Genomic DNA, 70085 nt, shown 5'->3' on the forward strand with positions numbered 1-70085 from the left:
CTTGCGTGGCTGCTCGTCCAGAGGAAGCCCCAGAAGAGAGCCCCAGGCCCCAGCCCGCAGCCAGGGGCCCCAGGAGGAGGTGACATGTGGGTCCCTCGAGAGCAGAGCAGACAAGACAGCTCTGGCTTGCCTGGATGGTATCTCCTTCACATACAGCCAGGATGAGGCTTTCCTTAGCAGCAGCAGGATCCTGAGGGAATTATTCAGTTTCTTGTCTTTCATTGTCTTTATCTGTAAAATGGGGATGATAATGAACAAGCACCCCCAGGATTGTAGTGAGTCCGTCAGTTAGCATGTACCAGCAGGACAGACAAGCATTGTCACCCAAGCACTGTCACCCAGTTGCTTCTCATACACTCCAAGGGTCTTCTAGAAGCATAGCTTCTGTGCCTAGTGTCAGCACACGGGCAGGCATTAGGTAGGTCCATCTGTGCTTTACTCCCTAGTCATGAAGGGACATCATGAGGTTGTTCTTGGACTCTAAATTCCAACCAGCCACATTCTTTCTAGTAGTGAGACCTGGAGAAGCCCTGGGAAATGAGAGCTAGATTTCCCTTTTTGCTTTGGCCACCAGGAAGCTCAGACACAAACACATACAGTTTAACAAAACAACCAGAGCTCAAGGCTGGCAACTGCTTTCATTTCTGCATTGCAATCAGACTGATTGATAATGGTGAGCTGAGAATTCTGGGGCTGCAATGAGTGATAACCACCAGCCAGCCCCAGGGCCAGGTTGTATTTGGACTAAGCAAAGGAGAACAGGAATCCACTAGTGATGTCTGCTGTGTGCACACAGAGTGCACAGCATGCCTTTGCCATAGCCAGACCAGGCAACTCAGCTATGTTTATTTTACCCAAGTCTACACTGGATCATAATTTATATTTACCTTGTTATGTTTTACATTTTATTATATGGACTGCCTTTGTGGGATAAGGCCGGTTACCCATAAAATCAGCTAGAATGGCTTCACTCAGGGCCCCCATTTCTCTAAGCATAAGAGCTCTAGGGAAGGGTCTCTGATTACTGCAGAGAAGAGCCTGCACCCCCAAACCCTGCTCCCCCTGCTCTGCCCTGCACCTCCCACAGGCCTGAAATTCTTGCCTTGGATTCCAACCATCAAAAAAGCTTCTTGCAAAAAATTAATTAGACTCACATCAAGAGTATCACACTAGGCCCCTCCCTGGTGGCTCAGTGGGTTAAAGCACAGAGTTGCAAGTCAGCGGCAGCCACTTCAGTACGCATTCCATCCCCCGCCCCAGAGGTGACTACATGGCACAGCAGACCTCTCCCGACCTACCTGCTGCTCCCCTCAGCAGTGTACTTCAGTGACCTTCCTGTTCTGCTCCCCACTCTGTCTCTGATGTATCCTCTCACCCCCTGCACCTCTGGACTGAACCCCAGCTCTGTATGCACAAATAAATAAGTCTTAAAAAAAAAAAAAAGTCACCCTTAATGTGCTTACTCCTTCTTAGCTGAGGACAAGGCTGTCCAGAACACCACCCCACCCCATCTCTCTTTGGGGAATGTCTGGCTACACCTTATCAGAGTCTAAGAATCTGAAGCACCCCGATTCAGGACTCACTCCAGCAGGCTGCTAAAATACAGATGCCTTGTCCCTAGTCCAGCTTTCCGGCATCTGAACTAAACCCTGGAGCCTGCATTTCACCAGGGTTCCCCCTGGAGTGGCACACCCACAGGCCCGCGGCTGGTGAGGCTCCGGAGTAATAGGAACGACTGTGGGCGCCACTGGGTTCTTGAACTGGAGCGCAGCGCCACCTAGTGGGCAGTTCTGAAACAGTGGTGTCCAAGGTCCCTGGGGGACTGCGGATGGACCCACGGACAGTGAGGGGGTAAGGCCCCACCCCACCCTTCCTCCTGGAGAAGTTGGGAGACAGGAAAGGGTGGAGCAGTGTGCTCCTCTCAACCTCCCCTAACCGGCCACCAGAGGGGACTTCCTGACCACAAGCCCTAAGCCAGCCCCCAGCCCGGAACACCTCCTCTGGGCTTCTTGAGGGGGGCAGTTGTGTGCTCCCTTAGAGGAGGCTCACGTGTCCTTCAAAGTCTCCTGTTGCACCTGTAAAGGCTCCTGAGCTCTGTACATCCACCCCATCCCATTTCTTCAATACAAAACCACCTCCTTCCTTTCCAGAAAACAGATCCTTCAGGAAAAATCCGAGTGTCTCCAGCAGCTTCACTACCTCTTCACCAGCCAGTCTGTGTGGACTTTCTGGGGCTGCTGGCACCCTGGTTTGGGAGACAGAGACCTAGCAATGCGCTCTGCATCTGTTTAGACACACAGACCAGGCATCGTGTCTCCTGCACACCAGGCTGAGTCAGGGCCCAGGGCGGCCGGGACGGGCCCATGGACCCCGGCTCTGCCCAGGGCCTCCCTGGCCAGGCATCAGTGTCGCCAAGCTCCACAGGCTGGATTGTTACAAATTCTCTTTAATAGTCAATCACGGAATCAGGTGTGGTTTCTAGAACTGTTCCACCCACTCTCCATGGGTATAGCACAGGCCGGTCTGGCTGCACCCCCGAGAAAGCTCTCTGCCCTCCCAGCTCCATGGACAGCCTGGACACTGAGGAGTCCAGGTCAGTTCGTGCCATGCCCAGGATGCCCAGGGTGAATGTGGGCATCGGCCTGCAGACAGCCTCCCTTGGCATGCATGACACCCACTGCACAGCCGGGCTGGTCTGAGCTGTCAGGGTGAGGCTGGGAAGGAGAGCTGCTGCTCACAAGGTCACCACCCCTCCCCACTCCCTTCCAAGAAACTGTGAAGACCAAGGATCTCAGCGTCAGAGGGGCCAAACCACTGACCCATGTAGTGGGCAGTCCCTGGCAGTTCCGCGCAGCAGGCCTGCTCCACCCTCGTTTTTACTATACTTTCCCCGCACAATAGATGCAGCCCAGGCGGCAGGCAGAGCCCCGACCCACCGCCCAGGGGTGCTGCATTTTCTCTGAGTGGCTATCCAGTCCAGTGGGCAGTGGGCCGACGAGCAGCAGGAAGGCAGAGAAAAGGGTCCAAGGCACCAGAACGCACCCCACGTCCAGTCCGGCCAGGATGGGTGAGGAGCCCTGGCAGGGAGGTGGGAGGCAGATCCCGACAAGGGAGCCAGGGAGAGCCGCAGGGACCCAGAATCGGGGGGTACGGGCAGGGAAGTGGGGACAGCTGCTGCCTCAGTTCCTGGGGACCTTCCTGTAGTCTTCCGAGTGGATGCGCCGGCACAAGCAGATGGACAGGAGCATCCCCAGGAGCTGTGGAGGGAGAGGACGGGGGTCAGAGGGAGGCAGGGGTGCCGGAGGGCAGCTCGCTGTGCGGTCAGCCCGCAAGGTCTGACCCAACCGGTGGACCCTCAACTCCAGCCTGGGAGCTGAGGGACCTGGGTGGACGGTGGCTGGACCGGGCCTGCTACGGGACCTCCAGAAGCTGATGGGCTGACCCACCACCACCCTGGGCCACCCTCAGAGAAGTGACAATAGGGGTGGGGGTGGAGGGGAGAGCTCCAGACCTCGATGACAGCGATGCCCAAACACACGCCCAGGATGATGCCAAGGTTGTCCTGCAACCACTGCTGCACCTTCTCCATGCAGCCCTGCAAGGGGAGAGTACGGCCCGTCACCCCATCTGAGGCACCAGTCTCTGGAGAGAGGGGTGTCTGCACTTGACAGGTGAGTGGATGGATGCAGAGAGGAAGGTGCAGATGAAAGCAACCAAAGGCAGGGACAGTTCAGTGAAGGAAGGACGGAGCCCTGTGCAGCCCAGAGAGCCGGGGGGACTGGATCTGCGCCCTCAGGCTCCCCCTAGCCTGGCCCCGCTGTCCACATACCTCTTTGTACACAGGCCACTGCATGGGGTCATTGCTGCTCTGGGGCCCACTGCTGGGCACCTCACAGAAGCCGGTCACCACCGGGAAGCTGACGTTCTTTTCCTCACAGGAGCAGGGGAAGGTGATGTTGGCGCGGCTCATGAGCTCGGTGTTGTCTGTCCAGTTCAGGAAGCTGCTCCAGCCGCAGCACTTCACCTGGGCCAAGGAGGGGGACAGCACGCTAGGACACCGCCCACTCAGGCCAGCCGCCTCCTGCAGAGGCTCGGACCTGCCGCTTGCAGGCACTCCAGGCACTCCAGGTCCCACCCAAGCCCAGATTAGGGGTTCGGTTTCTCTTTGGGGAGTCACAGGAGATGGAAAGGGCGCTTCAGGAAACATAAACTATTCCTACAGGAATAGTGTAGGAAATGAAAGTCGGGACCAGCACCAATACAGAGCAGAACGAGAGGGAAGTTCAAGTTGGAAGGCGGAACACAGGTGCGGGGGACGGGCGGCGGGCGAGGCCCTGCAGCCTGGAGCGGGGCTCTGGAGGCAGGTGGCCCCCGCCCGGTCTGCAGCCTGCTCTGCTCGGTCAGAGCACGGGCCTGCGCCTCACCTGCAAAAGGGGGATCAAAGGGCCAACGCGGGCGATGTGGCCTGCACAGGTGTGGAGAGCAGAGCACCTGCCCAGCCCACTTTTACTACCAGCATGAGCTGGGGTTGAGATATGGCCCTGAGTTTGCTGGTTGCCAGGGTGAAAAAGGAAACACGGCCCAGCCTGCCTCAGTAGAGTGGAAAACGCTCTTGTTCCAGAGGTGCAGACTTTTAGACTCTGTGAGCTCGTGAAGGGGACCTTGAGGGGTTTGGGATCACATCTGGGCTGGATTTCTGATAGTTCAGGATCTCAGGAGTTGGGGTGCCAGAAAATCCCCCCAGAGGTGGGAGGTTACATGGGGGGGAAAAGACTCCTTTCCAAACCTGGTCCTGCCCATGGCATACGTAAGCCTGGCACTTCTCTGAGCCCCTGTTAGCTCACCTGGAGAATGGGGGATAACAATCACTGTCCCAGGGTCTATAAGGGTGAGCAGCTGCCACTGTCCCAGGCTGTCCACTCCCAGGGCTTCCTGCCCAGCTCAGGGTGGGGAGTCCCAGGCTGTGCACCCAGTGGCCAGCAGGGGGCGTGTCGAGCACGCACAAGTCATCGACAACCCGTGCCAGCAGGTCCTAAGTAGCCAGCTCACACAGAAGAGGAGGTGACAGCCCAGGGGATGCAGGACCATCAAAAGGGGTGGCCAGGAGTGGTCACTGGGCTGATTTCTGTGTGTGGCAATGGATTCACATCAAGGCCAACTGGGAAACGGACCTGTCAGTCAATCGGCTAGTCCGTTGTTCTGTCACTCAGCAAGTCAGTCAGTCACTGGTCGCCCATCAGTCATCTCACTGAAGTCAGTGTGACTGGCAGTCAGCAGTTCTGTCGACTAAGCTGTCAATCATTTAGTCAGTCAACTGGTCTCTCTCAGTTTGAGGTAGAACACACACACTCAACTGTCCACATTTGCCCGTGGTCATACTCCCCGGACACCTCCAATTCTGTCCACGTCCCCAAGTCATCTTGATGATCTTTACATAGAATCGCGTGTCACAGATGACGAGGATGGGCTAGGAGACGCCTGGCGATGGGCAGTGCCTCGCTGGGTGAACCTCGCAGAGTGCACTCGACACCCCCAGTCCCCGGGGCCCACTGTCGCGAGTGCCACCCCCGTCGGCCAACCAAACATGAAGGAGCACCCCACCCTACACCTGGCGTCACCAACACCCAAGATGTGCACAGATACGACCTCCCCCAGAAGGCTCCCCAGGCACCTCCCTGGGGTGACCTCCTCAGACTCCAGTCAGCAAGCGGCCGTCGCACCCCATTGGGTGAGCTCCCCACACCCTCAGCCTGGCTTGAGAGGAGAGCGGACAGCTGTCCCCTCTCCCCAGCCACCCACGGGAGCACAGAGAGCCACGGAACAGCCGCCAAGACCCCGGGCCCCAGAGCCAGGGTCTGTGGTGGTGGCGGGGGTGCCAGGCGGGGAGACGACTGAGGAGCCCCCACCCCGACAGGTGCACACTCATGAGCGAACTTGCCGCCCTGATCTCTCAGGCTCATCCAGGAACTGGTGGCTGCCCCCACGCAGACCCCACCACGCTGACACCCACAGGCCCAGAGGCTCACACGGCCCCTCCCCCCCTTTTACCTGCGCCTGCACGTAGTCCCACGTCTCCTGCAGGTTGTCCTCATGACCATCCTGGTACCTCTGAATGAGTTGGCCTACGATGTCACCCATCTCCTGCTTCAGCTGCAGAGGGGACAGCAAGCACGGAGGTCAGAATCCTTCAACCTGCGTGTCCCTCTGCTCCCTCCTGCTTCTATCCCCCCACCCCACCAGCACCCAGGGGACACGCTCAAGCGTGAAAGCATTTCATGGTGTATTCCAACTACTTTCCAACCAGCCCCATGCTGGTCCCCACGCTGCGCCAAGGTCTCCTCAGCCCTCAATGGCTACATGGGCCTGCAAAGGGGGGTCCCGTGGCGCGGCCTCTCACCGGCCCATGAGGCCCTGCAGCCCTCCGGACCCCGCTCTGCTCTTGTTTCCTCTGCTTCAGCTACGCAGGGCTCTTGCTGTCTAAGCCTCACGCCTGCCACAGGGCCTTGGCCCTTGCTGTTCTCACCACCTGGAATCTTCTTCCCCCAAACATTGACATAACTCATTCTTCCATTTCCTTCAGGGCCGTGTAAGTGTCACCGCCTCAGGAAGAACTTCTTGCACCTCCCTAAACACCCCCTTCCCTTCTGTACCCCCCATCGCTCCCCCAACCCTTCCCAGGCCCTCATATTGCGAAAGAACTGCTGTATTTCTCCTCACAGTGTTATCACATGCTCATTTGTTTTCGGATCTGCTGCTCTGGCTCCTCCCTCTGCCCTTCTGAACCTGGGAAGCCACCCCGCCAGCTCCTGCTCTCTGTCTGATGAAACCCTAACAGGATATGTTTCCTTCTGATTTGCACAGACCTCAACGTTTATCGAGTTCTCTGTCCGTGACAACACAATTAGAGCAATGGTTGTCACTTTCAAGGCATTATCAGATTTTAATCCTCAGAGCAGACCTATGGCCTAGGGATCGTTCTTGTATTTTAAAGATGGAGACAACAAAGCCCAGAGGGGTTAATTAACTTGTCCCAGGTCACACAGCCAACATATAGCCAAATGGAGAAAAGACCCAGGCGTATCTGATTCCAGATTTAGACCTAAGCTTTTTAAACCATGGAACCATACCTTGAAGCAGATCAGAGCAGGGTTTTTTTTAAATTATTATTATATTAGCTTATTTTTACATATTTTTGTGCATTTTTCCATCTCAGAGATCAGAGCAGTTTTAAGGCAGAACCAGAGAAGCCAAATGATTTCCTGATGCCACAGAGCTAGGACTCTGTCTACAAACCTTGGGTCTTTATGCCCCAACCATCTCAGCTCCTCCTCTGTTCCCCAGTGAGTAAATGGTCCCAGGGGTATGGAAAGGAGGGGAGGGATGGAAAGAAGGGGGAATGTGGAAAGCAGGAGGGTCCCCAGAGGCATCTGCCTCAGAGGCATTTGCAGGGCCAACCCCTGTACCACATCCTTCCTGTTCCCCAACCCCAACCCCAAGGGGCTGTCACAGCAGCCCAGACTTCCTTGTTCAGGGCCCTTGAAATAAGAAGGTGGTAGAAGTTGGTAGTTGCCATGGGAAACACCGTCATCCTCCAGCCCAGGGCGTGACTGAGGCTTACAGTCAGGCCAGGGGACCGTGGCACAGGGGTGGTGCTTCAGCTTGCAGTGGGCGCCTGGGGACCTTGGGCCCAGGAGGCTGAGTTGGGAGCCTGGGAGGCCACCTGGCAACCAGGAAGGTCCTTAGGCAAGACAGAACAGGGAGGGAGAGTAGAAGTTCACCTCACCTCATCCCGCTGGGCCCTCTGTGATTTCTGCCTGCCCTCATCCACTCTCCCTTCCTCCTGAATGAGCAGTTTTTCCTTAAAGGTGACCACCCCCCGGAGTGGGGAGTGGGATCAAAAACAGTGGGGGGAGGGAAGTGCACTGGACTACGGTGATGGCACATGAGTGATTTGGCAATGGGAAGCCCATGGGGATTACAACTGAGATGGAAAAATGTACAAAATGATGGGAAAATAAACATATTATTAAAAAAAAAAAAAAAAGGTAACCACCGCCCAGGCTCTCCCAGTGGGTGGGAAGCCCTTCTCCGCGCCACGGGAAGGCAGTGACCCAAGCTGCCACTCAGGGCCATCCACACCCTGGGCACAGGTGGGTCGGGGTGGGCCTGTGAGCCAAGGTCGCATGAGTCTTCTTTCAGCTCATTGGGTGGGATGAGACCGTAGCTGCTGGGGCCGCATGGGGCTCTGCTGGACACTGCCTGCCTGAGAAGGTAGCCCGGGGGGAGGGCACGGCCAGGACTGAGGGCTCAGAATCCTGGGGGCAGCCTCTGGCAAGCTGGGCCGGCGCCCGCGGCCAGTTGCAGCTGCACTGCTGTCCCGAGCGAGAAGGAGTCCTGCCCAGGCCCAGCTGCGTAACTTACAGTCCAGTGCAAAAGGAAAGCGCAGGGCCACTTATTTGAAAATGATGAAGCGTTTCTAAACAGTAACGGCAGCACATCAAAGCAAGCCGGGCTCCTTCCAGCGTGGGGGCCTCCGGGGCATGGGCCCAGCCCTGGTCCTGTCCTGCACTATCCTCCCCGTTTTCCAGAGAAGAACAGAGACCTGAAGAGCCAGAACAACTCGCAGGGTCGCACGGGAGCTGATGTGTGCCGCTCCTGAAGTCCAGATCACAGCAAACGACCCACCCACCGCCTCCACTGTGCCCTCGGGGTCTCCCCCCAGTGCTGTGTTTCTCCCCCTCCTTGTGCTGTGACTTCACAGAGAGGTAGGAGAGTCCAGCCCATCGCCCAGAGGCAAGAATCCTTCCCAGATTTTTCCAGGCTGGATTTAAATGCTCCCTGTGACGGGGAGCTCAGTATCACACAACTGGGCACACTACAGGGTTGGGGGGTCTCGATAGATGTGATTCAATGCAGCTGAGCCCAAGTGGCTTTGACGCAGGGCTGTCATTTTTCCATTCTCCCCCTCCCTTCCAAGTCCCAGCTGTTGCCATCCTGAAAACATCCAAACACCTCTCCCAAGACAAACACCCTCACTGTCTTAGAGACCAGACTACGCACCCCTTTGCCCTCCCCTCCAGCAACAGTTTCTGGGCACCCTCGACCACTCCGTGGAGGCGTGTCCTGGCCTCCCTCCTTGCTTGTTACGTGAATGCAGCAAACAGGCTCCCAGAATGCAGTGCCTTGGGCCCGGCCTCTCCCTAGGATCCCATGTGAAGTGTTGCCAAGCACCTTGCTGCCACAGAGAGCAGGTCCGAGGCGTCATCCTGCACCCTGACGGTTAATGACACCCCTGCCATGGCGACTGGGTGTGGACTGGGTGACTTCTTCCACATTTGCCCTGTCCACTTAGCAACCACCCAAGTCTGCCCCTAAGTCCTGGCTGCAATCGCAAAACTAGTGACCCAGCACTCAACGGGGGGTGAACAACATGTCCCCCAGCCACCCAGGTAAGCTCCATGGGGGCAGGCCTGGGCCCGGTGCCACCTCCAGCCATGGGGCCACCCATGCAGCCAGCAAGAACAAGAGGGTCTCCAGCAGTGTACTTCAATGATCTGCCTGTTCTCTCCCCACTCTGTCTTTTGATTTATTTGTTTATGCATACAGAACTGGGGTGCAGGTCAGAGGTGCAGGGGCAGTGAAAGGATTCAGCAGAGACAGAGTGGGGAGCAGAACAGGCTGACTGACTGAAATACACTGCTGAGGGGAGCAGCGGGCGGGTCAGGAGAGGTCTGCCACACCATGTGGTCACCTCTAGGGTAGGCAGGAATCGAACTCATGCGGAAGTGGCTTTAGTTTCTTAGTGCTGTGCTTTAAGCTGCTGCGCCACCAGGGAGGGCCCAAATAAGTAAATCTTTTAAAAAAAAAAAAAGAACAAGAGGGTCTCCTCCCATTAGGCTCCAGGATCCCTTCTCAGGACAGATTGATGCTTCCTACCCAGAGGGAAGATCAAGGCCACCTTCCCCTGGTGGCTCCAGCTGCCTCCCCCAGGCTAGGAGAAACCCAATTCAGGGGTCAAAGTTTCCATCTGGCAGAACAGCATTGTTCTGGAGAAACCTGTTTTACCACCTGCGCCATTAGGCTGGCTCTGCTGGCCATTTCAGGCTTCTTGGGAGGGACAGGGAAGGAGGACAAAGGCAATTACAGTTCTCTTAGCCAGTCTCTCTGGGGGGCATTCAGCTATCAGGCCTAACCAATGCCACCCTCCCTTGCCAGCTGCAGCCCAGGCCCCTTTCCCTCCAAGCTTTCAGCCCCAGCCTTCTGTTCCAGCCTTGACAGAACCTCTCAGCCTCAGTCAGTAGCCTCGCTCATTCAGGCTGTTTAGTGATTGAGCACCAAGGCCAAAGTCAAGGCTGACATCTAGCAGGTTTCAGAAGAAACAGTGGTCATTCACTTTCTTCCTCTTTACCCTCTTTCATACCCCCATTGCCTGGCAAGAGCAAGTCAAAACCCCAGTGTGTCAACTGGGAACGGCCCAAGAAGTCACCTGAGGCACAGAGAGGCTGGGGAACTTGTCCAAGACACACAACAATCAGTCTGTTCTAGAACACAGGGCCACTGCATTTTCAACCTGGGTTATACCTATAAGGGGAGGGGGGGTTGGATGAAGAATCAGGTGTTGAAACAGCCAGAGAGATCTTAAGTTCACAACCAAGCTCTACTTGCCATAGCCCTCACTAACAAACTCAGAGGCTAACACAAACTTTGATACTAATGCAAACTCTGACGGCACTGAGGAGCCCTTCTGAGGCAGTAATGACGTTAACAGTGGAGACCGGAATAAACACTTGCACCTGTGACAGTAAACATCTGCCCTGGCCTTTGCAATGGGCGGGTGCTCTTCATCCCCACCACAGCTCCGGGCCACGTGCACCAGTGCTGAGAAACATGCAGCTTTTAAAAAAGGGGCTGGTGGGACAGGAAGTGGCACACCCGCCCTCTCCCCCACACATATTCCCTGGGATACCTCCATGGTGTCCATCTGATTTGATCACAAAGATAAGTTGCAGGAGCTATTTTTGGTTTTCAAAGTGTTTTTGGGTTTCAGAATTGCCAATAAGGGACAGTGGACCTGTAGGGTCAAAGGAGACACAGAGGCTGAGCCACTTGTGGGGGTCACAGAGTACAAGTTGCGGGGGTCACAGAGTGCAGGTTCCAGCGTGGACAGTTCTGTCTGGAGTCAAGCCCTCGGCTCTGTATTTTACAGCTTTGCTGTGGTACTCAGGGCTGCCCTGCATGGGAGTGGGGACCAGGTAGATTTCTTCTCTTCAGTTTACAACCTGAGAATCCAAAGCTTGGCCCAGCAGCCCTGGAAACTGGCTGAGGAAAACTGTGGGACAGGAAGGCCAGATTGTAGCCCTGGAGTCCAGCTGGGGGAGCCCCAGGCTCAGTCCCTCCCCCCTGCCCAGGAGGCTGGGAGAGTGGGAAAAGGGCAGTCTTTGGTTTTCAAAAGGCCTTCTTCCTTCTGGCACAGACAAGTCCTTCCCGCTTCCCCAGCTGGGCCTCCTCTGCAGGGATAAACACCACTCAGGGCATGTTTAGTCTCCCACAGGGATTTACAATGTACGGGAAAGAAAAAATAAATTGTTCATTCCAACTCTTGGCGGTAGCATGGCACCAGAACTTCCCCAGCAAAGCCAGGAAACTTCCCCCCTGCCTTCCAGAAAAGGAGGCGGCCAAGGAGAGGGGGCTGGGGCCAGGGTGCCAGAGGTGGAGCCTCGAAGGGGAGCAGAGGAGGAACCCAGAAGGGCAGGGGAGAGAGTCAACCAGTCAGGAGAGCTGGTTCTCTGGGCGAGCACTGCCCTGGGGCTGTGGGACTCTGCTGAGGCCCAGCGCCTGCTGCCTGCCAAGCGGAGAGGACCCCAGATCCAGGGCAGGGAGGAGGTGCAGACGAAACTTGGACCTTGGGAGAGGACCGCTGGAAATCTCCCCTCTGCAGCATTTGAGCTGCGCGTGATCCTGTCAAGGCCCTTTGCTTTTCTGAACCTTGGTTTCTTTAGCTGCAAAATGTTAACCAAAACTGTGTATCAAGCTTCTGGCCCAGCTCTTGGCATGTGGCTGGTGTCCATCACATGGGTGCATCATTGTTACTGAGAGGTGGGGAAACGCTTGCTGGCCAAGAACCCAGATTTGCAGAGTTGACCAGATGCTGGTTCCTAGGAGGCAGCTCCCCAAGACTGTTACTATCCACCCTGATTCTAAGAGCCACTGGCTGGGCCCCAGAGAAGCCCCAGAGAAGCCCCAGGTAACCCAGGGCAGAAGAGAGGATATCTGATTGCACAACCCTTCCACTGGGAAAGGAGTTTCTCTCCCCTAAGCTCTGGCTTCCTGCTCAGAGCCAAACAAATTTCCTTTCATTGACTGGAACCACTATTTCTATTTCCCCTTTTGCCCTGGCTACCAGGAAGCTCAGTCTTTAGGTTAGCCCTCAGCTGCCACAAGTATTTCTACCATTGGCTTCAGGGACAGTGACCTTCCTCTTTCTCTCTGCATTCTAATCTCTCTCATTCTAATTTTAGCTACCCTGTGCCTATATTGGAAGCCAGCTGCAACTCTAAGAAACAGGTTGGCTGTGCATTATATATAATAAAGTAGATTCAGGTAGGAAGCCAGGCTGCCTGGGTTCAAGTCCTGGCTTTGCCACTTGGCAACTCTGTGATCTGAGGCCAACTCGCTCAGATGTCCCACGCACATCGCAGGTGCTCCCGGAGTGATAAATGTGACGATCTTAATCAACTGGCTCCACTCCCCCTTGTGCCTCTGTCTTTAGCATCTGGAAGCTGGACACTCCCATCCTCAGCGTCCCTTGAAGCCACAGCTACCTTTGTAGTGCAGTCTGGAGGAGACCGATGGAGAAAACTTGCTTCTCTGACGAAATACCTGTGCCAACAATGCCCACCCCTCTCCTAGCCCCAGCAGCATCATGGAGCCTGGGCGTGGTGCTGTGGCAGCCACCTTGTGACCATGAGGGAGGGCGTGCAGTAGGAATGGCACCATGAGCATGCTGGACAGCCTCACCCAGCCTCTGCACTCCAACCCCACGCTGTGCAGGCAACCACAAATGTCTGTTAAGTTCAAGCCACCAACAGTCTCCTTCATGCTGAACACTTTTCCCTGACACAGAACTGATGTTTATGGACAGTCTCTCCCCTGGGCCTCATGTGTAGATGAACGGCTACTGCCGTTTAATACTGACTGACTAAGGTGCCTTAATATAAGGAGAACGGCACACAAGAGCTGAGCCCTCATGGTACTGTGTCGAGTATTTTACTCAGCTAATCTCACTGATCCTGAGAATGACCCTGAGAGCTCAATTTTATTATTGTCCTCAGTTTGCAGATGGTGAAACAGGCACAGAGAGACGAGCAGCTTCCCTGGGCCACACAGCTGGGTAGCAGTGGGCAGAGCAGAATCCAGGTCAGCAGCGACTCCACCCCTCCACTCCCCCACTCCTGTGCCCTCCAAAGACCCCCCATTTGATCACAGGGAACAGGGTGCTGTCCGGCACTGACTGGGGTGTCGGTGACAATTAAAGGGCCTCTTGTCTACCCCACCCCTGCTGACTGGGGAAATCACTCCCTGCTGGCTGGCCCAGCAAGGGGGAGGGTCTTACCTCGCCCATGTTAAAGTAGAAAGTCACCCCAGCAGCCACCTGGGCGATGAGGATCAGGAGGAGGAAGGTAAAGTACTGGAGACACAAAGAAGGCAGAGTCAGCCGGGCACCCCTCCAACCAGGGCACCATCCCACTCACCCCGGTGCCCCCCAGCCTGGGCCCGGCACACGCACACGCAGAGGGTGCACTCACCAGCCCCAGCAGGCAGCGGACCTCCCTGACGGCGCCGATGCAGCCCAGGAAGCCCATGAACATGGTGACGGCGCCCACGGCGATGAAGATGTAGGCCCCCACATTCAGCGAGTTGGAGGCCTCTGGGGAGGAGAGAGGGGGTGTCCGTGCCGCCCGGTGGCTCTGCTCTCATTAGGCGCAAAATCACCACCGGCGAGGGGCCAAGTTTCCAAGAGGGCGCCCACAAGTGGACTCAGGTGCTGGGCGCAGCCCCCCAGCCAGGAACCTGCCGCCTCACCCCCTGGGGAAGCTGGATGCCACCCACTCCCCTGGATGGCCACCCACCCCCACCTAACCCAACCCCACCCCTGCTTCTTTGTTTTTCCTTAGCACATACCAGGGCTTTAATTTGCTCATTATCTGCACCCCAAGAACATGAGCTGCACAAGGGCAGTCTCTGCTCCCCGCTGAACCCCAGCCCCGAGGAGTGTCCAGCACAGCCAGGTGCTGCTGGACAGACTCCGAGGGCCTCACCTTCCAGCTTGTCCAGCCGCGCTTGCCACACAGTATCACTAGCTCTAACACAGCTCTGCCCAGTAGGCACTAGAACAGCCCAGTGCACGGAGAGGGAAACTGAGGCCCAGAGAGCAGCACTGGCAAGGGCCATCCCTGGATGCTCTGCAGACCTCCAACGCCCTGCTTCTTCCAGGAGGCTCAGGATGCACATAGTGACACAGGCGTGACACTTGTTCATTTATTGGGCCAACAGATATCTTACCAGATACCCAGCATGGGCCAGACACCATGCTGGCTGCTGGAGATACTTGAGTTGGGCAGAGGAGCTATCGCTTGGCAGGGTGAAGGCGGGGATAAGTAAACAATTCAGATGTTCGGGTGGTGATAAGGACCCTGAAGATACGAAGGCCCACCCCTGGGATCTGGAACTCTAGGAGAGGTCATGGATGGGGTGGCTGGGAGGACTGAGGGGGCTGGTCTGAGTAGGAGACAGCTGCGCTGAGATATGATGGAGAAGTCAGCCAGGTGGAGGTCAGAGAGAAAAGCATTCAAGTGGCTGGAACAGCAGGTGCAAAGTAAGCTGGTGTGCAATAGCCCCCCCTATTCTTGGCTTCACTTTCGGACCTTTCTTTTATCTGCAGGCAAAGTGAGGTCTGAAATATTCCATGCAGCAAGCCATTTTGACAGAGAGGACAGTCACCTCACCTTTATGAGAGCATATTATTATGACTGCTTTTTTCTGTCATTGTTGTCGACCTCTTACTGTACCTAATATATGAATTAGGACATTTTCATAGGTAAGTCAGTGTTGGTAAAAGTACATTATCTATGGAGTTTGGTACCACTCTTGGCTTCAGGCATCCATGGGGTCTTATTTTAAAGATTTATTTCTTTATGCATACAAGAGCTGTGGTATAGGCCAAAGGTGAGGGGGTGGAGGAAGTGAGAGGATCCACCAGAGACAAAGCGGGGAGCAGAACAGGATCTACTGAAATACACTGCTGAGGAGAGCAGACGGGAGACAGGAGAGGTCTGCTGCGCCATGTGGGTCACCTCCCTAGCCGGGGATTGAACTCATGCTGCAGTGGCTGCAGACAGCTTCATAGTGCTATGACTTAACCCCTTTGCGTCACCAGGGAGGCCTCCTTGGGGGTCTTAGAGAAAGAGTGGACCAGTGTGGGAAAGAAGTTTGAAGATGATGATGCTTGAGAGGGAGACAGAGCCCGATGACAGGAGACCCTTTCAGGGTGCTGGTGGGCAGCTCACCCCTGGGTTGTACTCCTGCCAGGCAAAGACCAGCCTTTGCCAAGAAGCCCAAAGCTCAGAGAAGCTGAGGCCCCCTCCCAGCCAGAGGGGGCGTTAGCCATCTTCAGATCGCCGAAGTATGGGTGCAGAGCAGGATGTGATCCAGGTCAGACAGAATGTTCTAGAGCTCAGGAAGCAACCCGGTCAGCTCATCCCACTCTCTGGGCACCAGGGATGAGTTGCCCCACCCAGTTCCTCCCAGGAACCCTGAGTTAGCCAGGCAGAGCTTCCACTGGGGTAAGCATGAGCCCTCCTGGCCCTGGGCCCACCTTTCATTCCAGGCCCTGGGTCTGGCTCTCAGCAATCAACATGGCAGGGTGAGGCTGCCAGATTTCACTTTCCTAAACTTCCTAGCTTTGGGGTCCAACAAGTCCTTCCAGTGGCTACGCCCTCAGAAAGAAAGCTGGCATTTCCTGGCAATCTGCTGTGTGCCAGCCCCAAACGAGACCCTTTACCGAAGTTCCACAGCAGCCCGAAGAGGGTGCTGATTTGCCTTTAAGGGCCCCAGGAGCTAAGCTGACTGCCAAGGTGCCCAGCAGGGCAGGCCCTGGGGCTGAGACCCCCACCAGGGTCTTCCCCTGGGAGGCCAACCAAGCTGCTGGGTCCCCCACTTCATCAGTGCCAGTCCCATGGTCACCCCAGTCACTGACCCAGACCTGAGAAACCTGATATAAGGGGACAAGCCCACCCACCACCCACAGTGCAGATCTCCTAGCCTCACTGGGTCAGCAGGTAGCAGTGAGGAGGGCAGTGCCCAGACTGAAAGCCACCAGGAACTGTGCGAAGTGGGTTCTGATCCCAGCTCTGGCCCTGGGCAAGCTATTTTCTGGCGTCTACTTCTGTCTCCTACTTCTTTAAGCTAGCCCGAGGATTGGGGGGTTATAGCTATATGTCACGATCACCCAGGTAGTGCCGACTATTCACCAAGAGCGCTTCCAAACTCTTTTCAGATATTAACTGTCTGCCTTCTCAGAACCACCTCAAGGGGCTTCCTCTCGCTGCATCCCCACTGACAGGGGAGGAAGCACAGAGAGGTGCAGGAAGCAGCCCAACATCACACAGCCAGGCACCACACCTGGCAGTCCAGAACCTGTGCTCTCTGCCAACACGCTTGCTTCTTCTGAGGTGTGGACACACGACAGGCCACAGAGCCCTACTGCGGGCTCAGGGCCGGGTCACTGGTTCACACTCCAGTTCCCCACGGCTGGCTGTGTCCGTTCCCCTCCCTGCCCCCCACCACAGCGCCCCGTGGATGCACAGTGAAGACTCAGTCGGGCAAGAGGGGCCGTGCCATGTCGTCCAGCGGGCACTAGCTCAGAGCCCTGACTCCAGCTCCAGCGCTCCCTTGCCGGTGACCCTCAGCGAGGTTTCCCCTGAGCCTCCATACAGAGAGGGCAGAGTGACGAGCTGGCGTCTGGGTGATCTGAACCTATAGTCCTGGGGAGCCCCTGAGGACCCGGGGACATTTTCAAAACCATATGCTCCAGAGCCTGCCCACACCAGTGAGCTCAGATTCCTCGGGGAGGGGCCTGCAAAAAGCACCACTGGTGCATCTGGGGGCCCTCTGAAGTCTAGCCAACTTGGGGTTCTCAGATCTGAATGTGGAGGCGGTGGGAGGAGCAGCAGGAGGTCACTGGAGCCATGGAGCTCAGTGCAGAAGGCAGAAGAGTGGGTGGGCAGGCCTGGCCTTGAGACTTTGCCCTGGGAGCAGTGCCTTCTGGCTGTGGGCCCTACCCCAGAAAGGGACGCCTGGGTGTTGTCAGGGCTCAGGAGGGTGTGCCCCATGTTGGGAGGCTGTGGGGAACTTGGGCACCTGGCTGAGGCAGAATGGGGGTGCAGCTGCTGCCCCCTAGCAGAAGGCAGCACCGCCAGCCCTGGGCTACAGTGGATGTGGCTGATGCCTTCAGGCCTAAGGGAGGCTGGACCCTGGTTCCCAGGAGGCAGGGTAGCCTCTCCAGCCCCCATCCTGGCCTGGCTCTGTTTCACTGAAGTCAAGCAGCTGCCAAACCTGAGACTAACCTGCACTGTGAGGCAGCTGCCCAGAGGTGAGGTGAGCCAAGGACGCATTCACTGACGGGGGTGGCAACCCCGTGCAACTTGGGACCCTCCACTGCACCTCCCTTCTCTCTCAGGGCGTCCCTGAGAAGCCATGTGGCAAGCCCGGCAGGCTTCCTGGAGATGGTGATAGACCCTAAAACGCTCATAGCCAGCAGCATGGGCTTCTTTCCTCCTGCTTCTGAAGAGAAGGGGCGTCTTGGTGCGGTGCTCCCTGCCTTGTGCAGCTCGCATCAGTCTCCCCCTACCGCTGAGCCGCTGCGTGGGCCTGAGCAAGGGCCTCGCCTGCCTCTCTGGGCCTCATGTCCCTATTTGTAAGGCAGAGATGTGACTGCCACAGGTTGCTATTGGTCGTAAGACAATTCAGGTATGCAAATGCCTGACCCCTGGCAGCCACCAGTGGCAGGACCCAGGCCTGACCCCTCACCTCGCAGGTGCCTTGGAGGAACTTCAGTGCCCACCCGGCCCTTGGGCTGGCCCCTCCCTACAGCTCTCAGAACTGAGAGCCAAGGGATCCCCTCCTTGCCGAACTCCTTGCCGAACTGACAAATGGAGGGACCAAGAATAAAGAGGTTTTCTCAAGGTCAGCGCTAAGGGAAGGGGCTGGGATGGAAGAACTAGCCCCCCTCACCCCCCAATGTTCTTCAGCCTCGTTTGGGGACAGAGAAGAAATTCCTTCCAGAATCTTCTGCAGAGGGCTCCATGGGGGGCGGTCAGCAGCAGGACTCAGTGGAGGCCCCAAGGCCAGCTGGAACAGTGACCAATTTGACTTGGAGGCCAGAGCACTGTGGGAGGAGCAGTCTGGCCCCACAGAGCCTGCAGGGGATGAGGGGGTCGAAGGGGCCCTTACGCAGGATGGCGACGAAGCTGCTTTTGTCGGCCAGGATCCATACCCCAAAGCCCAGGATCACGGCACCCAGGATCTGGAAGGAGAAGCAGGCAGTTAATGGGGGGCCAGTTAAAGGAGGGTGAGGAGTGACTGTCTCGATGCCCCTCCCAGGCCAGGGAGACCCAGGGGAGACACTTTAGCCCTCCCCAGCCCGGGGATATCGAGGTAGCTTCAGGCTTCAGCCTGCTCCCAGAAAAACCAGCAACCGGACAGCTGAGCCACGTGTCCATTTCCCCACCCCGTGGCCAGGTGGTCAAGCCAAGCCTACGGCTCGGAAGGGCGCAGCCTCCTGCCAGACGCACCCTCCTGTCCATCTCCTGCCCCTGTCCCTCGCCCGGCCCCTCCACCCAGCCCCAGCTCGGGACTGAGCGTGCCACACAAGGTCTGGGCAAACCGCCACCACCTCTATCCTGAAAGCCCACTGCCCTTCAGAGCTGGGCACTACCTTAGAGAAACCTTCCCGACCCCCTCAAGCAGACTATCGGGGTCCCACTCACTGGCGACCACCGGCCAGCGCTTCTTGACTGAGTCATCCTGACTGAGTCTGGCTTTGCAGTGAGCGTCTCTGAGTAGACTGAGCACTGCCTGAGGGCAGGCTGGGTTGCCTGTTGCTCCCTGTCCCCGGGTCCCGGAGCTCAGCACTGAGGGTGCAGGGGGTGAATGAGTTCAAGAACCCGACTATAAATGCAGGAGCAGGGCACCGGCTCAGGCCCAGCAGTTCCCCGCCATCTTCCCCTCCACCTGAGCCACCTGGGCAGGCGGAAGCCGCCCTGACAATTCCCCAAGGCTGCACCTGCAGTCTGGTGAAGACAGCGGTTCCCCTCAGGGAGGTCCCTGGGATGCCTGACAGCTGGCCTGGATACACCTGGGAGATCTCTAGCTTTCAGGGTGCCATCCTGTCACTGTCCCACCGCTATGGCCAGCACAGGGCTCCCATCTCACCCCATAGTCTTAGTGCCAGGCCAGCAGCTGCTGAGCCGGGCCACAGCCTGGGGGACACCCGCCCAGGGGCGCGGTGGGCTGGTGCTGCCGTCACCCAAGCCAGGGCCTGTGGAGGGGAGTGGGGTGCTCGCCTGAGGCGTAAAAAGGAAGGGAACACCAAACACTCTGTGACCGAGATAAAGAAACGTTTCCAGCAATTGTTTTTAGAAGTCAAAATTAGTAGGAAAAATCCTGATGAACAAAACATTCACCTTCTGAATCTTGCCTTTCGAAAGGAGCAGACCCTTGATATGGTGCAGGGCTGTTTCTGACTGTGCCTCACTGTCCCCCACTCCAAACCCCTTTAAAGACAGCAGCTGGTGGCCTCGAAGGTGAAGGGGTGAATCCACCTCTCACCCCCAAGGTCTCCCTGTAGCTCACCTGTCCTCCCTCACGTCCTGTTAGATGGGGACTTCTGTTCTAATTTTACAGATGGGGAAACTGAGGCCCCGATCTTGTACAAGGTCACCCAATTCACCCTTCAGAGACTCAAATCCAGGTCAGTCTAAGGCCAGATGGTGGCCATTCGAGATGAGACCTGGGCCTTAGCCTCCACAAGCAGTCTCTGGGGACAGGAAGGCCACTGGCGGGGGAGGAGAGGGTCCTCCCTTGGGCTGGGAGACACAGATGGCACAGAGAGAGGAAGCAGGCTTCACAGGACCTGGGAGTCTGGTTCTGAGCCCTGCCCACCCAGCCCTCCAGCTCACACCTCAGGCCAAGTCCCGGTCATCAGGCTGAGGGTCTGCTTCTGGACCCCCAGCCCCACAACAGAGCCCCTGACCCTCTCAGCACCAGCGCTCACGGGGCAGGACATCAGGGAGTAAGTACAGCTCTTCCAAAAACAGAACTTGAGGAAGGACAGAAAATTCCCTCTGGGTAAATAATCCCAAGTAGGTCAAAATCCCGGACTGTCCAGCTAAACGCCTCAGCTCCCCCTCAAGAACCCAGGAGGGAAGTCCCTGGTGCTGTCCATGCAGTCGTCCGGGGTGGGTGACAGTTGGGGGGGAGGGAACAGGACACTGGCTGGGCCCGGTGGCCTAGCAGACTGGGACAGGCACCACGCACCTCATTCTCTATATACCGTGACTGAGGCCTCGGGGCGCACCCTGTTTACCACCCTCCAGACTCCCCAGGATCTCCCGACAGGGCTGTGCCAGGTGCCGGGACCCTCACAGCCAATGGCCAGGGCCCAGCAGCCTCTGGGTCACTTCAGACCCAAGGAAAATTGGCGGGGTAATTTCTGGGGGTGCGTAGATGAGAATATACAGAGGCCAGGGCGATTTTCCCAAACCACGAGTCCGATGACAGAACCTCTTTCCCGTGGGTATTTAAAAAAGCCCAGAAACCTTCCTGGAGGGCTGCGGGCCCGTGCCCTGGAGCGGGGCCTCTGCCTGCTCCCCCAGCGGCCGGGACCCCGTCTCCCCGGTCACACACACGAGTCCAGGAAGCGTTAGCTGCCCAGCCTGACGAGGTCAAGAACCTCCTCCGCTGTGCTCCTAGGGGCACATCAGTGGGTCCCAGTGCTAACGTAAAGGCAATTTCATCCTCCATTTGGGTGAGTACTGGATTGAAGCCCCCGCCCCAGATCATGGACCTCAAGTGCCACGTGAGTGCAGAAAGCACAGCTCTCTGCCGGGGAACTTCTGCTAGGCCCGGGGCCGAGAACAGGGTCTGAGTGCAGAGATGGCAGACACATTTCCGGTGAATGAGAACTGACAAACACTGTTCCTTGTACTTCTCCCCTTCACCCTCACCCCCCTGTAACAACAGCCCCCCATCTCCATACCCTACCACCCCCCACCCCATCCTGGCCTAGCGCACAGGGCCTAACTCTTGGCTCCTGCAGCTGGGAGCTTCTCCTGTCTCTGGCTCCAGAGAGCAGTCTGGGGGTGGGGGAAGGGGCCAGCAAGGACTGCTCTGGCCAGAACCATCAACCGCCCTCCGTTTCTCCACAAAACCTCTACCTCTTCCTTCCCACTGCATGAGGGGAGATAAGGTGCCTGTATGAGCCTTCTAGGCTGTAGCCCAGACACCTGTCCAGTGCCTACAAATCCCAGATATGGGGCCACAGCGTTCCCACGCCCTGTGCCCCATCCTGGCCAACTGGCTCTAGACGCCGGGCCTGCACCCAGGAGCCGAGCATGCTGGGGAAGGCTTGACTCTGGCTGCAGGAACAGCGGCTTTCCAGAAGCTTGAGTCAGCCAGAAGGGACCCAGCCACTAAGCTGGGAAAGCCCAGATGCCAGGGGGGGCTTCCAGGCCTGGCTGGCAGCCACGGAGGTTCAAGCAGAGTCAGGCCTCAGGGGAGGGGGTGGGCTGGAGTCAGGGAGGAACACACAGCAGGACAGACGCCAAATGCATGTGAGTGCACATGCCTTGTAGCTGTGTGCCAGGAACACACGTGTAAGTTGCTGTGTGTTCTGTTCAAGTTGGAAAAGTAGATGCTTACTAGAATCATTTCTTTCCAAACTTTCTATTACTCTATGGAACTTGGAATGTAGAACCCTATTTTTCTACAGGTAACTTATGTCTACTGTAGAAAATTTAGAAAAGGCAGAGAAAACAAAAAGAACAAAACCAGAGCTCCCCAGCATCCCAACATTGACGCTCACAGGTACTTTCTTTTCCTCTCAAAATTATTCAAAGGTGTGTGCATTTCGAACAACAAAATTACATCAAAGTAAGCATCTTATGGTACGAGCTGATTTTTTAAAGGTCTGGGTAAACCAACACCTCGGACAGGCCCCAGCCTAGCACCGGTGCCTGGGCCCCAACCCTCCCCCACACACAAGCACACACACACACACACACTCACTCACACTCACTCTAACACACACACATAATTCTACATGGCCAGACACACACTCACGCTTCCACATGCCCACAGACAGACGTGCACACGCACCGTCTGACACACTCACGTTCTGCGCACACACACACACACACACACAATCCCTTGTCCTGGCTGTCCTGAGGCAGGAGTCTAGCTGTGTCACACCAGAGAGGAACATTGAGGCCCTAGGAAAACCAGGGCAGTTTCCTTCCCGACAGCCTGGGGCTGGGGCCCTGGTAAAGCTCCCGAGGGTGGGTCTGGGAAACAGGCATGGTCCTCCCTCCCCTGGTCCACCACCCAGCCTCCTCTTGCCCACCCTCTGGGATTTGGGGGATAGCCCCCCCAATGGGGTAGGGATCTGAGGCCCGGAACAGTTACAGGCCTGTTCTTCAGGGGGGCAAGACAGGACATAAAGGATTTCAGAGGCTCCCAAACAATTCTTCGTTGATGGGTTAGGGGACAGGGGATACCGGGGCCTCTCTTTTCCTCCAGCTCACCTCCAGCCCTGACTGGCCTGGGCCTTGATGATCCAGAAAGGGGCAGGCGGGTAGAGGAACCTCGTGCTCTGGCGGAGCGCCAGCCAGAACCCTGGAAACCTGCTGCCCCCACTGGTACCATTTGGAATGGTCTGTCGCGAGCCATACTCCACCCCCATCCCAGGCCTGGGCCCTGGAGGTCTCAGCCACTGGGGTGCTCAGGAGGATGGTCTCTGGTGAAAGTGGTCAGGTGACACTCGTATACTTACAAAGAAGAGCAAGTTGAAGAGGAAAAGAAAGTATTTGGTGATTTTGATACAGCCTGAGCCCATCCTGCTGGTCCTGGAGCTCCCTGGGGTGAAGAGAAAAGGTGGGTAGGTCAGCAGAGGGCAGAACTGGGCTGGGATAGAAAGCGGCGGGGGACAACCTGAGGGCCCCAAATCACCCTAGCTGGCCCTCACAGCAACCCCATGAGGTAGGTCCTAACGGCTGCCCCGTGTTACATGACAACCCGGCCCAGAGAGTTGAGACGACTGACTCAAAGTCACACAGCTCGGAAGTGTGACCCTGAGGGTTCTGAGCTGCTTGGTGCTTGAGTCAGGCCTGAGCTAGCCAGCAGGGCCTGGATAGGGGGAGCAGGCAGGGGTCCTCAGGCCAGAGGATTGCCCAGATGGACAGGGTGGGAGACCAGGAAGAGAGTGAGGGGCCCTGGGGTTCCAGAGGGCAGGCCTGTGCTTGTCCCACAGGCTGGGGCCAGGGGCCTGGGGGAGAGGGAGAGTCTGGCTTCTCAGAGGACAAACTGAGTGTCCCTTGGCCTCCGTAGTACAAAGGGAAACAAACACGCATTGTAGAACATCCAACAAAAACAGAAAAACACACACTGAAGAAAAGTTTTATCTCACCCCAGAGATAAAACAACTGTCATCATTTTAGCAGCTCTGCTCCAGCATGTGTGTGTGTGTGCAGCAAATGGTTTGAAATAAAGCCGGGCTCCTTTATTACAGATAATTGGTGACCTGCTTCTTTCATTCGACAGCATGCCATCTGTGTGCTGATGACACGTTCTTACTGGCATCGTTTTACGCATTGCGTAGGATTCTGTGCCATTGGTCAGTACTTATGAACAATTTGCGGGGCGATCAGAGTCCCCCAGGAAACTCACATATAGGTAGGTCGTCTTGTGCAATTCTGGGGTTTGTGGGTCCCATGAAGCCTGCTCAGCAACTCCAAGGACCCCAGGTAAAAGTCCCAGAGAGAGATACTACCACAAAGCTTTTAGCCAATGTTTTGACTGGACACCCAGGGTGTCTCCAATTTTTCAGTCCCCCCCAGGTGCCACACTTGTACATCTGAAACAGCAGGCACCAACCACATTTGAGCACGGGAACCCCAGGCCAGGGCAGAAGAGGGAGCTGGAAGCTGGCTCCCTCTCCACTCGCTGAGGCCACGCCACCAGAATGACAATGGCCAGCCTTCAGGGCTGTGGGCCCAAGGGAGCCAGCTCGGGCAGCTGGGGCCAGGACAGCTGGCCTGGGACAGCTGTGTGGGCAGAGCTGGGCATGGGGGGATGGGAGGAAGCAGGCACTGCTTCTTAGGGGGCGGGGGTAGGGGCTCACCACAGAGTGGAGGGGATGGGGGGCAGGAGAGTTAGGGTTCCATGGGCTTCTCCTCCTCCTCCTGCAAGGGTGAAAAGCAGTCCTCGCCTTTCACACCCTCCTGTCCACACGTAGGTCCCTCGCTCTCCTCTGAGCATAATAGAATCTTCTATCTTCCTTGCCAAGCGCCAGCTCAGCTGTTACTCTGTGATGGGGGTGGGGTTGGGGCTCTAATTCAGTTCCCTGACATCTTTGTTAGAGAAAGTTTCCCTCAGCTGCTTTTCTGTGGGTCAGATGTGGGCACTATGTGAAGCAAAGACCCACGAGAAGGGGAGGGCTGCTGAGGGCTGCTGGGTGACGGGGAGCCCCCGTCACGGGCGGATAGAAGCCAAGGCTGGACACGGGCGGAATGGTGCTTCCTGAGGAGCTCGGGCTGCATGGGCCGAGGCCTGGGTCTGAAAACACAGGACCTCCCCCCAGCCCAGAGTGGGGAAATGAAGCGCGCCCCATGTCAGGACACCAGAGATCTGAGGCCCCAACCCAGGCCTGGCCAGTAAAGCCTGCCACGCCTTCTCCACCTAAAGGTTTTGCCTCTCTCCCCTCCCGGCACAGTCCACAAGCACTTCATGAAGTTTTGTGGAATGAGACAGCAGCAGGAGAGGACCGATTCCCTCCCAGAGCAGGGCCAGGCGGGCAGGCAGGCGTGCTTTCCTCTCCTATCTCTGATGTGCTGTGCTTGGGCCTGGCCAGGTCTCCTCCTGGCAAATGACATGCCCGGGAGTGACCTGAGGGAGTGACCAGCTCAGCGCAGGGCCTCACTTCACCTAACTACATTCCAACATTCGAGCGGCCTCGAGGCTGTGTCTTGTGAAACTGGAGAAGTGTGGAAACAGACCTTCTGCAGCTCAGCCAGCAGGCAGTCCGGTTGCTCCGTTCTGCAGAAGGCGGGAAGGGAGAGTTTCTACACCTTCCGGCTCCCATATCCTCTGCCCTGGCTGGACTGAGGGTGTCCAAGAAGGGCAGTTTCAATCGAGCGTAAACAGGAGGCTTACCCAGGGAGAAGGTGTGCCCACCTTGGGTGGGGCAGGGAACCTGGAACTTCCCCTTTTCCTGGGGACCACCCTGCTGCCCACCCACCTAGGAAGGCCCCCCTCTCTGGGCTGCCAGCCAACCTGGAACCTGGGGAGGGTGATCCCAGCCCTGGGGTCCCTGGAGGCCCAGAGAGGTGAAGTCACTGGCCCACGTCACACAGCGTGTCAGCAGAGATGATTTCCGGAGAACCTGCGATCTTTCCACAGTGAAGTGTGGCCTCAGGGAGCACCTCACACGGTACAAAGGGATGTCTAGGGAGGGCTGTGGCTCCGTTAGGCAGGCACTGCCAAGGTGCTGGCAACAGGGAGACTCCGGCTGCTGGACTGGCACCCCTGACACAACAGATCCTGACAACCTCATTGGTCTCGTGGGTACCCACACAAATTGTACTAAGTATTGGGTCAGTTCCCAGGTATCAGAGGCACTGGGGTGGGGGCAAAGGAGCTTGCCCAAGGCCATGTTCTAGGGGTGGGTGCAGGCAGCTGCCTGGTAGCCCAAGCCACTTCATCCTCACCAGGAAGCCGTGGGGGTGGGGTGTGTATGTGGGGTACGTGTAGGGGTTACATGACACAAGCTATGCAACCTCTGTCAACAGACACAGTACGGATGGAGGGGAAATGTTCTGAAAAATCAGACTTTCCACACTAACTTATGTTATGACCTCCCTTTTTTGTATAATCATAGTATCAAAATATTCTGAGCAACCTTCAGCTTGCAATTGGATTGCCTCAGCCTCAGAAGGCCTGCCTGCCCCTGACAAGCAAGCACTGCACCAGGGTGAGAAATTCCTCTTGAAGTCAAAAGCCATTAAACAACTGGCTGATTAATAAAAACAAATGGCTGTCACTGCAAAGTCTCTCTTACAGCCAGACAGAGGAAAACCCAAATCTTATCACTCTATCTCATATAGCCTACTATTCAGTTTCTAAATAACCACTCAAGCTTTCTACTAACTAGTCTTTAGCTATGGAAATTCACCCAAGTCACCTATTCAGAGCTAATCAGGTTTCTTACTGTCTAGACTTCAAGGAAACTCACTTAAACTTTCTACCAAATTTTTCAAAGAACTTTACTATAATTTGATTTACAAGAAATTTTCTCTTCCTGCCCCCACTTTACTTTACCCCCCAGGATGTCTCTATGAGAATGAAAGCCGTTAAGTAATAGATAATGTTTAAGGGACCTTATTTTGGTTAATTTTCACGGTGGTAAATATAGTGATATTAGTCTTAAACTTTGTGAATCTATGTACCTGTTTTAACCTTGATAGACTGATTTAAAAAATGTTATAATCTCAACTAAAGGTCAAAACGATCCCAGACTATTCTTAGCCAAAAGGTGATTGTGATCTCAGCCCATTCCATATGCTAAGTCATCCCTCTGCCTGCTTGAAGTGTATAAAATAAACCTCTGCTGAAGGCAGAGCAGGAAGACTTGCACCCAACTCCCATTCCCGTGTCTTCCCCGCTCCCCTTCTTTTCCCTTTCTCCCCTTTTTCTAGGAATCTCCGCTTGCCGATGCCCTTCCCACCTTGAGACCCTGCCTGTTCTGCCCCCCAATAATCTGTGATCAGGGACAAAGAGTCTCCGACAGTTGAAGATGCTGTAACAGGAGCCCTCAGCCCCGTGAGTGGCAGGCAGCTTGGCCAATAGGGCCGGGCCCAGAGGCTACGTGAGAGTCACATAAGGGAGGAAAGGATGCCAGAACCAGGGCTGGGGTGGGCAGCTCTGGGGCTCCTTGGCCCAGATCTGGGAAGACAAAGTCCTTCTGATCCACAAGTGCAAGTGTTTCTGCCACAGGGGCAGAAGCAGAAGCAAAAGATGGGCAGGTCCTTGCACAGCAGGCTGGGAACACACCCAGGTCCCGCATGACGGGGGGTGGCTTCAAGTTTAGGGTGCCCACAACCTCCGCAAACCTCAGGAGACCCCAAAGTTGGAGTAAAAGGGTCCCGAGGTTACACTCAAGCTCCGCCCTCCCCCACTGTGAGCACCGAGCCTCAGTCTCCTCATCTCAGATGGAGAGACTTGAGGTCCGGCAGGGGTGGGCCAGGCAAGGCCTGTGGACCAGATGGAGCGCTCTGTCTTGTAAAGGCCTCGGGAGCTAGCAGCAGATTTTCCATTCACAAACAATTTGGAAAAAAGTAAAAAGAGCAATACTTTGTAACACCTGAATTTCAATGTCCCTCAGAAAGCACACAGCCATGCCCACGGGTCTCTGCCTGCTGTCTGAGGCAGCTTCCACAAAGCCTCCATTTGCTGCCTGGCCCTTTACTGAGAAAGTCTGCCAGCTCCAGGGGTGGGGATCAAACAGTGTCCACAAAAATGTCTGCACAAGAGCAAAGGTCAGGACTGCCTGTAGCTGGGGATCCTGAGGGACTGGGATAGACAGGAGGGAGCGGACGCAGGCGGGACTCCCAGGGCTGGCACTGGCCTGGACCTCCCACAGGGGAGCCAGTGAAGCCACTAGAAAGGAACAGCTTCAGGGCAGGACCCAGGAAGGTCTGGGCCACCGGCTGGCCGCCTCGGGAGAGCAGGGAGAGCGCCCGTCTCAGCCTGGCGGTTCAGCACTCGCAGGAGGGAGGGGCCGGCTCTCAGCAGAAGAAATGAAACAGAGAGACAAAGAGTTAGGGAGCCTTTCTTGAGTGCACTTTCCGTAAACACCGGAGGGGCTGTGTGTTTTCCTGTGAGGGTGTATTCACAGCCACAAAGCCAGGGGAGGAGATAGCAGCAATTCTTACTGGAAAATTCCAGAACAGTCACTGCTGGCTATATGAGCAGCAGGAAGAAGGGAGGAGCTGATTTTAGATTATACCTCAAAGCAGGTAAATTGACCATGTCTAAACACCTACAGTTTAAGTCCACCAAAGATATAATTTTATGCCAAATCAGTTTGTACAATGAAATTATGAGAACTATTATTTTACGAACTTCTACTCTTTCTTCAGTGCTTACCTCAAAACACCTCCCTCCACCAGGAAACCCACAGCAGTCAGCCAGTCACAGAGGCCCTGGACACCCCCACACCGCCAGCGCAGGTTAATTAGGGGCACCCCCCTCCTTTTCTACTTCCCTGTAGTAGCACTGGACACTGGTACAGCTCCCACAAGAGTCTCTGGGATCAGCCTGCCTGGGTTTGAATGTAGTTCTGTTAACACCTCGCTGTGTGACCTTGGACAAGTGGCTGAACTTCTCTGAGCCCCACTGAACTCATCTACAAGAGGAAAATAAAATCTATTTGGCAGATTTGCTCAGAAATGAAATCAGATAATGTGGGTAAACGCCTAGCACATAGTAGGCCTCTCAATAAATAGAGATTACTGGTATAATTCATGATGCTGCACCGGGATTGTGACGGGGTGGTCCCCAGAAAAGGGGAGGTTCCAGATTCCCTGCTCACCCAGGGGAGGGTGGAGCTGAGCAGAAATGAGAAGAAGCTGGAGAGGAGACTGAGGAGAAAGGAAGCAGGATGGAGAGCCGGAAGGAGACCTGAAGGAGGAGCATGGAGCAGAGACATGTTTCTTGGCCCTGGACTGGTTGAGACAGATGTGGGCGGGAGACCAGATGTGGGCGGGAGACCCGTGGGGAGGTGACTATGGCAACATTTATCTTGATTTTGAGGTTGCTCTTTTCCTCCCAGACTTGCCTGGCCATTTCTGACCCTTTCCTATGGGTCCCAGCCAGAAGGTGCTTTAGGCTTATGGCGGGCTTTCAGGCCTTGCTTTGGGCCAATTCCTTTTGGGTGGACTTTTACCCATGAGGGGGTGGGTAACTCTAGATGTTAGATTTAGAAACTATATTCTTTGTCATTTCTGTATTGTATTCAAGTTCCTTTCCAGTAAAGGTCTTATATGTCTTGTCTTGATGAGGTGGATGGCAGAACCTATTTAGAGCAGGCAGGTTTGGGGGTTCAGGGGTGTTCCTCTCCCTGCCCTGTAATATGATGACCTACTCTCTCCCCTGTGGACTTAAGGAGACAGCCTGTTATTTATAAAAACAAAATAGGTAGTCAACAAATGTTGCTGAATGAAAGACTGGATGGATGGGTGAGTGGATGAGTGAATGAAGGAGTGAGCAGATGGAGAGATGGGTGGGTGGATGGAGGGATGGGGAAGGAGGCAGATGGGTGGGGAAGGAGGGAAGAAGTGATGGTTGGCGGTGGATAGAATGATGGGTGGTGGAGGTACGGATGGCTGAGAGGACCGAGGGATGGTGGATGGAGGCATAGAGGGAGGGTCAGCGTGGGGATGAATGAACAGGAAGGGATGAGGAGAGGTGAAGGGATGGGAGAGGCCTCACAAAGAGCCCCATCATTTTCAATGCTTAGACACCCAAAGGGAGCCTGAGGTCCATCAGCCCTGAGCCAGCCTCTATTTCAGGCCTCTTTTCTTCTTACAAAGGGTGGGGTGTAGGATTTCTGGGTAAGCACCCCAAGCCAGCTCTGAATGCCAGGACCCACTACCTCAGCAACTCCACAGTCCTTCAAGGCTCCAGACACAAAAGGTAGAACTGGGGAGGCCTTGGTGTCTCTAAGAAAACCCTCCTGGGGCCTCTCTGGTGATGCAAGGAGTTAAAAGTCTCAGCACTATCAAGCTATCACCAGCGACTGCAGTATGAGTTCAGTCCCTGCAGGGGGGGACCCACATGGCACAGCAGACCTCTCCGGTCTCCCCACTATTCCACTCAGCAGTGTATGTCACTAGATCTGCCTGTTCTGTTCTCCACTCTGTCTCTGATGAATCCTCTCACCCCCCACACCCCAGTTCTTCGATGCATAAATAAATGCAAACAAATCCTAAAAAAGAGAGGGAGAGGGAGAGAGAGAGTCCTCTGAGATGGGCCCCTTGGGTTTGTGCCTGGAGGGCAGGTGGATGGAGTGGGAGGAGCCCTCCAGCCTCACCCTAGACCTTGGATATGCCACAGCCTTGGGGAACCTGAGGGGTGTAGCCTGAGTGAGAAGGCACAAGCTCAGCGCCCCCCGCCCCAGAGCAAGCTCAGCGCTCCAGAGGGCACACAGGAGACACAGCACAGCTGACCTCCCTCCTCAGCCGCCTCACCTGTCCAGTGATGCTCTTGGACCAGAGTGGCCTTTTCCGGAGCAGTTCCTCAGGACACCGATGTGCTGTAAAACAAAAGGTTGTGCCGTCACCAAGCTTGTGAGTCACCCGTCTCCCCGGGAGTCTGTGCACATGCAGCTATTAATGCCTCCAAGACGTGCAGGACCAAACACTTCTGCTTTGAACCCCTGTCCACGTAGCCCCTCACACCATGGGGGCCACGTCTTAGGGAATGCTGCACCAGAGGCTCTTGACAGTCCCTTGGGGACTGGTGCTGAGGCTCCTAAATGCTGCAGGGCTCTGAGGAGGGAGGAGGTGGCCCTTCCACACACTGGCGGGTTGGGCCACCTGAGAGCCATGCTTGGGGGTTCCCTTTTCTTCATCCCCCTTATTCTCCAGGTCAAACACGTCTGCTCCAGGCCCCTCCAGCCCCACCCTCTGCTCCAGCCCTTGCCAGCCAGTGACCCACATGGCAGGAAGGACTCTGAAAAATGCAAACTAAAAGGATCTTTGTACTCTAAGGTTGATACGGTTAGAATCTCTGGGCTCTTAGGTGGCCAGGGATGCCCTGTCCAGTCTGCCTGCCCTCCCCCCCCTTTCCCGCGCACACATTCACCCTGAGGCCCCTTCCTATTGTTCTAGCACCCCAGCCTTCATCTAGCTCAGGGCTTTCTGCCCCCAAGGCCCTTGCCTGGCTTCTTCCCTTCCAGACTCCAGGGCCCAGTCCCTTCCTCCCAGGGGTCACCCTGATCTGTGCAGCCAGGCTTGGCTCCAGCTCCGTGTTAGAATCAAAATAGGCCAACGACTGGCCCTGCCTCATCCCTGTCCCATCAAGTCTCCAGGACCTCAGGGGGGCAAAGAGGAACAGAGGGTGTGGGAGCTCCCCTAGGCACTCGGGGTTATCTGATTGATCCCCAGTGTGTCTTGTCCCTCTCCTAGAATATGGCTCCTTCAGGGAAGGGGCTGCACCGGTTTCACTTATCCTGCATCCCTGAGCCTAGGGCACCCTGTTCAGAGTAAGCTCTTCCAGTGTACCTGCAGGAAAAAGACCAGGAAGGAGGCCCCTGGAAAGACAGGAGCGGTTTCTTAGAAGAGCCAACGCAAACCAACTTTAATCTTGCAACAAGAGGTTCTGATCCCTACAAATGACATCACTGACCACCTGACAAGGTCAGGCCGCGCGCTCAGGCAATGCCTGTGGGTGACCTGGAGTATGGAGAAGTAGGGGAGAGGTTGCTTCCTCCCAAGATTGGGTCTTCATCTCTGTGGGGACAGAACTGACAGGGGCAGTGAACACTTCTAGGAAGATGCGTGCAGATGGGCAGGCCCTGACTTTTATCTGGCATATGGGGCCACAGACTAAAAAGTGAGGAGGTTCTTGCTTCTGCCAGTTGTTCAGAATGGGCGCCCCAACTTTGGCTGCACTCAGGTCTGGCCCACCATCTCTATGGGTGTCTGGGCCTCCGTCCTGGAAGTCCTGATTAATTGTTCTGGGGTTCAGCCCTGTATCGAGTTATTTTGTACGTTCTCAGGAGACTGGAAGTGTCAAGTTCCCCTTCCGTAGGCCCCAACCCCATGCGGCCCAGTCCCTCTGTTCTGATTGGGGAGCAGGCAGGCTTGGGGGCCTGGGGCAGCGGGACCTGGCAGGGAGAGTCTCACAGGAGGCTCCATTCTGAAGACTTACCGCCTGGAGGGGCATGTAACCCAGTGCAATACCTGCTGGCAGGAAAAAACCTTTTCCATCAGAGAGGCCCGAGCACACAAGAGTCAGAGGTCACCCAGCAGGGTCAGCTGCACCCACCAGGGAGGGCAGCGCAGAGCTCCCCTCTCCCCACTGCTGCCCTGCCCCCACTGGCCAAGCCTTCCTGGACTGAGAGTCCTTGTCCCCGCCCCTGGCTTTGCCACAGATCATCACGTGACCTCAGCAGAGCTGCTGCCTTTGCTGTGAATGGGGACACAAGGTCCACCCAGCCGCATAGTGACCGTTCACCGCGTCAGGCTGGTGGGTGCCGTCCCCCTCTGCCCACCCCCCTGGCCAGCACACCTCTGGCCAGCTGTGTGGCCTGGGGCCATCACTTCCCCACTGTGCCTCAGCTTTCCCACCTGTAAAATGGACTTAATCACGGGCTCGAGTGCAGCTTACACGAGTTAGTATCTGTAAAGCGCCTGGTACCCAGTAAGTGTCACGTAAATGCTAACAATTACGATAAGGACGGTGGTTACCATCCGGAAGCTGCTGATTTCCTGACCCACAGTCTGGAGCCGGGTGGGGTGTTCGATTCAGCCTCCAGAGGTGTGTCCAGCTGAGGCTTCCATGCCAGAGAGAGACCACAGCAGCTCCCTGGCTGGGGAGCAAAGGCTCCCTGCGCCAGGAGGGCCTCTGCCCTGCCCCCGTCCCCCAGTCCAGCCAGTCTGGCGAGTAGGACAGCTGATCCCATGGAGTTCTGGCTCCTGCCCCTGCTTGGGCCCAAAGGGGAGCTGAGCGCCTTTGCTCGCCACGCCTCTGCAGGCCGGGCCTTTGCCTTTGCCACCGGCTCACCGGCTCTCTGGACTTTGTCCTGATCTTTCCCCAAGACAGCCTGCCTACAGGTGACTGTTTGTTTTCACCAGTGGCTGGGTTATGATTTCCTGAAAGCATGATTAGGATTTCAAGTTTCCTTCCAGACCTCAGGCTGAAGCCCAGCTGTGCTTCCGACTACTATGTGGCCTTGAGCAAGGGGGTTCCTGGGCCTCTCTGAGCCCAAAGTCTCACCTCTCACTCCTGGGTGATTGGTGGGCTGAGAAGGCCTGTGAAGGCTTCAGGGGCTGTCAGCACAGGTGAGGAAGTCCCACCCGCATGCCCTTGCCCCTTGCAGGTGGGAGGGAACACAGAGCAGATCCTCCCAGGAATCGCAAGACTTCAGGCCTCCTATTGGCCCTACAGATGGCGCAGGCATCAAAGGTCTCGTGAGGGACAGCTCCTCTCACCTGACCCCATGAGTCAGTGTGACAAGCGGTTTTCTTGAGGACCTTACCATCTGGAGCTGAGAATGCTCCCTGGGGTTTACAGGGGGGAAGCCAGGGGGCCCAGAGGAACTCAGCAGCTGCTGCCCCACCCCTGGCCAGACTGGCAGAGGAGTGGCAGCACTTTCTAGCTTGTATCACAACATGCCCACTGTCTCTCACTTAATCTCTATAACACCAGAAATATCATTATCCCCATTTTTAGAAAATAGAGACTCAGAGGTTCAGCGACTCGCCTAAGGCACACAAGTAAATGAGTAAGCCTCCATTAAAATTCAGGTAAATTCAGGTCTGACTTATAAACCAGGCCACCTTCCCCTCAGCCTGCATGCTTGAGCCCTTATCTTGTCCTATATCCAAGGCCTGAATCTCGACTTCCTATCAGGAAGGAACACACCAGCCCCACCAATGCCAATCAGGATGTTCCTTCATTGTGGCTGATGAGTGCAACAGATGTGACCCTGCACAGGGGCTTTTTCTCTGAAACCCAAGCAATGAGATCAGAGAGCCTTTCCCAAGAAACGGAGTCACTCTGATAGAAGGATGCAGTGTGGGGAGGAAACTCCCCACCTCTCTACCCGCTCCCCTTGCAGCCAAAGACTAGACTTCAGGCTGAGTCATTGCCCCTGGCCTCTCCATGGTTCCCTGTGTTGACTGCTTCTGGCCTGTGAGCAAGTTGCTTAGGCCCCGTGCAGACCCTGTTCTCCCTCTAAGGCTCAGATACTCAGAGTCACAGTGCCAGAAAGGTCCTCCATGTCATCTACTTCAGTACCCATTTCTCAGATGGAGAGACTGGGATCAAAGAGGAGCATGGGTCCTCCCTTCCCTCTGGGGAATGTGTTATTCAGTGTGTATGCTGGTGACAGGTAGGAGTCTGGCTAGAGCCATGGCTACCTCCCAACCTGTACACATCATAATATAGGTAGAGAAGGATACTATTTGTTCAGCACCCTGGGGCACAGATGTCCCAGTGCTCTATCCCAGGTCTTGCGATCTCAACACATCGCTAACACTTTAGGCGTATTACTTGGGATGCCCCAAACTTCAGGAGTATTTTGGACTATATGAGAGATTGTCCAGGAGCCCCCGTTCCAGAGGCCCTGCCAAGGGGACCCAGATTTCCAGGTGGGCTCTCAGGCATCAGCCACCTCCTGAGCATCACACCCCATTCCCACAGCAGGAGAGAGAACAATGACCCTGGTCACAGAATCGACTTTGAATTGAGAGATCTCTAAATTTCAATCCTTGGCGCCACTGCACTTTGCATGGAGACCTTCTGACTCTGGGATCCAATGTCCTACCTACTCTGATTCTGCCTCCTACCGCCTGGCCTTCTCCCCTGAAGTCAGCATTAAAGAACTCACTTGCTGAAGTCAGCATTAAAGAACTGGGACCCAGGTCCCAAGGCCATGGAAGTAGAGCATTTACGAGTGGGGCCAGGCACCTGCAGGTTCACACACACACACACACACAATCTTGCCATACACTAGACAGTCATGACAAAGGTGGGTGCCAGGCTGATACATCAAGATGGGAACCCAGGCTGGCCTATGGGTGAGAGGGTCCTGAGGGGCTGCCCTTGGTGGGGGGGGTGGCAGGATTAGGGAGTAGGGAGACTCCCTAGCGGCCATTCTCTGCTCAGACATTCTCTGCTGAGACGCTCACTGCCCACTGCAGTTCTGAACCTGGTGCCAGGAGCCTTGGAGCTGGATTCAAGAAATAGAATAAAACCCGTCCTTGCCCTCAGGGAGTGCCCAGTGTGGAGGGGCACAGACAAGAGCCACGACGACCAACAACCACAAAGCAGCAAGGCGATTCCACCCAGCCGGTGTTCACCCAGCCCGTGCTGTTCGGTGCTTCAAAATAGCGGGAGCAGCTTAGCAGAGAGCACTTGCCAGACACTTGGCAAGGCTCAGCTTATCCTTGGAAGGAACCTATGAGATAAGCACTGCTGTGAACCCCATTTACAGCTGAAGAAACTGGGATTCAGGGTGGTGATCGGGTCTGCCCAGTGGTACAGTGGAAGAGCAGGGAGTTGAACCCCAACAGTTTGGGCCCAAACCCTTTGTTTTATTGTCATGCTGCATTCCCTGTAGAGCAAAGCAATAAAGAACAGGGAGCTAAAAGACCCCACCAAGGCCCAGCCTCCAAGCCAAAAGACACTGGGGCTGACGTGGCCCCAGGGCCAGTTTGCACACTCATTCCAGAGTCTGCTAGCTTAAAGCAGGTGACTAGCAAAGGGTTAAACTCTGGGTCCTGCTAAGAAGATGCTGAGTGCTGGGTGTGGGTTCTCCACAAGGCAATTAGGGAGAAGGACAGGGACTCTAATCAGGGACCCCACAGGGCAATCGGTAGGCTCTTCAGCCACAGTATCCCCTCCCTAAGCCCCCTAAGCTTTGGGCTTAGGAAGGTCCAAAGGAGCAACTGAGATGCCACCTCCTCCAGGCAGCCTTCCTAGGACACTTTTCTGCACAGACCCTCACAGAGTACCACCCACCGGCCTTGACTGGCTCAGCCTGAGTGCTTAGGAGGGCATCCGGCAGCTGTGGGTTCATTCGGGACTCTGTGCCAGACCCATCACGTCACTCAGGTTTTTGAGCATCAGTTCCCTCATCTGTAAAATGGGCCAATACTCCTTACCTGATCAAGCTACTGTTAGCATTTCCCAAGGCCCGAGAGTCATTTGACCTTAGGGTCATTTCACACAGACGCACACAGACACACACACAGCTTTCTGTGTTACACACATGCTACAGGCTTGTGCTCTCTCTCACTCCATTGCTCTGTTGCTCTCTCTCTTTCCTCTCTCTTGGGGACCCATGAGTGAAGACACAAGAGAAATGGGGGTGAGGATGCAGGGCAGCGATAGGTCTCCAACAAGAGCTGAAGGGTGTGCCTGGGGTTCCTGGCTGAAGCCCAGGGAGAGGCAGAGCCACAGTGGGAGGAGGGGGCAGAGAGGCTGTGGCCCCTCCTTGCTGTCCCCCACCCATGTCTTCTGTGTGTGTCCTTATCTGTCATGGGGCTCCTGACACCGCCCTTCTGCCCTCTCCTCACTTCTGAGACCATCTCTCAAGTGTCTCCTTCTCACATCCCGAGAGCCTCTGAGAGTATCCAGGGCAACCTCAGCCAGCACACAGGCCCTGGATGCCAGCCCAGCCGGGCCTCTCCATGGCCGACACCCAACCCCAGGACGGAGTTGTCTGGAGATGTCCATTTCCATGGTCCGCTGTAGGGCCCCGGGGCCCCCAGGGCTGGGACGGAGGATGACTGCCTCAGCCTGACGTTGGGCCCAAGCCCTGGTTCCAGGCTGGGCGGAGACCATGTAGGCTGCCCAGACATCTGGTTGTTGCGGCAGGAAAGCCAGTAGCGGAAGACACCGGCACAGCTGCGGGGCTCCTCCCTGCCGAGATCAGGCAGCTGTGGGGCCCTGCGGGTGGGCTCAGCCAGCCTGATCTCCGGCCTCAGCACCTGCTAGGCCCTCCAGAGGGCTTTCGAGGTGCTGGGGGGGGGTAGGCAGAGGGAGACTGGTGGGGTGCACTGGTGGGAGGCAGTACACAGAGAGGACAGAGTGCAAGAGGTAGACAGAGATAAAGCCAGAGAGCACAGAATGAGAGGGAAGAGCAAAAAGCTAGAGCCCAGGGGCCGGGCTTCCCGTCATTACCCAAAGGGGCAATCTCAGCCCTCAGGCCCTCTCTGGTATCCGTGGCAGACCCCAGGATTGCCCAGGCAGCACCCTTGCCCCTCCTGGGCCAGCCCCACTTCTCCCCTCTTCTGTGGCCAGGAGCCCTGCCTTCCTTATGCACCCCCCCCCCAAGGACCATTGGGAAACTGGTTCTTCCCCACCCCCATCAGCCATCAATAATGGCCCACTCCCTCCACTCTTCTCAGCCTCTTTTCAGCTGGGGGCCCCTGACCCCACAGTCGAGATTCCTGAGCAGGTTGGATCATGTTACAGAAAGGGAGAGAGGGTGCTGGGCCACTCAGAGGCCCTTCAGCAGGCAGCAGGGGCCCTGCACCTGGTCTCACCACAGCAGCTAGCCAGGACAAGCACGGAGCTCACACATGGCCCCTGGAGTCCCCCAGCTCAAGGCCTCAGGGCATCCTCACCTTTCATCAGCCCCTTCCTCAAACCTCACTTTCCTCTTCTAGGCCAGCCCCTAGAACCCTCCACCCTGATCCCAGAAACCTATGTCTCTGAGCCCTCCTCTCAACTCGTGGGGTGCTTCTGGAGGCAACATTTGAGCACTAGCCAAGAGTTGGGGCGGAGGGCAGTGAGTTGCAGGTTTGGCCTTGGGCAGCCCTTTGTCCCTCCTGGACAGAGACCTCTCCTGGCTCTTACTGGGAGCTGTGTGCTTTGGGGACTGACTTTGGAGCTCAGACAACAAAGGGAAGCTGCAGATTACTATCACGTGATAAGTTTCCAGGCCTCCAGGAGCTGGGAGAAAGGGGTGCACAGACAGACTGACAGAAACGGAAAGGAAAGGTGCTGGCACCCTGGAAGGGGTCTGTGTCCCTGCTGGGCCCCAGATGTGGGATTCCTAGAGTTCTACGTGTGGGCCCTGCCGCAAGGGGACCTGGGACTCCGTGGGCAGAGCTTCAGGCCTGGGCTGTGTCCCAGCGTTTGGGATTTGGAGAGATGCTTTCCCAACGCAGCACACCAGGCCCCAGCCAGGAGCAGGGCAGCAGCCAGGGGCCAGGCAGCCTCCCTGTCCAAAGGCAAAGGGAACTGTTTGCAGCAAGAAAACGGATATGTAAATAAACCGGATATGTAGAGACCTCAGCTGGAGGCTCCCCAGAGGCAGCCAGGGGCTCCGGTCACCTGGATCCCCACCCCCACTCATACGGAAGCGCCTGTGTGGAGCTCAGAAAAAGAGATACATGCACCCCCTTCCACGTGGGGAAACCGAGGCTCAGGGAGGTCGTGTGTCACTAGAAACAGGCAGTGTCTGTTTGGAGTTGATTCCCCAGTCCTCCCCACTATCAGCCTAGAGCACGGCCAGAGGAAGCCGATACCGTTCAGACTTTGGACCTAGGCCCAACTGAGAACCCCATTCAGGGGCGGGAGGGTGGAGGCAAATAAAGGGGAGGAACAGGCATTTCCTGACCTCCTGGAACCAGCCAGACAAGGCAGGTGTTCCATATACTTCATCTCACACAAGCCCAGTCAGAAAATCAGCCTTCTTTTCTGCAAGGAGTGAATCGGAGGTCCAAAAAGATAAAGGGTTTGCTCAGGGCTAGGCAGACCCAGTATCTGAGCCCTGCCAGCTTGGGGGCATGGACACAGCAGTCACAGGCAGGCCCTGCTCTCAAGGGACACCTTTGGGGAGCTAACTAGGCCAGCTAGCCAGTTCACCTGCTGGGCAGAACCCCAGACAGCTGAGTTGACGTGGTCGGAGGACCAAGGCTTCCTTGAGGGAAAGAGATGGCTGGATCTGGGCTTGGAAGAATGGGAAAACCCTGGTCAGGATATGAGAGGAGGTGAGGGCATTCAGGTGCGGCCTCAGGTCCACAAATCCAGGTCCATTTGAGAATCTAGACCATTCTGTACCACTTGGAGGGAAGGCGCAGTCAGGGAAGCCAGGAGCCGCAGTGGGAGCAGGCGTGGCTTTGAGCCCTCCTGCCTCTAACATCCGGCCTCAGGTGCCACGGCCCAGGGGAGGAGCATTCTGGAAGGCTATTCCCAGCCTTCTTCCCTCCCCCGCCCCATAGTCCCAGACTCCGGGTGAGGAACCCAGGCCAGGCTTTGCTGGAGTCTTGGACCCTCTGTCCCCAGGACCCACCTGCACAAGAGCCCTGGGACCCCTAATCCCAGGACTAGCGAGAGGCCTAGAGCTCACCTTCCTCACTTAGGGAACAGGTGGGAGACTCGGTCGGACTGAGGAAGGGGAACAAGGATATTACAGCCCCAAGTCCTGGCCCGAGCACCTCCGAAGCTGTGGGATCCTGGCTCACTCAGACTGTCATCATCGTCTGTAAAAGGGGTTCAGTAATAACACCCTGCCAGCCGATTTCACAAGGTGCTGGGAGGCTGACAGGAATAAGAACGTGAGAAAATGTCCACTGCTCAAAACTATAAAGCACAAGGTATCATTATAAGAAATGAGAGCCCAATGCCCCAATGCAAGCGAGTTGCCTACGGTCACACAGCCCAGTGACAACAGGCCTCCCAGTGGTAGAACAGCCCCACAATTAAGAGCCAGAGCCCAGGGGAGCCTTGCCTCTCTAGCTGGCCTCTTTTTGAGTGGGAGGAGGGGGCACAGGCTGCCTCCCCCACGTCCCGGCTCCCTCAGCCCAAGACCCCCTGCCCCTCCAGTCTGTGGGGCCCTGCCTCGGTGTCTGGCTTCACAGCCCGCCTTTGTCCTGTGGTCTCAGGCAAACTATTGTAGCCTGAGACCCTCCTTTGCCTCATCCACACTGGAGGGAGGGGAAGACTATACTAGGGAGAATAACCTGATGTCAAGGGTGCTAGGGGCAGGGCCTGGCAGCAGTTAGATGCTCATCAGATCAGGGTTCTCGCCACTCCCTCTCTGGGCCCACCATGCAGCACCCGGGCTCAGCACTTTCCCAGAGAACCTGCCAAATCAAAAACTGGCTGGAGAACACGAGATCTTGGCAGATGATCATGTTACTGAGTGGCCAGTGGAGGGGTCAAAAGTAGAGGAGACCCTGGCTCAGAGGCAGTGCAGGGATCTACACTAGGAGTATCCTGGGGCCAGCTCTGTTTTCAGGAAAGTCTCTCCTCTCCTGTACCAGGCCTGCAGGGAAGCCCAGAGGGCATGGGGAGGGGTCAGAGTGTGGAGACGTGATAAGACCTGGGGTTCTTGTATCTGGGATGCTGCCAGCTTTCAGTCCCCTAGGACATATCAGGTCACCTTTCAGCACTTCGGTATTCCTTTCTGTGAAATGGGGATGGTGATCAGCATTGACATTCACCACCAGCCCCCGCTTAAACTAGACACAGCACCTTCTGGACAGTGGGGTGAAGGGGGAGGGCGGGGGGCTCATACCAACCTTTTATAAAACAAAGCCAGGTTCTCACTACAGCCAGGGACTGAGACTCCCCACCCAGCCTCCTGCCCCCCTCCAGTGCTCCAGTGCTGCTCACCTGTGAGCCCCAAATAGCAGTGCAGCATCTCCTGGAGGGGAGTGAGCAACTCACAGAGGATCAGAAACTCTGGGGGCACAACCTGTGCTTTCACAGAGCCCCACGGGGGCCTGGGCAGTGTCAGAGTTTGAGAACCACTGTCCCACCTAGGACCCACCGCCCACTCCAGAGGAGCTGCCTCCCAGGGACCCACCTCCCCACGCCCTGACTCCCAGAGACAGTGGGGAAGGAGGCACCATGAGAGAGGTCATTAAATAGTAAGGAGATCCCATAATTAGTTAATGACTGCACCGACTCCCAGAGAGAAGAGGGTCAGTTGGCTACAGTGGAAGACAAAAGGCCTCTGGTCTCTGACCTCCTCTCTCTCTCTCTCTCTTTCTCTCTCTCTCTCTCAGTCACACACACACACACACACACACACACACACACACACACACAACACACACGCCTGTCTCCATATTTGGGAGCCTGTTTGAGGAGGTGAGGGGGAAAAAGGACTGTTCCCTAAGAACAGGGTCCTCAGACCTTGAAATTAAAAGCCACCTGGCTGGAAAGCCCCTTCTAGGAATTCGGCTCTGCGAGGTCACAGGAGTTGAGCCTAGCACTTACCTCTGGGCAAAGTGGTCACTAGAGCTATGTAGCTCCTCATGAAAAATCAAAATGGGCCCAGCGTGCAGCAGCTGGGGATACTCAACTGGGGTGCAGGAGATCCCGGGGCAAGATGGGAAGGAGCCGGATGCGCTGGGGAAGGTTGTTGAATAACACAGAAAATCCTCCCTCTACAACCCGAGCTTAAAAGCAACCTATGGCACTGTCCCCATCGCCCTGTGTAGACAGCAGACTCTTCATAGTACTTGTCGCTGAACTGTTACCTTCTCTCTGGCATCTGCTCTCTCCCTTCCAATTTTTTTCACAAAAACTAGTTCTTCAAAAATCATAAGGTTAATTGTAAGTGCTCATTTGGTTTAGATGGAGTTGATTTTTTTTTTTTTTAAGTTGCCAGAAACTAATTTTCCCTCTCTCAGACTCTATGGTGGGGAGCAGGGGGTGCTACAAAAACTACTGGATCCCATGCCCCACACTCCATGTGGTCCCAAGAAGCATGGTCAAGACCAGCAAGCAGAAGCTAAAGGAAGGGAGATTTATGCAAATTCTACCCTAAAGGGGTCTGTCTAGGAATGAAAGGTACTGCGCTCTCCAAGCCTTGAGGTATGTGAGCAAAGGCTGTGTGTTGTCCATGAGATCAGACTGGAGAGAGAGGCTGACTCCATGGACACTGGTGCTGCAGGTGCAGAGACCCTGAGTCTACCCACAAGCCCCCAGCTGAGCCTTTGCTGTGAAGCCAGGAGCACCCAGGCCAGGCTGAGCTCAGTCTGACCAAGCACTGAGTCCATAGAGACTGAGATCCACCCCCATTACCCCCCTCCCCCCCAGCTCCAAACAGCCACCGAAATGCCTTGACTCCAGATCAGGGACCTGTCTTTGGAGGGAGGACAACTTGACATTCCCCCCAAAAGGAGTGGCGGGCACAGCATTCATTCACTTCATTCATCACAGTCGTCATCGTCATCACCTCTGGCTTAAGTGGAGCATTTTACACGCATTATCTCATTGAACCCTCAAATGAGCTGTGAGAGAAGAGTCAGTATCAGTGCTCCATGGGCTCTGAGAGGCTGAGAAACTTGCCCAAAGGGGAGGAAGAGCTGGTTCATACCTAAGTCTGACCAACTTAGGGAAAGGACAGAGAGAAAGACCGGCAAACCCCCAACTGTAAGTACAAGTGGGGGTGGGGGTGTTCCCCGAGTAGAAGTTCACTCCAATTGGGATTTGCATAATCTCCTGAGGCTTCACCCTGCCAGAAAGGGGTGTGGGGCAGAAGGTTAAGGGGGCCTTGGGGTGGGGGATGGGGTGGGAGCTCTAAATGCCTAGTGCCTGAGTAAACACCTCCCCGCCTCAGTTATTCCAAGACAGCTTCCAGAAAGGCCAGGGGTCAGGGGTCAGGGGGATGGGCTATGTGGCTGACAGTTTCCCAAGGCCTCGCCATACACTCATTTGCCTCAAAACCTCAAACAAACCAGTTCTCCCCCACGCACCCCTCACCCCCAGCCAAGCTTCTGTTTCCTCTACACATGACACCTCTTTTCAGGCCTTAAAACAACAACATTCATATAATCCAGCTCCTGGGACAGTGAATGGAACCGTGATTTTTCCAACATAGTGGTAAAATTACTCATTCTCATTAGTAGCTGAGGCAAATCGACACTGAGCGCTTTCTTCACACCAAGCAGCACAGGAAGCAGCTCATACGTATGCAGAGGGATGCCTGTCCCCCCTCCACTTGCTTCCACTCCTGGGACTTCTATCCTGGAACACCCCAGGTCTCCCTCGGTCCTGGGGATCCCAACAGTGGCTCATCTGATTGGCTCTTCGGGGAGACACATTGGGCCTACTCAGCAGGCCCGGCCTCCCCCAGAGCCAGGCTGTCCCTGCGGGAGCGGGCCCGGCCCTCACCAGGGGCCCAGCCCTCACCATGACCCAACAGATAACTCTGCCAGTCCCAGCATGGATGGCCAGCCAGCCCTCTGGGCCCCGGGTCTAAAGCCACGTTCTCTGAACAGTAATGAGGCCTCTGTCAACTGTGCTGTTAGAGCAGAGGGGTTCCCTCAAAAACCTCAATGTGTTCTTTTGCACCCTCCCAGTACCCTCCCGCCCACCTTGCCCCCCGGTGTTATTATGAACGGACCCAAGCGCAAAGGAAGCCCTTCAGTCTCGGATGAGGCTGGACTGGACTCCCAGCAGCTGGCTCTCCAGACTCAGCCCATGGCCAGAGCCACTCCCTCCACTGTCATTTGGGACTTGACAAATTGATAATTCATCTCAAACCAAGACCCCACCCCCACTTTGAAAAAAAATATATGATTTATTAATAACAAAAACCTCTCTATGATCTCAAGTTCACATAATACATTTTTGTTTCCATATGTATAGTACGGCCTGTGATAGCTTGACTATTTAAGTGGGCTTTCTTTCTGGGGCATGATAATAGGAGCTTGCTGAGGAAGACTCAGAAAATAGGGGAAAATAAAAAAAAAAATTAAGGTTTGTAATCTGACTTGTATAATCCCTATTCTTATGTGCATGTTGAATAGATTCCTCTACACTTGATCTTGCTGAGGACAGTCCTAGGTGATAGCAGGGGCAACTGTGCCATTCTGGGTATTGTCTCCAGTGCCCAGATGCCCACATTCGTCCTCCCCAGGCTATCCCAAGCACAGGAGTTGAGGGCCAGGTACCTAGAAGCCCTTTCCTTTAATAGGGCCCTGACACCCACTGCTGTGACATGCAATGTTTTTTTGTTTTTTTTTTTAAATGCATACAGAACTGGGGTACAGACCAGAGGTGCAGGGGCAGTGAGAGGATTCACCAGAGACAGAGTGGGAGCAGAACAGGCAGATCAATGAAGTACACTGCTGAGAGGAGCAGCGGGCGGGTCAGGAGAGGTCTGCTGCACCATGTGGGTCAGCTCTCTGGCCAGTGATCGAACTCAAATGGCTGTGCCAGCTTCATGGTGCTGTGCTTTAACCCGCTGTGCATTCAGGGAGGGTCCAACATGCAATGGTTATCCTTTGCAGCCCAAAGGCACTAACTTGCCCGCAGTCAGGTGGTTGAGCTGGGGTAAGAAAGGATGAGCTGAGGTCAGAACCCAAGTGTCCCAATTCCCAGCCTCAAACTACTTCCCAAGGCTTCCTGCCCCTCAGAAACTTAAATCCTTCATCCTACTATTAGCTGAGTATTACCAACATGCACAGATACAACTACAGTATACACAGGACACCGGTCATAAATGCTCCATATATTAATTCATAGCAATCTCAAATAACCTGGTGAGGTCAGTGCATTATCATCTCCACTTTCGATGCTGAAACTGATACACAGAAGGCTTAAGACATTTGCCCAAGGTCACACCCAGCAGGTAAGCAGCAGAGGTAGGAGTCAACAGTGTATGTTTCTACCGCCCAGGACTTTGTGGTTCCTTCTCCACATTCCTGGGCCAAGCCTATCAGGAGCCCAGGCAGGCTTCTGGAGCACTCACTACCTGCACAGTAAGACAACCAGCCCGGAGGGTCACCTGCCTGGCAGAGGTCAGTCTGCAGCTTCACAGCTGAGCAGGTGCTGGTTCCAGACTTCCTGGCCAGCCTCCAGGACCTTACCACTTCTTTGCATTGGCTCTCTGGGTCCACACCTTGAGTCCTCACCAACTCCCATCCTGGGTCACCCCTCCACACAGCAAGGAGTCAGGGTGGGGCCCAAGAAAGGGCAGCATCACCGACTGCAGGGAAGCAGCCAAAGGGGAGAATGGAGGGGCCCCCCAGAGCTGCCCGCCCAGGGGTGTGCAAGGTTGATGTCAGCAAAGGCTTTCCAGAGGGGCCTGCCCACTCCCCCAACACTGAGCCTGAGTCCAACAGAACAAAAGTACCTTGGGAAAAAACCGCTGGCTGAAGGAAGATGTCTTATCTGACTGAGTCAGGGTTCACTAAGGGCCAGCGTGGCACCTCACCAGGCCAGGGCTGGGGGAAGTTAGGTTGTTCCCTCTCAGGAGGGCAAAGGCCAGGCTTCGGAAGCCAAAGCCTGACACAGGCAGCCCCAAGCCAGCCGAGCATTCCCGCCTCTCCCAGACTCAGGAGAGGGACAGGCAGGCCTGAGGGGCAAAGTGGGGGCATCCGGACCTCCCTCGCTTCTTCCCTCGGCCTGTGCCAAGGAGTCACTGGGGACCCGGCACCAAGCGGGAGTCACCCTGAGGAGAACCACTTGCTTGTTCATCCAACCCTCATTTCCTGCGTGTCTGCGATGTGCCAGGCCTCGGGCCAGGGGTCAAGGAGACAAATGGACAGTTAGCCCCGCCTAGGAGGATACTCCTCACCATTTACCAAAGGGGCTGGCCCATGAGGAAGGGGCCTGTGCAGACAAGCAGAGACAAGCAAGGAAAACAAGGGTTTGAGAAGCTGTCATGGACCGTGCTGAGACGACGGCCCCCCAGAGAGCTTAGAGTCCCACTGGGGACACCCAAGGGCCCCCAGGAAGAGCCCAGAAGCACCACCAAGCCGGAAATGACCAGTGTCTTGGGACACACGCACGAGTGGTGGAGATACGGGGGTGGGGAGGAGGGGGACACGCAGAAGGGAGGTATGTAGGAGGGTGCTCCCCCTATTTCCCCTGAGGAACGTTCCTGAAGGCCCGAGAAGCAGCCCAGCACAAGCAGTGAAAGACTGACCAGAGACAGAAAGTGAAAACAGCAGCAGCGGTGGTTACAGCTAACTGAGCACGACCGTGTGCTTGCTCCGTATGGAACTGCCACGCTGCGGACTCAGGGAGCATCGGAACTAGAACAGCACAGGTCGAGATTCGAGTTCCAGAGTCCAACCTTCAGCCCTGTGTGATCCCACCTCCCTAATCTGCAGACGGGCCGCGGGTGGATGAGAGGCTTCGGGGCAGGTGAAGCACGCTTAGGACACGGGACCTCTGATTACCCTCTGTGAAGAGCCATGCGCTCTGCACCTCCGACCCTCGGCAGTGGTTGCGTGTGTGTGTATGAGATGTGCCCCTGGGCCACTGACAGATCCATATTTAAAAAACCTGAGTGCTGAGTAAAAGTAGCAGAGCAGGGAAAGGAAGCCCAGAAAGGTGAAGGAACTTACTGAAGGTCACCCGGCCTGTAAACAGAGGGGCTGGAACTCACTAACCCACGAACCAGGATATAGGCCTCTTGACCACCAGCCCCGCTCCCACCCAGCTGCCTCCCTATGTCAGCAGAGTGAATCAGCTGTGACAGGAAAACCACCCTGAAGGAGGGAACCCCAGGGGTCAGTCAGGAACCAGCTGGACCCCAAGGCACCAACTGTGCTGCAGGACAGATATCCTGGCCTGCGTTTGGCATTGGGTCGAGGGTAGGGAGGGGGCGAGGGGAGAAGGAAAGTAGCGCTGGCCTGTTCACTGCTGGATTTCCCCTCCTGGCCACTCAGACCCAGATCTAGAGGACAGAAGCTGGTAGGCAGGGCAGCTCCTGCTGAGATTAAACCAGCCCCGACCTCTGTCTGTGCCTCCATCCGGCCCCACAGAGACCCCAGATTCTTCCAGCCTTTCCCACCTCTCATGGAGCCACGTCCTGACTGTGTGATACTCTTGGTTAAATCATTACCCACCCCTCGGAGCTCCTGGTGGGGTGGAGGAAGGTGCAAAATGGTTTGGAGCAAGGGGTCAAGGCCAAGCCCAGATCGGTTGCCAGCTGGCCGCAGGTGTGCAGATCCAAAGGAATGTTCAGGGCTAGGGGCTGCTCAGCTGTGACCCAGGCCAGTGGAGAGCGGTCTGACCCTTGGTGCGATATTGGGGTTGGTTCCCCAGAGCTGAGTGGGGGGTGGGGAGGAGGTACTTCTAGGCAGTGGCTCAAAGTCCTCGGTCTTAAGAGAGACAGAAACTTCTGCGGAGCCGAGGTACATGGATAAACAAGTGGTACGGGCAGCCTTAATGCCAGAGCCAGAACTTGGGGACCCCTCACACCTGGCATCCTGGGTTGGTACTAGCTGGGCAAAGCTGCGGCACTTCCCATGGAGCCTGTTTCCAAAGCCACCATGGGTGGCTCCAGATCTCACAGTCACCTCGTATGTGGCCTCCAGAGCGCTTCCCTCCCACCCTGCAGAGCTCACCAGCCTCCTCCAGGGGCCAACCTGACCTAGGCTGAATACAGACCTGATCATACACTATGCACCTGTGCCCTGACGCCCCACCTTCCTTCATTCCCAGCTGCAGACACCCCAAAGCCCCCAGGCCCTCCTTCCCCGCACCGCTCTCCCCTTGACTGATGGAGCCTCCACCCCAGCACCTCTGGCACACACTGCTTTTCCTGAAGGCTCACGCCATGTCACTCCCTACTCGGGAACCTCCTGTGGCTCCCACTTTGTCTAAGCCAGATCCAAGCACCTCATCTCGGCATTCAAGGCCCTCCAGGAGTTGACCACCCCACTCACATCCCAGCACAACTCTTCCGCCCACCGATGAGCCTGGATGTTTTATTTTTAACGATTTCCCCAAACCTCCTGACCGCCAATGCCTCTGCCTAAGCATTTTCCTCTGCCCAAAAGAGTCTTTGCTCTGGTTGCAGAAACTCTTCCACTCTCTAAGTTCCACTCAAATCTTATCTCCTTCCTGAAAATTCCCGCTAGTCATTTCTCAGAGTCACCTCTGAGGGGTCCTGCTCTTAATTCCTCACCAGGCGTTTAGTGACTAAGCAGGGGAAGTGAGGAGAGTTTGTGTAGTCAGTTCGGTTTGTCATTCATCATGGGGAAGGTTCGGGAGGGCTTTCCATTCGCAGCTTACTAAGCACTGTTTGAACCTCTCTGCTCCCTGTGCGGGTACCACCTCCTGGCTCTCCCCATCCCCCCTTGCCAAACATGCCAAACTCTAATCTTATGCCTCACCGGCGCTTGGAGAGGGAAGTCTGTAGCCCAAGTTGATCCCAGTCCAGACTGGGAACCAAGGCAGAAAGTCCCGCTGGAGCCCTGATTCCAAGAAGCCTCCATGCCCACCTGGTTTCTCTAGTGTCTCACTTCTGAACAACTCACCCCGCCCCCCACCCCTCGCACCCCCCCACACACACACACAGTGCAGCTTCCAGGCGCTGTCCCACCCTGCTTCCCAGCTGTTTTCAAAGCGTAGGGCTGTCCTCCCCATGAGATGCAGGGAGTAGCATGTAGCACTCCCACTCTCCTTTGGTCAACCTGCTCAAACAGGTAACAGGTGCCCACACTAGCACTCACCTCCACCCCAAGCCAAGCGTGCAATGGAACAGCTGGATTCCAGCCACCAGAGCCTAGACCATGAAATCTCATCTGGTCCCAAACCCGGGCTGTGAGTTATTCTCGCCAGCATGGGGATGGTGGGGATGGTGGAGGCCCCACGGTCAGCAGTTCAACATGAGGGCAGAATTCAGGTCTGGCTCGTTCACCTCTGTATTCCCTAGTAAGTACAACTGGGTTTGTTAAGCTGGACACCCACCAACTTCCAGCAATCAGCATTACAGAAAACCCAGCCACTTTTTGGTCCAGGTGAAAGACTCCCCAGACTGCAGTATGGACATAGTGATGCTGGTGGCAGGTGGCAATTTCTGGCACTCGCGAGGCCAGGAGGGGCCGGCCTCCAGATCTCCAGAATGGGCTTATTCCCAAACAGGAAGCCAGCTGTCACCTGCTCACCCACATGAGAGCAGCTGTTAGGTTGTGAGGCCTCAGCGAGTACCTGGCCCCTTGCTAGCACTGCACATTCATTATTCTATTTAATTCTCACTACTACCATTGTGTACTGTCATTACCCCATTTTACAGATGATAAACTGAGCCTTGGAAGGGGAGTGGAATCTAAATCAGTTTGGTGCCAAAGTTCAAGCCCTTGATCACATACCTGGGATGCCCAGCTACTAGAGACCTGGCACAGCTGTCCACCACCAGGGACAGAAACCTCGAAACCAAAGACCTAACAACCCTGGATATTTAGCAAGAGCTTTCTGGGGTTTCCCCTTTCCACCCCCCTCCCCACTCACCCTGAAAACAGAACTAGTCCCCAGGTTTCTGCCTGCCCTGGGCCTCCCAGACTAGCTCACCTGGAAAACCCCCCCCAACCCCCCCCTCCCCCGCCAGGACTGATGGGGGGGGCGGGGGCAGTGACAAAAGCTAGCTGTTTCCAAACTTAGGGCTCTAAGAGTTTGGGGCGGGGGCGAGGGCACAGATTGAAACCTCCCTGACGGGACATCAATTCCACATCATGTGGGTTCAAGCCTCTGAGAACTAGTGTGACCTTTAAAGCAATTATCTTCATCTCCTGCAGAGTCAGCTTTGCTCAATGGTGGGCAGCAGGGAGAGAAAACACAGTAAGAGCGGTACCATCTGATACCTGTGGCTGAACCGCAGTTCACTCTCACCTGCCAGCCCTCACCGTCTGGGGTTAGGGGAAGAAGGTCACTCACGGGAGCATGGAGCTCACCAGGTTCAGCCCCCTCCTTTTCCTGGAACCCGAGGGTGCAGTTTCGGGCGGAAGGATTCGGGTGAGGGTCGCACAGCTGGTGCATGAGAGTCGGAGAACCTGGAGTCAGAACTTCGAACCTTACGCTCCTCATCACTCACAACTGCCTCGCTGGCCCGATCCGATCCGTCACTCGTTCCAGAAAGCTGCCCACGCAGGTGCGGGGGGTAGGGGCGAAAAGTAACTTTGCTACGGTTGTCGGGTCGTCCTCCCCCCAGCCCCTTCTCACCTGCGAAGTCTGTTTTCTGTTCGACTTTGCAAGTTCGGTATCCTCCGCTCGCGCTCCAGTCAGCCGACGGCGCCCTGGGCTCAATCACTCAGGCTCGCGGAGCCTAGAGAAAGCAGTGGTCTGGGTCCGGCCCCGCCCCGAACACGCCCCCTAGAGCCCACCATCAGCCCCGCCCCAACGTAGGTGGGGCCTCGTATCTTGCTCCGCCCCCCCCACGACGCCCTGACCAATCCCGGCCTACTCTTGCCCCAGACACGCCCCTTTCCTCCATCCCCATACTTCCCTAATCCGGTCCTGCTCAGCCAACCCCAAGCCCCAGGCAGTCAAGCCTCGGGTCCCCGGACTGGCATTGGTGGCGGGAGTGTCGCATGCAGCAAAACCAGTTCGCTTTCCCTGCCCGGCCACTATCAGCAGGCGGCCCAGGACTTTTGAAAATACTAACAGTTATCACTAGTTGAACCCGCTGCGAGGGATGGGCTCTGTGCCAAGCACTGTAAAAATACTGGCCTTTGAGTTCTCAGTCCTATACAGAGGGTACACACCCTACACCGGCTTTATAGACCAGTTTAGAGAAGCGGGGGTGGGTGCAAGAGGAGGCATGGGTTGATGAGGCGAGGGACAGGAACGGCTGCTGTCCAAGCTCTCAGACAGTGGCAAATTAAAGTTGGGTGGCATAGAAAACAAAACAAAAGAAACCCAGATGCCTGCCTGCATCCCACCCTGGGACTCCCAGGGTTCAGGGACTAGCCTCTCTACAGTTACTGGGTCATGACCAGGGCCTTTCACCTGTGCAGCTGACAAAGCTCTTTCACTCCTATTATCTCATTGGCCTCTCACAAGGACTCTTTGTGGGAGGAGGCATTTTTTTCACATGGGTGGAGTAGGGTGAGGAGCTGGAACCCAGCCGGTTCCCAAAGCTCGGGACTTGGACCAGCGATGGTAGCAGTACCTGGGAACTTGTTAGGAATGTGTGTTTGGGGATCTTATCCCAGGCCTTCTGAATACAAAACCTCTTGGTGAGAAGCCTAGCAATTTATTTTAACAAGGCCTCCAGGTGATTCTGAATCACACGTTTGAGAATCACTTTGTAGAATTATGATGATAGTGTGGCCTGATCATCCCCAGACCAAGGGGGCCTCCTGGGAGTCCTGTGGCCCAAGACAAGGCACTTGATCTCAGAGGTGAGCCCTTAAAGTGGGAGTAAAAATAGCAGCAAAGCACCAGTTTAGGATTCAATGTGATCGTGCTCATGAAGTGTGTAACAGCACACTCTTGGACACTATTCATGTTCAATAAATGTTCTTCTAGTAAAATGTCTGTTTCATAGAACCGCTACATAGAGCCAAGCTGGAGAATCTTAAAAGCCTACGAGTGTCCCACTGTTGTCCTCCCACAGAAAGACACCATCTTCTATGCCAGGGACCAAGAACTTAAACTCCCAGGGATGCCCATGCTTCTGGTCTAAGGACCGCATTTTGAGAACGACTGTGCTCTTCTGTCTGAGGCTGGGTTCCCAGACAACCCTTGCAAATAGATATAGAATGCCCTCTTCTTCTACCCTGCTTCAAGTCCCCTCACCTCGAGTTGGGTGTGTTTGTGATGGTGATGGCACTTGGCAAAGCAGCTGGATGTCATCAGCCCTCCCCACTCTGCCCCCGCCCCCTGGGCAGATATCAGATCACTTTAGTCCCATCTGCTACCCCTCCTGTCTCTGTCACTCCAGATTAGAGATGGAGGCAGCTGTGGCAGTTTCTAGAATGCCTGCCATACTACCCCACCAACCTCCCAGCGCCCTAGAAGAGATTTCCCTGTAGAACCCCAAAGTCCTATTCCACGGAATCACCCTATAACTAATAGTAAAAGTTGAGGCCTACAAACCTTATAGGTCAACATGTAACAGACTGTGCAATAAAATGTTTATTCTCCTGCCATGAGAATTATAACTTTTAATGACCAAGGAAGTTATGTTCAAATTTAGAATTCTGGGACTCTAATTCTGGCATTCTGTGCAGGATGATGGCGGTGCAAGACAGGGCAGGTCCTGAGCCAATCTTAGCCCACCCACTTGGCCTTTTCCTAGCCCCACCTCCGTCCGTGTCACAAGAACCTAGGACACCCAGCCACCTGCACATGCCCTTACCTACCCTGCACGCTGTCACCTCTCTAGAGGCCTCGGGGTCCGGGAAAACTGTTTGGTCAGCTCAAAAACTGGGCTTGGGCCTTTTAGACAGAGATTTCCAGGTTTTTAGATACTTGAAACATGACCAGGGAGAGGTTGGGGTGCAGGTTGTGGCAGACACATGTGGCCCTCTCGGCCAGGCCTATGGCACTGCCATTTGGCCTAGTCTCCTAGCCCCCAGTGGAAGAGAAGTGCCAGTCATGGAGCAGAAGGGTGACTGAGTTCTTTCCTGCAGCGCTGGGTTGGTTGGGTTCTCCTCCCCCCTAGCAGGTAGAGGCTTAATTAGCCATAGCTTGCCTTTTGTTCTCTGGCAGAGCCGCCTCTAGTGAGAGACACATCCATTTTCTGTCAAACTCTTCCATGCATTCTAGAAGTGAAGCCGGACTCCTAAAGGTGGAGAAAGGGGCCAGGAGCACCCCTAGAAAGCCTGGAGAGAAGTTATCAAATGACCGACTTTGAAGCTGGGGAGATGGTGGTATGGGAAGACCTCCAAAGGGCATGGCCATGGGGGTTCCCAGAAGACTACCCCACCCACAGGTGGCACAGGTGCTACATGGCAGAAGACCCAGAGGCTCTGTGGCAAAAACACCTGGCACCAGGGTCTTGTTGGCCCTAGGAAAGGCTCTGAGACTTTGTACAACTGTGGATGAAGGGAGTGAGGCAGGGAGGGGAGGAAAGTGCATCTGTCTCCTGTCACTCTGCCCAGTCATTTCTTTACCTTCAATCTGCACCTGGGGGCAGGTGCAGTGGGAGAGGTTTGCCTCTTCTCTGCAACGTCAGCTGGCAAGTTGAGGTTCGCTTTCAAGGTGGCGCACTTACATGGTGGCAAGGTGATCTGTCAGCTAGGCTCTCAGATGGAGCTGTGCAGGAGGCCTGGCTTCCTCCTCAAGAGAACTCTCCACAAGCTGCTTCGGCTCCTGTGCCACAAGGCCACTGGCTTTCGAGAGCAAACACAACAAATGAAGCACATGGCACTTGATCACCTCGCAGGGGCAGTTACAAGGTTGCATGGATGCCGAGATCCACCCTGTGCAGTCTCCCTTTCTTGATGATGGCAGAGTTCTAGAAGAGCTTACGGAACCCAGGATACTGGTACAGATAATCTTGTTGCCTGAACACAGCCTGGAAAATGCAGTGTGACCTACGGAGTGCTCAGAATGACTGTTGGAAATTCCTTGGGGGAAACAGAGTCTGAATGAAGCTGCTTTAAAGAGAAAGGTGTTGTTTCCAGGCCCTCCCTGGTGCACAAGGTTGACCCCTAGCCAGGGAGCTGACCCACACGGCGCAGCAGACCTCTCCTGACCTGCCTTTTACCCCAGTTCTTACATGCCTCTGCATGAAAACTGCCTTGTTAGCACTGACCTCTGTAAGTGATGGTCTAGGCTCACATCCTAATCACATGACCTCCGGCACAGCTTCCCACCTCTGTGGGTCTGTTTCCTCACATGTAATCTGTAAGCAAGGTGCACATGTCATTTGACACTTTGGAGCTATAGGACCGTTATCACCAAGTCGTTTTTTTTAGTAACTGAACAAGAATGAAAAATCTTGCCAAGCATGTCCTTCCAAAACAAGTATTTATCGCCCTCTGGTGTCCAGAGCCCTCAGCACAGCTGAGCAAGAAAAACCTGGAGGAGGAAAGGCTATGATGGGGGGGTAGGGGGTGGGAGACTTGTCTTGGGTCTATTCAGATCTTCAGGAGCAGTATGGAGCCCTAATATGAAGGCTAGATGAGGGCAGAGTGGAAATTAGGTCTTCTTAGCCATTGCTACTCCAGGTAAGCTACTGAACTCCCCAACTCCCAACCCCCATTCCTCTCCTAAGTCCCGGACAAGGAAACTTGGGATTGACTTACCAGCCAACACTAGCCGGTCTCAGTCCCCCTCAGTCCCCCTGACTGTCTGAAGGTCATGAGGACACGATGATTCTTATTTAATAATGGAAATGGTGATAGAATAATTTTCACTACAGTAGGTATTAGAAGCATAGGAAGTAGAATCCAGTTGTATTTACAGCGAAAAATACATTAAAAGGCACTTGCAAAGCCCCCTGGATTGCTGGGAGGGAGCAGGCGTGGGCTAGAGAGCCAAGCTCAAGTTCAATTTCCAGAAATAAGACTCCACATTACTCTGTAGAACTGACTGAATAAGGCAGCGGTCACCATCACTGTCCCCATGCTCCACCCAAAGCCTCTCTGTCCTCAGAAGCTGACTGCAACCCTGGAAGGCCACCAGGAGGAGCTGTCTCCGTCACAGCCAGCGAAACATGGAGCCTTTCCCTGAATCCTGGCCTTGCAAGGAGTGTCTGCCTGAGGAGCCTCAGTGGGTCCTGGGCCTGCAGGCTGCTCCCAGGATGGCTGGGAGCGGGAGCCAGTGTCCACTGTGGGCGGTGGGGCCTGTCCTGTGGGAATCTCCTCAAACACAGAAAGTCTATTCAAGGGCGCAGGGCAGCTGCGACTCACGATGGCCGCTCCAGCTCCCGTTGGTGGCAAGTGCTGCATGCCAGGCACTGGGCATGATGAGCTCATCCAGCCCTCACACTGAACCTCTGAGGGGGGACAATGGCCAATCCCACTTTATGGAGCAGGAAACTAAGATGCTGTGAAGTGAGATGGTTTGGTTACCATCATAGCTGGCAAGTGGCACTGCCAGGAGCCAGCCAGACCGTCTGAGGGCAAATACGCAGGAGCCCCCCCCCCAAGAGGTCTGCTTTCTCAGGTCTCTGGTCCCCCTGGCTGAGAACGAGCCAAGGAGTCCAGAGGCAGGTTTACTGGTGTGCTTTCAGCCTCAAAAGCAGCCAGGATGGGCCCTCCCTAGTGGTGCAATGGGTTGAAGCACAGCACTACAAAGCTGACCACAGTCGCTTCAGGGTGAGTTCGATCCCCACCAGGGAGCTGGCCCACATGGCGCAACAGACCTCTGCTGTCTGCCCGCTGCTCCCCTCAGCAGTGTATTTCAGTCAGTCTGCCTGTTCTGCTCCCCACTCTGTCTCTGGTGAAGCCTCTTACTGCCCTGCACCTCTGGCCTGAACCCCAGTTCTGTATGCATAAATAAATACATCTTTAAAAAAAAGAAGGAGAGGCGCTCAGAAAATCCAAACCAGCGCTGGCACACCACTAGGCTGGCCCCCATGCAAGTTATGGGCTTGGACGGTCATGATGGGTCGGTGTCACTTGTTACCCTAACAAATGTCCCACTCTGGTGGGGATGTGGGGTGTGAAGAGGGGTCAGATGCATGGAAACTTTGTACCTTTTCATTTTGCTGTAACCCTAAAACCATTCTTAAAAATAATAATTTCAATTTTAAAAAGAGAGAATAAAAACATTGAAGCTATAAAGTTGTGGCATATTTTAGAAAATCTGACTTTATGACGCCTAATTCCATGCTCTTAACCAAAATATCAAACAATAACATTAAATATTAGCTTCAGGACATGCAGGAGCAGGTTTGCAGAAGCAGGCTACACTTTCTGCCAAGATCTCTCCCCGCTGAGAGAGGCCCTTGCTGGGGCTCCAAGTCTAGGTGCTCGAGCAGCCCCGGGCTGCCCCCTAGTGCACACCCCCTCACCAGTCCAACCTCTCTCTGGAGAGAGGTTGAAGCGCCCCCTCTCTCTGGAGCCCCGGCTCCTTGCTGCCTCTAGTGGAAGAAAACCGTTAGTGCATGCGGATGATGCTGATGGTAAAAGATGGGATATCAATGAAGATAAGAGTGATCACGGTGATAATGTTGTCACTAGCGACACTGATGGTGATGAAGTGGGTGAGGATGACAGTGATGGTGACAGTGAAGGCAGGGGGATGTCGGTGATGGTGGGAGGGTGAGGATAGTGGCGTGTAACAGGAATGACGAGAACAGTGAGATGGCGGTGGTGACATTGATGACGGTGACATTGATGACGGCGACCTGTAATGACGGTGACCTGTAATGACGGTGACCTCTATGTCAACGTTCAGGTAGGCAGGTCCAGATAAGCCTACTGTGGAAACCCTGGCACCTGACACAAACCTCCATCGCTCATTCCACAGCTGGTTCTTAACAAGCTCTGGCCACACCCACCCCGGCTGTAAAGTAGAAAGAGGGAGCTTAACACACATGGGCGAGGTCACAGGCCAGGCCTCTCTGGCTTTGAAAGGAGGGTGAAATTCAAGAACAGATGATGACGACAGAAATGGAAAGGGTGATGTTTGCAGCGGTGATGGTGATGGAGACGGGGCTTCTTTAGTTTCCCATGATGAGGGAGAGGGTGATGGTGATGATGGTGCTCATAGTGATGGAGAAAGTGATGATCATAACAGTGACAATGAGAATGGAGGTGGTGTTAGTGGTGTGAATGGCGACCCTGATGGGAGGGGCTGGTCCGGACACTGACGACAAGGACAGTTAAGGCAGAACATGGTGCCATGATCGCTTGATGAGGAGGATGGTGCAGCTGTCATGGGCAGGACGGTGGTGGTGAGGGTGACAGCTAGCATGCTGACAGGGTGTTGCCATCTTGGTGATGACGGTGGTGTGATAGGGAAAGTGATGATGGTCTAGGTCATGGTGGTGTGAGCACTTGTAGTGATGGAGATGATGACAGTGATCGTGAAACTGAGTGGCAGTGGTGATGCTTTTTAGCAGTAATGACCGTGACCGTGACCATTTTAATGGTAATTGGATAGTGGTGGTGTCGATCTTGATGGTAAGCGATTGACAGCTGCAGTGTTAATATGATCCTGGTGGGAGTTTATGATGCCCGGATGTGAAACTGCTATCACAAACATGCATGTGCTGTTACCCGTAGCTAGCAGTGGGTAGTTATTACCTGTACAGTGGGGCTAAGGGCAGCGTCTGCTCCCCAAGAGTTGTTGAGGATTGAATGAGTGGGTCTGAGTACAGCACTTAGAACACTGAGCATGCAGTGAATGCTCGGAATGTGCCTCTTATTGCGATTTACTTTTCAATGTGGGATTTCATTTCCTCTTAGTAGTGGCAAAAATGAAAACTTGAGTTTTCATACTTTGTATTACAATCATTGCTACATCACAGTATTTGCTTGGAAGCTTCTGGAGGGAAGCTGACCATCACTTCTGCATCCTTGACACATTGAGCTGTGCCCGGCACCCGAGGGAGGATGGAAGGTACAGCGGATGTGCCCTGCACGGTGCATGGGGTGGGGTGCAGAGCAAGGGGCTGGGGTGTTGGGGGTGCCTATACCTTGCTCATCAGCCTCCACCAGGTGTCACCCATGTCTCTGAAATGGGGTGCTTCCTGGCCCTGCACCCTGTGACTCAGGCTCCCTGAGGGGCAGTGCCCATGTGGCTCACCCAGCAGATGGGGGCAGCGGGCAGTTGGCTGGCACCCAGAGGTGGTACTGGGAGACACACAGACAGCCCGGGGCCCATGGGCCGCAGAGTCTCAGGCCTGGTTCTCCCCCAGCAGAGATACCAGCAGGGCCCACTCCCTTCTCTGAGACTCCGTTCCTCATCTGCCAAGTAACCAGCTGTGCTATGACTGGGGGTAGGTGGGTTTTCTGTTCATTTGCTTTTTTTATGCCAACTTCACTCCTGCTTTGCCAGAGAGCTTGCTGGGGAAGGCCAGGGGATTCGCAGACCCGGGTGGCTCACGGGCTCCATCTCGTCCAGTGGAGATGACGGGCTCCATCTCACCCAGCCTGGAGTTCAGAGGCAGAAGGGACCAAGAGTGAACAATCAGTGAGAATGTCGGTTCTGCAAAAAGAGGGGAGAATTGGTGGTCCCACCACACCTCAGTGTGACTTTTTTGTGCTGGTGGGGCCCATACCTGCAGACTAAAGTCTTTCCTGAAAGTCACAGGGATAAGGAGGGAGCTCAGTGCTTCTCTCTCACCCCCCTTGGCTGTGTGGCTGCGTGGCTCAAGCACGACCCTCCCCTCTGGGCCGAAACAGGACGGGCCTATATCCAGAGTTTTCAGGCTGATCTTTAGCGCGAAAGGCCTGTGTTTAAGCCACTTCAGTGAAGTCAGACTGGACTTCTTTCCATCTACTCTTTGCTGTGACCCTGCGCAACTGAACTGCCCCAAGGTCCCTCTGCACCAGTCCTGATGACTCTGCATGCCCCTCCTCCAAGCCCACCCCCAGGCCTGACCTCTCTCCCCTGCAGGTCCAGGGAAATGTGAGTCTTGGAAGAGAGCCATGGAAGGGAGCCACCACCATCCTCCACCGCTTCTTGGAGCTGGGAAACCAGAAGATGGGCGAGGACAGTCCAAGGTCATGGGGGCGTGGGGCGGAGCTGGAGCCCTGACTCCCCACCCTGGCACTCCACCCCCATGTCTGCCGTCCTGGCCTGGGCCACATGTCCGTGGGTGCTGGGCCTGGTGTCAGGGCCAGAGGGACGCCTGCCCACCTCCTAAGGTTGCCGCCCTCGCGCTCCCTCCCAATGGCTGATTAACTCCAGGCCACAGCTCCCCAGACACCCAAGCTGGATGTAGCTGTGGCTAGCTCTCACTCCCCAGGGCCTCCCGGGGCCTGCTGAGGTCACAGCCAGCCCCCACACCCCAACCCTGGCCTCTTACCCCAGGCCCTTTCCCTCTGTGCCCCCGAGAGGGAGCAGAAGGCTCCCAGGCCAGGTCACAGGGCGGAAGAGACAGAACCCAGCGCAGACCTGTCCCCAGTCCTTGGTGCCCGGTGCACCCACTCTCCCTCCCCAGAGCTCCCCAGTGTGGAGGGGCTTCCTGCTAACACCTCAGAAAACCAGGTTGCCTTCTGACCCTCGGCCTCTTCGTCTCTCGCTGAATAACCATAGTGCTGACAACCAAAGGCTGTTCTGCATATAAGTGGCATGTATGAGCACCTGGCACATGGCATGCTATTTGTTAGATTATTTTACCCAGGGACTCCCGGTAGGACAAAGGGAAACGCCCCAGCATTCTGGCTCCAGCAGCCGTGTCTGACCCTTTCCTCCCCACTTACCCACTTCTGTCTCTTACAGGCCCGGCCCCTTTGGCCTCGACTTCCAGCAGCCCCCACCTTGGCCTCTACTACCCTCATGCTCCAACACTGCCCCACACAGCCGAGAGACCCCCTTCTCTGCTTGTCTGCTCCAGGAGCCCTGCCAGCCTGGCCCGGGCCTTCCTGGTCCCCTGGGACATTCTCTCTGGCTGACTTTCCCTATCTCCCCAGGAAGCTTGTAAAGCAGCGCCTGGAGCTCCCTCCCACCGGTGTGGCGTGTCCACCTGGGGGCCAGGTGCATAGCTGGGGCCGGTCTCCCCAGATCCCTGCCCCCCCAGGACCTTCCTTACCGTGTCGTGTGTGACCCCGATTCCTTCCCAGCTCACGCGCCAAGGAGAGGAATGGTAGCAGCAGTGAAATGCATTGCAGAGGCTGCAGTGGGCTGAGCTCACCTGGGCTGCAGCACGTTTTGTGACTCCACCCAGCAGCCTTGCAGGTATGTGCAGTTACTCTCCTTGTGTTATAGATGAGGAAACTGAGGCACAGCAAGAATAAGTAGCTCGTCTGGAGTTGCAGGTAGTTAGTTGATTGGTTAGTTAGTCGGTTAGTTGGTTGGTTGTTAGTCGGTTAGTTGGTTGGTTGGTTAGTTAGTTAGTTAGTTAGTTAGTTAGTTAGTTAGTTAGTTAGTTAGTTAGTTTTAGTTAGTTAGTTAGTTAGAAGTTGGTGTTTGGCAGAGCCATGCTTCAGCTCCAGGCGAGGCAACTGGAGCCAGCCTTTACTGCCTTTAGGAAGCTCCTTTGGGGTTCCTGCTAGACCCAGAGCTGTGCCCACATACAGATCAGGCACACATGCACCAGAACTCAGGACTGCAGGCTGGAAGGCACCATTCGCATAGACTGTGGCACCAGGCTGTCCCACCACAGTGGGCCCATCTGGCCAGGAGTCCCGTCCTGCTGCGGGGTATAGTCAGCGTCTCCTCATTTCTGGAACACTGCCATCTTGTGGACACTTTAGGAATGACTCGTGTTCCGCTTGCCTAACACACCCACCAGGCCTGGCCGCTGCAAGAAGCGCGAGAAATTCTGATGATCTAGTTCCACTTTCTGCTTTTACAGATGGGGAAACTGAGATGCTGAGAGGGGAGGAGCTGGCATAAGGTCCCAGAGAGGGGGAGGTGGTAACTCACGAGCAGTGTCAGCTCTGAAGTGCAGAACTTTGGTAAATGGTGAGGAACGGCCCCAACAGGCCCAGTTTAGGATAAGGGAAGCCAGAAACCGGGGAGCAGAAGGTGAGAAGACATTGCTGCTCATGTGTGCGGGTGCCCCCCGCCGCCCCATTAGGGGTGCCCCCCTTCAAATCTGTGCCCTGGGTGTGCAGATTTGCCTCACCTGGCCCCAGTCCCGGACCCCTTTCCCTCCCCCAAGCCCTGCCCTGGATCCTTCTAGAAAGAGGACTTTGGAGACTGCCTCCCTCTTTTGATGGCAGCCCAGAGGATCCCTTTACGTGCCTGGCCCTGGCTGCCCGCACCCGGGCGGGTGCCCGGCCAAGCTCCACGGGTCTCAGAAAGTCCTCCCTCCCACGCCAGTGAGCCACTCTGTTCCACGAGGGGCTTCCGTGGCTGCTACTGGTTTTTGCCATTAGGTTGAGACAGGCAAAGAGGGCTTGGGGGCTCCTCTAGCCCAACTTGAGGTGGTACCAACTCTCCCACAAGCTCCCAACAGCTGGTCCTGTCTTGACCTCCCTGAGCCTCTATTTCCTTCTCTGTAAAATGGGGAAAGTAACAGTCGTCCCTGCTCCTCTTGCTGGGGAGCCGAGGAAAGTCTCACCGGCCAAGGCAATGAGGGTCATCCATGCGCAGGTGGGCCAGCGGCCTGGCTCAGGCTCCCTGGAACAGGGGGCGTCGCCAGGTGCCTTCTTGGCACTGCCTGCCCAGGAAGAGAGGTGACACACAGTGCAGACACATGGTACAGGTGGTACACAGTGCAGGTGACATGTGGGTTCAGGTGGTACACGTGGGTGCAGGTGACACATGGTGCAGGTGACACATGATACAGGTGGAACACAGTGCAGGTGACACATGGTACAGGTGATACACGGTGCAGGTGACACATGATACAGGAGGTACATGGTGCAGGTGACACACAGTACAGGTGATACACGGTGCAGGGGACAGACGGTGCAGGTGACACACAGTACAGGTGACACACAGTGCAGGTGACACACGGTGCAGGTGACAAACAGTGGCTCAGACACGCCTCCCTCCCCTCCCTGTCGCCTCCCTGGCCTCAGCTCCAGCTTGTCTCCCCTAGCTCACGAGCACTGGGCTCCTCACCGCTCAGTGCCCCAGGGCCTTTGCACTTTCTCCTCCTCAGACCCCAAAGCTATTTCCTTTGTATGACTCATGGCCTCGCTTCCTTCCGGGCTTTGCTCAGATTGCAGAGACCTTCCCTAACCACCTTGTCCTGCCTCCTGAATCTGCTTTTCTATTTTTCCCCATAGCATATACCAGACTGTGTTTGTTTTACTTAGTTTCTGTTTCTCTCCACTAGGGTCTGCGCTCCCTGCCAGCAGGAACTGTCTACTTCCTCTGAACTGATTTATATGCAGCTCCAGAATAGTGCCTGGCAGACGGAGGGAGCTCACGGGACACTTGTTAGATGCATGGAAAGAGCCAGCAGGGCCTCCGGGCCACAGCCCTTGGCAGGGAGCAGCTTCCAGGGAGACTAATCACATTATTCTGCCTTCATGTATTTATTCTGGTTACTTTTTATTTCTTAGAGCAAGTAAGACTGAGTTATTTCATTTGTAGAAGTGACTTAAAAGGCCCTTTCAAAATAAATGCATCTAACTGGGAAGAGTACACTCATTGAAGGACTAATATTCAGTTAATAGAGAGACAAGTGGCTGGGCCAGAGAGGTAAGCGGCCAGGCACGTGACACCATCGTGCGTGGGGGGTGCACGTAGGGGGTGGGGGAGGGCAGGAGTCCCCGAGGCTGCCGCCTGCTGGAGCCCGACCCCCAGAGCCCGGGTGGTTGGGTCAGGGCCACAGCAAGTTAAGGGCAAGAGGCCACTTCCCCTGATCTTCTGACTTCAGGGCTGGGCTTTCTACTTCCACTGTAAATGCTCAGTTCTTCCCATCAGTGGACACTAAGGGGGCTTGGGAGCCATCTGTGCTGACCGTGGGAGGACTAAGGACACTGTTCAAAGTGGCTTCACCACCAGCATCAGAACAGAGGCGTGAGACAGGACATGAGCAGATGCACGTTAGATGCACGTGAATGAAAGCAAGAACAGCAGGCCTGAGACCCCTGCCCCGACCAGCACCCCTGGAGAATGAGACGGGGCGCAGCAGAGCTGGGCGTGGAGGTGGCCTGTGGTGGAAGGAGCTGCGAGGCCAGAGGAGCTGGTGGGGGGGTGCCCTTTGGGGTTACAGGGCACAGAAAGTGGAGCGTCCATCCTTCCTGAGGATGCCCACAGCCTGGACTCTAGCACTGGGGGAAGGCTCAGGCCCAACATCCCCATATCTGCAGTCATCGACACCTTCTTTCTCATTTTTAAAAACATTATTAAAAGATATATATATTTATGCATGTCAAACTAGGGTACAGGTTGGAGGTGTGGGGGTGAGAAGATGCACCAGAGACAGCGGGGAGCAGAACAGGCAGACGGACTGAAATGCACTGTTCAGGGGAGGAGCAGGCAAGACAGGCGAGGTCTGCTGTGTCATGGGGTCACCTCCCTGGCCTGGATGGAATGCAGGCCACAGTGGCTGGTGATAGCTTGATAGCGCTGTGTCGTTAACCCCTGCGCCACCAGGGAGGCCCCCTCCCTCATCTTTATGGCTATCTTTATCATCCCCTCCACTCCAAAGGGCTGGTGATGTCAGGCCTGGAGGAGAAAGTGCTATATTGCTTGCTGGGCCATCTGGTCCTGGACAGAGCTCAGAAAATGCTAATGGCTGGTATTTTAGGGTAGGGGTCAGGTTCAAGGAGAGGTTAGGGGCACCGGGACATCTGCTGAGCACATTTCTCAGTAACAGCTTTCTAAGAGTGAGCATTTCCTTTTTTAGGGGAATCTGGGACACTGGAAGTTCCTGTTCCCTGGGGGGTCGGGGCTGGGGAGGAGGCTGGAGAGTAGGTTGCAGCTACTGCGTGTGGGTGGGGAGGGGCACCCATATGACTCAAGACTCAGCCTGAGCCTAATTTTACCCCTTTGCAAGATGGGAAGAGGGCAGCGGCCTGGCCATCTCGCTCAAGGTTCTGAAAGTCAAATGAACCCCTATTTCCCTTCTACTCCTTTTCTAATTATTTTGATTATTCTGATTTCTTAGCTGCCTGGCTCAGCCTCTGGAGACTAGCTGGGCAGCACCTGAGGACAGAGCTGACTGCCCCTGTCCACCCACCAGAGACTTGGGGAGCAGGGTCTCAGAAGCCAGGCCTGGGGCTCTGCAGGAGCACGGGGAGCTCTTTCCCAGGGCCCGCCTGAGGGCTGAAGCTCTGGCCTGCAGCTTGGTGAGCTGCTAAATATGCAGACTATGGGCACAAACCCGGGGGTGGCGGAGGGGGTTGTGCTGGAGGTCTGGCTGCCGGACCATATGTGCGGGTGGGGCCCGGCTGCTCCAGATGTGGCTGCAGATGTGCTTGTGGCGAGCACTCAGGAGGGGCTGCAGGACCCTGGGGTCGGGGGGCCAGTGAGTGCTTCTCCCCCAAGCCACTGCCTGAAAGCCTCTCCGGGATCCTCCGGGTGTCTGTGGCAACGGGAGAGCGGTGGGCTAGGGAAGGACACCCTCACCGCTTAGATTCGAGCATCAAGGCTCAGAGACTGGGACTGACTTCCCCCAGGCCACACATGTCTGGAAGAAAAGACGCATCTCTTGGCTCTTGGTGGGCCCTCAGCATGAGTCGGCGCGAAAGGGGCCATGGGAGCTCCAGTTATATCCCAGACTACTCTGTAGAGCCACCCCCTCGCCCGCCAACCTCGTGAGTACCCGAGACTCCTGAGCTCTCAGGAAGCAGGGCCAGGCTGCACCCCAATGCACATGAGACTTGCTGCCTGCTCAGCAGAGGTACAAGAGGATGAGTGGACCCGCAGGGACCGCAGGGACATGTGGTCAATGGTGAGCTAGCGACGCTGAGCTCAAGGAAGTCAAAGCTGGGGTGCTACTGGAGAGGAGTCAGGACGTGGTCCTGTTTCTGGGGAGAGGGAAGGATGAGGAAGCCAGAGAAGCCTCTGCAGGCCCAAAGAGGCACTTAGGGGAGAGTGCACCCCATCTTTTCATGCAGGGGACAAGGTGCAGTGAAAGGCTCGATTACCCCAGTGGCACAGCCAGTGGGTAGGTGCAGAGATAGTGGACGTGGATTTTGGCTCCTTCCCAGGGGCCTGGGGTTACAGAGGTGGTACCCAGAGCCGAGACCTCAGGTCCCCCTTATCTTTGGCTGAGGTGCAACTCTGGCCAAACTCCCCTCCCAGTGCCCAGTCCAGGGACTCCCAGCCAGACCTACATGAAGCCTGGGCTGATGCAGACCAGTGGTCACTGGGAGTCCCTCCCCTTCCCTCCAGCCCCCTCTTCCTGCTCCTCAGGCGCCCTCCCAAGGCAGAGGAGGTCAGCCGTGAAACTAGAGGGCCCCAACTTACTGCTGCTGAGGCCCGGATCCCCAGCTATCTGGCCTGAAGACCCAGGCTGCCTGGAGAGACGGGCCTGGTGAGACGGGCATGCTGAAGATGTCTTGTCCAGCTGGGAATAGGAAGAAGAGGTGGCCGCTGCTGGACAGCGTTCCCCTAAACCATGTCACACACTGCAGCCACAGACCAGCCTCCCAGCTACCCAGAAACCCTCACAGGGGTCACTGTGTATCCGTGGAACATTTCATGAGATCAGTTTTGTCTTGGACTTCACTTCAATAACCACTGGTGACGAACGGAGAGACTGAGCAATAAAGACAGAGCGATGGAGGACAAAGCAAAAAGAAAAGAAGAGTCAGAACTCCAGGGCCCTGGGGAGCGGACCCCACTCGGTTTCTCAGTCAACAAGATGTTGCAGGGACTCTCGGGTTCCTGCAGGGAAAGTGGCGCAGTCCCCTCTGCCGGCCTTGCAGCCAGCCTCCTTCTGACTTACCAGTAGGCAACTTTGCCCTCCAGCCTTTTACTTCCCTGGTGATTAAAAAAAAAAGTCTGTTAGGGAAGTCAATGAATAGCAAAAGTAGTTACCAGGCCCTGTGCTGGGGTTTATCGTCTCTGCTGTGGAAACTAAAGCACAGAGAGGTACAGTCACTTGCTCAAAGTCACGCAACAACCAGAAGGCCAAGGAGACTCAAGGCCACATCTCTACCTGGCCGCCTGTCTAGTGAACCTGAGCCAGACTTAGGATTCCAGTGATCAGTAAAAATGGGAAGGGGGTTGGGTCCATGGGGATGTGGGTGCAGGCTGCTGAGGGCTGGGGACTCTGCCAGGATGGTTGCCGCATGCAGAGTTGGTCTCACAGTTGGGGGGAACAGGGGGGCTGAGCAGTGCTCCTGGATGCCTCACAGTTGGGGGCTGGCGCTGGCTCAGGCCAGAGCCCAGAGAGGCCCACATCTTGGGCACCCAAAAGGCCCCGCCCTTGGCTGCTGGGAGGGTGAGGAAGTTAAACACAGTTATCAGAGTGCAGCCTCCAGCTTGAGGGAGCCTCCCCTGACCCCTCCAAACTCAGGCAAAAGGGGGATTTTCTTCCCGGAAAAGAATCACCCTCCCACCCCATGTTCATTGTACTGAACTGAGCAGAGCCTTTTATTCTAACTCAGGAAGTGTCCTGACGATAAAGACTTCATCAGTGCATTAAACTCACTTCTATGCGTGTATTAATGTCAAGCACATTCTGGAGAGAGGCTGCCCAAGTGGAAAGCAAGGCAGCAGGGAGGGGGATGAGAGAGGCCCGCTGCCTGCTGTTCCGCCTGGGCTGCCGGCAGTGGGGGAGCACTTCCTGGAGAGCAGAACACCCGCCAACCAGCCAGGAAGGGCAGCTTCTCCAGTGAGGCCTCATCCCAGAACCTCCTCCAGGATGGACGGCTTCATTTCCACTGACCCCTGCAAACAGACTAAGAGCAATGCCATTAGCTGTTGTTCAGCCTGGACAGTGCTGGTAAGCTCGTGACAACCGCACAGGAAGATATAGGGTTTCCTTCTCCAACTCCCACATGTCATGATAACTTTGAAAACTTTCTTGTGCAAAGGGGGCCATGTTAGGGTTTATTTGCAGGGCCTGGTTCAATTCCACCCTCACTGCGGGCTAGGAAGGGCGCTCTCAGCCCATTGAACAGATGAGGACAGCTGAGGCTTAAAGAAGGCTACGGCTGTCCCAAGTCACACAACCAGAAGGTTCCAGAGACAGGGGTCCCAAGGGCTTTGACTCAAACCTGCTGGTAGGAAGGAGGAGGGAGTCGAGCAAGAGGAAAGAAGGCCCAGGGTCCTGGTTCTTGGTAGGCGGTCGGGGCCTTTCCCCCAACACCCCTTCTCTGTGAAGGCTGGACCAACTTCATGCGAATCACTCATGATGCATTTGTTCTAGATCTTATGGAGAATCTTCTAGAAGCCAAGGTTTGTGCTAATGCAGGATAGTATGATGAACAAAAACAACCCCCGGCCTCCTTGGTTTTCAGGGTCAGGTCCCTCTCCCCGCTGCTCCCAGCTCTTCACCCTGCCTGGTTGACCTCAGGTTTCTTCTGACTCACCAGGAATGGCCCCTCTTGAGAACAGGCGTGGGACCTGGCCCACCCCAAGAGCATTTGTTCATCCTGTACTCCTTACGCCCACCCCCACACCCCCTCCTCCCAGACCCTTATGGTTTCAGCTCTGCCTGGGACAGGCCAGGGGCAGGGGAGCCCCCTGGGAGCCTGGATCAGGGGCCATGAGGGGCGGGAGAGGAAAGGGGGGCAGGCAGAGGTGTGTTTTGAAATCTGCTTCCTTTTGGCCACGCTTGAACTTCCAAGCAGCTGGGTTTGACTGACAGGCGCAGAAAGGGAGCTCCGGCTCCCTGTGGAGCTGGGGGGGCGTTGGGCAGGCAGGGGCAGGAGGGGGAACTCCTCAGGGGCTGGAGCTCAAGGCCTCATCCTCCGCCCTTCCCCCATTCTCTTGGCAGCAGGAGCCCAGAGACCTGGGCCTCTGCTGGCTGGACCCCAGGAAGCCAGGGCAGCCCTGGGGGGATTGGGGGGGCAAGTATGGCCACTGCAGCAGCACCAGCAGCATTTATTAGGTGCCCACTGGGGCTTCTTCAAGGGGTTCATCTTTGTAAACAGGTTAGCGTAGGCCGAGGGCCCATGGGTCGCACCTATGGCCCTGTAGACAGGGGCTCATGTCTCTGTTCACGCTCAGAGCTGCCTTCATGCCATCTTGTGTCCCAGGGCTGATGCCTGCCAAACTACATCTCCCAGGGTCCCTTGCCCACAGGCTTCCTGTTAGCCGTGGCCACTGGGAAGAGCTGGGTAGAGACTGATGGGCAGGGGACAGGGTATTTTTCTTATCCGTTTCTGCTTGAGTGGCATCTGAGCCATGACTGTGCCACCTCCTTGGTTCTCAGGCTTAGAGACAGGCCCTGTCCCACATATCAGCTACTATGGGGGGGGGGGCGCTGCCTGCCTGGGGACCCAGATTCCCCCACAGACGCTGCCTCCTAGACACTGGCGTCCTGGTCCCTCAAGCCCTGGGTGGCTCCACCTTCCCCTTCAGCCCTTTCAGCAATGCCAGTCCTTTCAGAATGAATACTCTGCATTAAATCCCTCCGTAGAAGTGCCTGCATGGGCTCTGGTTTCTTGACAGGATCTACAGAAGCCCTACTATGTATACATTCAAGTTCCCCTCTCCAAGAGCTCTACAATCGAGTGAAGAAGGTGTTCACCCAATCATCACAAAAATACAGATGTAACCAGAGACAGTGATCAGAGCTGGAAGGACAGTCGGTGAGGACAGACCCTTGAACTAACCCCAGTAAGGAGCCCCCCAAGGAAGGAGAGGTATGCTCTAGGCCTTGATTCTGTGCACTCATACACAGCCCACACCCAAGGGGCAGTTCTGCCAATCGAGGGTTAGTACCCTACTTCCTGGACAAAGAGATGAAGGGTCCCCGAGTATATATTCGAGCGAAGTCCATACAAACTTGGGGACCTGGAGTGGTCCTGGCTCTCTCCTACTCCACGCTGCCCACTGCCTGGACCTGTCATTTCAGAGGAGGGACTAGGTAGGTCCGCAGAAGGACGCTACATGCCAGGGTCACCCAACTAAATGTGGGTGTCTGGTCCCAGCACAGACCCCAGGCTGCGTCTACCCAGAGAAATGCTCCACATCAGCCTCAGCTGAGGACTCAGCGTTTTCTTCTTCCTCTTCCCCCTGCCCCCCTCCACCCCCAACTTCCCTCCTACCCAAGACTGAGGCAGCATCAGAAACCACAGCTCTGGGCCCACTGCCAGAGCTGCCCCCTCCCACCCCCTCCCCACTGTCCAGAGTTTCTGAAACTCACTCTTAGTCTCAGGAGAAAGCTTTTGTGGCCCTCTGAGGCCATGAAGTGAGTATGTGTATGTGTGTGTGTGTGTGTGTGTGTGTGTGTGTGTGTTAATTACCTGAGGCATGTCTCTCCTGAAGTGGGAGGTGGGAACAAATGGGGGTCCTTCAAAAACTAGGTGGAGCCTCCGGCCCACACTCAGCCTCCCTAAAATTAATTAACCCACACATGGGCTTGGCCTCCTGCAGAGGGCACGGATGAGTGGGAACTAGGGGTTACGGGGTGCCCGGGGAAACTGGGGGCTTTTTAGGGCAGAGCAGCCCCTGGGACCCCTCTGGGGTCATGGGGAGCAGCCAGCAACTTTCTGGCTGGGAGCCCCAGGGACGGAGAGCAGGCCCTGAGGGAGCCCGAGAGGCAGTACTCCAGGACATCTGGGCCGGGGGAAGGTGCAAATATTCCTGAGGAGGTGACTGCAGGGCTCTGCGTGGCCCTGAGGCCTCTGACAGGAAGTTCAGGCCTCAGGGAACCAGGAGCTTGGCCCAGGATGGACTGGGGGAGGAATCAGCAGGAAGAAGCCAGCCAGATCCCTCCTGGAGCAGATGGGACACTGAGGCTGAGAGCAAGCGCTGAGAACGCAGGAACCCAGAGGCTTTCGACCTTCCACTCCATCCGCCTGAGACGGAAGCCACGGCCATGGCTTCTTGAACATCTTAGCCTCCTTGGCCTGGTTTCTGTGGGAGGTAAGAGGCGGCCCTGGTTGTGTGGCCAGCATTTTTCAACTCTCACCACGGGCCTAAAAATCTCACAGCTGTCATCCCACATGTCCTCTCCGTAACCCCAGCGGCAGATGCTCGACTCACCCACATTTCACAGAAGGGGAAATTGAAGTGAGCCCAAGTCCTTGCCCCAGGTTCCCCACATAGGAGCCGGCAGACCCAGCATGTCATCGGGGATCTGGACTCCCTGGTGGCAGCACCAGAAGTTTGCCGGGAAGCAGACCCCCTGGCGGGCAGGGCACCCCCACACCACTCCAGACTGGAGCATCAGGGGCTTTATCAGTTCTCGTTGGCGTCTGGGCTTTGCCCGGGGTCTTGCTCCTCTGCCTCCATCCACCCATGTGTCCATCCGTCCATCCGTCCATCCACTCACGGTTCAGAGGTACAAGCCAGGTGCTGGAGAAGGTGCACAGTCGTCACCTTCCTCAGGCTCCCGGTGGTCACATTCTAGAGACACAACAAGGTAGCCTAACGCGATACCAAATACTCTCCCCAGCTATTAGATAACATCACAGGAGTCAGAGATGGGCAGGGTGGCCATGGCGACATGGCGGGCAGGGCCTCTCTCTGAGGCGGCGCCCTTGTGCAGACCGTGAGGGAGGGGCTGGACACAGCACCGCTTCACCATTCTCTCCTGACTGCCTCGTGCTTCTTTCCCACCCGACTCGGGCTGCATGCGAACAGGTCATTCTCCTGTATTGTTTATGATGACAGGACGTGTGCTTAGGACAGTACCTCGTACACAGTAGGTAGCCAGCAAATAGTGCTTG

The 70085-nt window shown here is 55.7% G+C and overlaps 1 protein-coding gene across 1 annotated transcript; it reads right to left on the reverse strand.

Moving 5' to 3' along the window:
* Positions 1-2429: 2429 nt before the first annotated feature.
* CD82 (CD82 molecule) lies at positions 2430-50087 on the reverse strand. The gene is made up of 10 exons (XM_004683569.2): positions 49984-50087; positions 30579-30643; positions 23108-23190; positions 18511-18583; positions 13806-13927; positions 13613-13687; positions 6049-6150; positions 3830-4024; positions 3512-3595; positions 2430-3257 (listed from the first exon to the last, which is right to left on the reverse strand). Exons 3-10 carry the CDS (start codon positions 23168-23170, stop codon positions 3180-3182), a joined length of 792 nt encoding a protein of 263 aa, XP_004683626.1. The 5' UTR covers positions 23171-23190; positions 30579-30643; positions 49984-50087; the 3' UTR covers positions 2430-3179.
* Between the last annotated feature and the right edge of the window lie 19998 nt (positions 50088-70085).

This window comes from Condylura cristata, unplaced genomic scaffold, assembly GCF_000260355.1.
Source record: "Condylura cristata isolate star-nosed mole 26May11 unplaced genomic scaffold, ConCri1.0 scaffold00015, whole genome shotgun sequence".
Classification (NCBI taxonomy): Eukaryota; Metazoa; Chordata; class Mammalia; order Eulipotyphla; family Talpidae; genus Condylura; species Condylura cristata.

Bases quoted from the DNA above. Each gene is read 5' to 3' on its own strand.
- CD82 (XM_004683569.2), bottom strand. From the start codon at position 23,170: ATGGGCTCAGGCTGTATCAAAATCACCAAATACTTTCTTTTCCTCTTC. The intron at 3,596-3,829 runs GTATGTGGACAG...CTCCCCTTGCAG, and splicing joins AGTGGCCTGTGTACAAAGAG to GGCTGCATGGAGAAGGTGCA. The intron at 3,258-3,511 runs GTCTGGAGCTCT...CTCCCTCCACAG, and splicing joins TGGGCATCGCTGTCATCGAG to CTCCTGGGGATGCTCCTGTC.